This window comes from Diadema setosum, chromosome 14 (genome assembly GCF_964275005.1).
Source record: "Diadema setosum chromosome 14, eeDiaSeto1, whole genome shotgun sequence".
Classification (NCBI taxonomy): domain Eukaryota; kingdom Metazoa; phylum Echinodermata; class Echinoidea; order Diadematoida; family Diadematidae; genus Diadema; species Diadema setosum.
The window spans coordinates 14,187,185-14,257,795 of record NC_092698.1 but is presented as its reverse complement, the minus strand read 5'-3'; the positions used below and the strand labels follow the sequence as shown (position 1 = coordinate 14,257,795).

Sequence of the window (70,611 nt, the reverse complement as noted above, 5' to 3'; positions counted from 1 at the left end):
TGCAACTCGTTCAATTAAGTATTAGAAAATCATAGCTACTTTCAAATTACCTATATTATACCCAATACTGATTTATGTTGATAATTTTCAAATCAATGAAAAAAAAATCTGAGGTGTTCTTCATCGACTGAGTGTGTTCTTCATAATATCATGATAACATGTCCGTGATTGAAGCCTGGGAGCTTCAATAGGAGGACAGGAAATGGTTTAATCCACTCCCAAATGAATTCGAGTATAGTGTCAGGAGACGTGTCATTTCTTTGTAAGTTTGTTATTGTTTGTTTGTTTGTTTGTTTGTTTATTTGTTGGTTTGTTTTCAAAATGAAGGAAAAAATCGATTGGAATGGGTTTTAGTATTTTTGCATTTCTTCATCTGACTTGCTTTAGTAAAACTCAGTGTTTCATCAACATTGCTCTTTTTTTTGACGCAGTCATGAACACACACACACACATACAGCCAGACAGTAATACAGAAAGACACATTTCTGTTAATTTTTGTAAATAGCTTAAAAAGGGAAAATAGGTCGCTCAGTCAGTACGGTGTCCGCCATGCAGTCAAAATATGACTCGGGTTCTAGTCTAATAAAAGTTGTTAGATGAGCAATGCTGTATAAATGCTTGTATAAGATCCCTCTTCACTCCGCGTATCATGAACAGGGACAAACCCAGTGAAGAGTTTCGCCCCAAATACACGCAAAAAACCCCAAGAACTAAACAAAACAAAACAAAACGGCTGGAAACACCGACCCCTCGTGGTGTCACACGAGAAGATTTCTGAAAATAAACCATAAACTGCGCAGACACAGATACACATCACATGTAACAAAAATACCCACACAGCACAAATAAACACACACTCAGACCTAAAGTGTTTGGGAAGATGAAAAAAAAAAACACCCTTCACTCAACATTAATGATTTGCTGTCAAGAGAGCTGAAAGAAATTAGGAATTAATCAAACTCTCTCCACAACAATTTTCTTCACTGGTCTTACGTTCAATTCAAATGGATGGGAACAAAATGTCAATGAACTACATTCTTTAGCAAAGTGTCAAAATGACTTTCCCCCTAATTTTCTGTTCAGCTGACAATGTCACGTGGAGTACGTTTCTCATATTATCCGTATTAGTAGGAGGAGCTAGTTGGACATAAGAAATAAGAAGTCTGGCAAGACTGCCAGCGATTCCAAAATGTCGCAGTTACAGCTATTAAAGGGATGGTGTAGTTTTGGCTGAGATGGGAGATTCAGATTTAAACTTTCTGCAAGATGATTAGAAACCATATATGGAATATTTAAAAGCGTACAATTCCAAGAGGAATTCAAAGTTTATTTGATGAAAGTTGGTTTTGAAATGGTTAAGATATAAAAAAAAAAACACCTCAAAGTGAAACAAAGTGGACATAAATAAAGTTGAGTCCCATATTTTATTAGGACCTCTTTATTTTGGATACCTCAGCTATTTAAAAACCAATATACATCAAATAAACTTCGAATTCCTCTTAGGATTTTATGCCCTTTAATATTTCATGAGAGCTTTTACATCTCACAAAAAAAGTACTATACCAATCCTTTAATGTACTTATGCAAGCAATCATCACAAGGATCCAAATGCCGAAGTGTCGGCTTATATTTTTTTTTATAGATGTTTGGATGTAAGAACGTTAAAACTCATTTTTCTATGGATCAAGCTGTATTCAAACAGCAAGTTACGCGAAATGCCCCTTAGGCTGTGAGCCTTTAATAGCGTCGTGACTTTGATCTGACGACATATTTTCTGCTTCTCCTGTATCTTGATATGTAAGACAGGAAACGAAGAATAATACATCCAAAATACCCATGATTTTTTTCAGTGCCAGTGGCCAATGGGGGAGAAAGAATACGACCTATAGCTGCTGGGCTCAAGTTCTAGTTCTAAAGATTCTGTTTTGATGGGCTTGAATAAATCTCAATTTCATTTTTTTTTTCAGGTAGAAATATGCCTCTTTGATCACCTAAGCATTGCCAGGCATTCATCTAAATATCTTGGCTAAATATGGCATAGTTACTGAAAAACTTAATTTTCATCCAAGGATTTGGAAGGGCTCAATCGCAGGATATCCTATTTAGAGTCTCAAACCTCGCCTGCAATGCCACGGTGCTCCCACCAGTAGTAGTAGTAGTAGTAGTAGTAGTAGTAGTAGTAGTAGTAGTAGTAGTAGTAGTAGTAGTAGTAGTAGGCATATTTCATGTATGTATATGGGCTCTACATAAGCGGTGGCCTGGGGCCACTAAAAATTGGTGTCGACCCACCAAATTCATCTTTTGGTGGCCCGATAGGGCAACTGAGGTTCAGAATGGATCGTTACTTTTGCTTTTTATTTCGGGCCACTCTACATCTTTTCTCGGGCGACTAAAATTTCAGATTTAAAGATTTTAGTGGCCCGAAAGGCGGACCATGCACCATACAGAAAAAGATCATGTCGAGCCCTGTCATGAATATATCATACATCCATCAAAGAACAATAAAAACACGGATGGATTGCCCATAATCAGCTTTGTTAATATGACAATGGTGATCTTCCATGGGGTCCATCACAGAGAGTACAAACATAAACAAACAAACAAACAAACAAGTGCAGTAAATAAAGCAAAGTAAAACCCCAAACAGGAAAGGGTCATAAAAAGCCATTCCCAAAAATGCTGAAATATAAGGCAAGCAAACTGTCAAAAGAAAAGAGGTTAAAGTATATAACTGCGTCAAAGCAAAAAAAAAAAAAAAAATGGATATAAAATGTTAAAGTGAAATCAGTAAGTCATAATTGGGTGTATCAAAAAAAGACACAACAACAAATAGATCTTTGTAATTTAAGCACTCTTATCTTTTCTCATCAAAATGAAATGTAACACAGGATTTAAATGGAACATAACCAGTGCCTTAATTAACCTTTAACATGTTGAGTTTATAGTTTTCTCATCAAAATGAAATGTAATACAGGATTTAGATGGAACATAACCAGTGCCTTAATTAGCCTTTATGATAACACGTTCTGTTCGTAGTTAAGAAAAATACTGCAAATTATTCTACTTTATGGATGAAGGCAAAATCAAAACTTCTATAAATCCTACATAGCGAACACATTGTGTATGAAGATAATCCATGGATCACTATGTCTTCTTTAATGTCACTATAACTAAGGTCAGACAATATAACCAAACAAAAAGATGATATGAGAATCATAGTTTCGTTAGAATGACTTACACTCATTTTCGAACAGTGTAAATACGGCAACATAAAACCCTCAACTAAAAATTACGTCACTGCTAATCATACAGCAGAACTTGTATTTCTAGCAGGCAGCATTTCATGAGATTCAGAAGGATCACAGGCAGTGGTAATGCATCATTAGAATAAAAAGATAAACGTGTTTTATCGAAGTGCTGAAGGCGTTAAGTCACTCATTTACCATAAGCCGTTGGAAGGCCATAGCGCCTGGGGAGCCCTGGGCAACCAAAATCCCAATCTCAAACATGTTATTTAGACAGTATAGAGCTCAATTCACCTTGTGCCAGATCCCCCAGATACATTATTATATGGATTCATGAGAAGAGGAGGAATGATTTACAAAATGCATGAGATTAACATCGAGGAAGGAAAGAAGTATGTAATCAGGCAAATTAGAAATCTATATCATTTCAAGAGATATTGTATATTCTGGCCAGATATTTGCATTTTTTTTTTCCAACTCTGAGATACTGCTAGGGGATGTGCTTCTATTTTGTGTCAGTCCAATATACGTAACGCAACAACCACGGGCATGAAAGGAGCCAATATAGGGAAAGAGAAGGGGGGGGGGGGAATGAGAGGAAATATGAGCGAAAAGAAGAGATAAACTTTGTTTTACACGGGAGTACAGGATATTATGACGCATAATGCAGAATGGACATAAATATCTGAGAATTGACTTCTTCTTCCAAATTCCATTCAAACCGGTGTCACGTTTCCGCCAACGAGACGTCATCGATTTGATCAAGTATTAACGTGGATCGATCCATGCTGCAGGGCACAAAAATCACCGTCGGTGACCATTGCTACAGCAGCGAACCGCAATCATCATCATCACGCAACTTTTTTTTTTTTTCACAGGTTTTCTTTGGGATTTTCCCCAACACACAGATAACAGTTGATAAACCCTATATCTATTCATCTATTTCCGGGGAAGGTAATTGGAAACTGCAATTGATGACGAAACCTTTCTTCCCCCTGAATGCAAAACCCAAAGCGTCTTGGGCTTTATCACGACAGAAATAATTCGTATTGAACAATTAGGCTCGGAGATTTTAATTGTTTGTTTGTTTGTTAGTTTTTTATTTCATTTTTTTTTTGAAGCGGGAAAATGTCCGTATTCACGTACATAATTACACCAGCGCATTCATGGACTGTCCCCTCCATCATCAGGAGACAGTCATGACCTTAACAACAAAACAAACAAACAAACAAACAAACAAATAAACAAAAACAAGTATTGCGTTCCACATCAGGTGTCGCTTTATAGCTCTATCATACAGGATAAGAGTTATTCATAATAATTGTATCTTGTGCTATCTCGCACAACAGTGGGGATGGTCACGTGTATGACGTGACGATTTCAGGGAACCAATACTGTACTTTTACCGCATTTTCGTAATTCGCAATATTTCACGGTCTGATGAGTAACTGGCCATTAACACAAAGTCAATGCATTTTGATCGCATCGCACGGCCTGTTAGATCTCCCGCGCCCGGCTTGTTTTCGTGGTTGACTGGAAGACTCGATTGAACAGAATTCGCATCGACTTCAGGAGGGCAGGGAACTCGTTGCCGACCGACGCATTATCGGGCGTTTGACGTTGCCCTATTTTGGGGTAGATGTAGACTGACAAGTCATTACAATCCTTATGGGGATTGAGTTTACTGAACTGCTGATGAGATTACTTACACGATGAACTGCGCCAGTGATCCACCCGCATCCTTAAAGCTATGAGTGGAGACCAATGCCATAGCAGTTATTATGGCGACCTTACGTCTCTACGATGACCACTCATCCCGAGCTGCGCATGATTATGACGTCATTGAGGCGATTTGCCGACACTCGTGTAACTACTCAACTCTATGAAACGTCAAATGTCATGAATGTGCCAGTTTTATGCTACAGTTTATCAATATTCATGTCAGGTGCATTTTCTCTTGAACCAGGGCCCCGTTTCATAAAACTTGTCATCAGTGACAAGTTGTCATAGTTGTGATCAGCTACTGAAATTCTTGCATCTGATTGGTTGAGAGTAAATTTGTCGTAGAAATGTCGCAGTTGTCACTGATAACAAGTTTTATGAAACGGGCCCCAGGTGTTCTTGTCTAGATCGTGTTTTGCTTCCTTACTTTTTACACATATAGCACACTCTCAAATTTAGAAATCTTCTTGTGGATATAATGATCAGGTGATAAATCTGATCAACTTTGCCTGCAATCTGGCAATTTAGGAATACCACTCTGTATGCTTGTAAAGTATGCATTTTCCGTATGAGAACGCAATATATTTCATCTCCTATTGCTCGTAATGTTGGAATATTATGTAAACTCAGACATTGTTTATCTTTTGATATCTTGATTATGCTTTATAATGCACTCATCCTACCATACATTTCTTATTGTAATATGATATGGGCAAACTCGGTGTCTGCTAACAATACTATATTAAAATTGCAAAAGAAAGTTATTCGTATATGTGCAAATGCTGGTTATAATGATCACACGGATCCCCTTTTCTTCTGCTTTAAGATCTTAAAGGTGAACGACATCCACACTTTACAAAATGCACTTTTGATGTTCCGCTTTAATACTGACTTATTACCCTCTTCATTTATTGATATGTTCCAGCTGAACTCAGAAATCCATTCTTATCCTACAAGGCAAGCAATGGATGTACACTTGAGTAACCCTAAAACACTCCTAGCACACAAATCAGTAAGACATACTGGCCCAGATATCTGGAATAGACTTCCACTTGAATTACGTAACATTAAGTCTATTCATTCATTTAAAAAAGCAGTAAAGAAAATGTTGATTTCACAGTACCGGTGATACCTTCTGTAGAAACACTTGATGACTCATTCTTTGTTCATTGTTGTATCTATTATGTTTCTTTCTCTCCGAGTCTCTGCACGTGCGGATGCACCTGCAGTATACTGTCCTCCTCTGATCCACTGGGATTCATTCCTTCTCTGTTGTTCATTATTCATGTTATGTCGGGCAAATCATGGTTCACTATAAACGTCATGCCCTGAAAGGGCACGTAGAAATTTATGCTGTGTAAGTAGATGATTGCTTTTTGTCTTCTTCTCTTTTTCTCTCTTTCTCATTCAATGTAACTTTTACAAGACAAAAGCAACACTTGTTATGTGAATACATCACTGTAACTTATTAGTATAAATACAGTATCTGCATGTATGTATGTGTCTAAGTATAGAGGTATGTCGAGTTGATCTGACGAGACCAGTATCCGGAGGTTTTTATCATCTCCTCCCCTTCCTTTCTTCTTCTTCTCTCTCTCTCTCTCTCTCTCCCTCTCCCTAACCCTTATTCCACGAGCATCATGTTGGACCCTCTTGTTTTTCTTCACTATAATGTTATTTGTTATCGGTTGCCAAACAGTCAAGCGTTGTGCTTATTATTGGCAATCGTTCTGTATGCAAATTATTAACACGTTACTCATGTAATTATACTACAGATGTATTGCATAATTGATGAAAATGATGAAAATTGTATAAAGTATACTACCGGTATTTTGTACTTTGTTAATGAAATTGCAGAAAGTTGATGTATTTGAAAAAAATGGCATACAGAGAATAAATAAATCAAATCAAATCAAATCAAATCAAATCAAAATGAGACCGTACTTTTCTTTCTTTACCGGGATGTGTTATCACAAGAGATACCCGCAACATATTAGGGCCATCATGTAATCCAACAGAGAGATCACATAATATGGTCATCTCTGCTAAATGCACTTATTGATACTGTGCCGTTAAAATGTCAGTTTTCAGCATTTAATATTTTAAAACGCACTTCCAGCTTACGAGTTATACAGCCCACGCGTCATACAGCCCACGCGTCATACAGCCCACGCGTCATACAGCCTACGAGTTATACAGCCCATGAGTTATACAGCCCATGAGTTATACAGCCCATGAGTTATACTGCCCATGAGTTATACAGCTCACGAGTAATACAGCCCATATTCCACGCGTCATACAGCCCACGCGTCATACAGCTCACGGGGCCACGAGTTATACAGCAAACGAGTTATACAGCTCACGAGTCATACAGCCCATGAGCTAGACATCCGATGTCACCACTTCCCATTCACATGTTGAAGAGTAATACTTTGTAAGGGTGCACGTAGGAATATTTACAAAGAGGATATCATTCGTTTTCAGTTCAGTTCATTTCTGCATTCCGTTTTCTATACAATATATAACAAACTTTATGTTTGTTATATACATACATGTGCATGTATGTTTATACACATTGTTTTTGTTTTTACTGTGTACATAATGTACTTTTGATTTATTTTGTGCCGAATAAATTGAAATTGAAATTGAAATTGAACTTTGATAAAATGTCATACATTCTATGAATTGTTCCAACGCATTAATACACATTATGGAGTACGATCGTTATATTCGTATGAAGAAAACATGTAAGGAAAAAATATAAAACAATGTCAAAAAGGTATACAGTAGAAGGTACAATAACAAAAATAACACATATTTTTGTTATTGTTCTCTCAGTATCAACATTTAAGAAAGAGCGAGTCGCTCGAAAATTTGTGTACAGAAATAAACTGTTGGTGAATACAGCATGAACTTTGTTCCAGTTTTGTTTATATATATATATATACACACATATATATATATATATATATATATATATATATATATATACAAATACATTGTATAATATATGAAATTGGAAATGCAGAGAGACATCTTCATAAGCAGAGCTTTAATAGAAAGATTTCCTCAGATAAACTTACGACATGAAGTAAACTATCTCAGAGTATATCAGAATTATGGCGCCATTCACTATAGTCAACAACAGTCAGAAGGTGTACAGTGCTGCGAGTTGTGCGTTCTGCTGTGATTTCAATTTCAGTTTCAGTGAGTTTTATCTCTCCACTTGTATGGATCAAAAATAATAAGTATGACAATACTAAATATATTCCCAAATAGACTGATGTAAATTCTTCTCATTCCCAAATCATGGACATATAAGCCGGAGTGTTCAGTACAAATTCATGTGAATAATACATATATTTCATGATGACAAATCTTTAAGTATACATCAGGAGGAGGAGAAAAAAAAAACTCACAAAAACGTGATGATGTTGATCTGCAAGTAAAAGTGTGTTCAGTACATTTCACTATACATTGTATGTTCATATCATGTGGGAAACATGCTACAATATCATCACCTTAAACTCGTTGTTTAGAATAAATATTTTAAAAAATGGTATGAATTCACTTCTATAGGACAAATATTGGGATATGAGGATGTCTTTTTATTCTCTTTTCAACATGTTCAATGATAAGCACTGTTTTAGATTTGGAGGCAGATATTTTCAGACATCTGACCCATGATATATGAATGATTTTGGGGTATGATGATTCTAGGGTTTTCGAGATAATAATCGCATGATTGGTGGGTTAGGTATGAATGAATTGCAGAGCTTGCAGTGAAAAAAAAAACCATCAAAACATTTAGGAAGACGATTACATATGTTTTTCTGCATAATATTTGCAGTCTGTTTTGTTGGTAATAAGTAACCCATATTATGCACTTTAACCATATTGAAATGATTGAAGAGATTTGAAATTAATCAATGTGACCAGTAAGGACAATGCTTGTAACACCCACGGACAGATTAATACTCAGCAACGGAGGGAGATATGCCAGATCATTTACATAAAATGATTATTCAAAAAAAAAAAAAAATAGGGGCCCCTAAAATGTATCCCTGAATATACCGTATATTTGTCGTTGTGTACAATGAAAATAATATGATCTATTGTATCAAACGCAAGTCTCACGAATGTGATAGGCTGAATCAGAAGCTGATTGTTTATCGGCGAAACGTCCCATGACGTAAGTTTCAAGACCAGTTTCAAAAAAAAAATTGAAGGTTGCACTTCGACTTGATGAATAATCATCTACAACAGTTTATAGCATAACCAGTTAAGTGTTCTTTTCTAAAGCCAAACTGGTCAGGGATTAGCACAATCCATTGTCATTCAAAAATCCATAAGATATGTCGAGTTCACTCTTTTCAAGGATTTTAGATAAGGAGAGATGTAATGGAATCGGACGGGAATCTTGTATTTGTCGCGGGATGTCTTGTTTGTTTATTCGTTTGTTTGTTTGTTTGTTTGTTTTTGGTATTGAAATAACTTCGACCTTTCTCTTTTTTTAGTGAGTCTAGACAACGATCCAATAAAAAAAGATAAATCAAATATATTAGACAATGCTTTAGATATATACATTAAAATATCAACTCAGCAAGACATTTAACAGTTCGCGTAATATGCCGGTTGAATTTTCTTGGTTTGACTGTTTGAGTTCCTTGAATAATTTGATAGTCTAATGACGATTATTTGTAGGAGTGACTGAAAACTAAGGAACTTTGAAGAGATCGTTGGTAATAATGAATAAACTGGGCATCCCCCGCATCTATGGTGGAGGCTATAGAAAAAGACGAGGACTCCTATCAAATTCTCCGGAAAGTTTAACTATACATTATTTACCAATTCTTCATTTATGTGGAAATCGTATATTAAGGACGTCTTACCTAATAGATTGTTAACAGTATAGAGTTTATATAAGTTTTATGCGGTCCAATTTCCGTTAGCAGATCCTAATTAAGTTTTCGAAAAAGTCGTTTGGGTCAGGTAAGTTATTTCTATTGTGTCTGTATTAATATAACTGCTGTTATTCTAATCAACATTTTAGAGTAGATTTGTATAATTTATTACAAGTGTTTATGGATCGCATCATACATTTAGTTATCCATCTGCCCTCCTTGCCTGTTTATCTTTTTTGTTTGTTTTAAACTATAACGAGTCAACGAGTTATTATTTACGGTGTTTTATATATATGTTGTGTATCTGATTGAAAAGGTGAATTTGCTCTGTCTGGAAATTCATCTAGTATATGTTAAATAACTTAAATGGTTTGCTTACTGTGTAGGGTATACGAATAAAATTAATTTATCACATTAGAATGCACTGAAATGATGTGAGTTGAGTAAGAGCGAAAAATGAACTTGCTGCTTCACAACCCTGCTAAAAGGAACCCAGAAAAAGTAAAATAGGGAAGTTCGAAAGAGAAGGCAAGATCTAGAACGGTTTTGCAACTACACTTAATGGTGGCAAAACAGTATCACAGTGCAGAAAAAAAAAACTTGCGATAACAAATTCTAAATTCTTCGTGCAAGACGAAGGCGTATTCTATTTGTCAATTAGTTGCAAATAAATTAGCTGTTTTCAAACGTTTCTTGTGATTGTTAAGTACGATATAACTTTCATGTAGTATACATTTGTATTGTCAACGTACGCTAACCATCGATAATGACCTTGTTAAAAAAAAACAGTATCAGCGTTGTTGATACTTGACTTAATGCCATGTGCACTTTTCGTGTACGTCGAGATGAATATGGATAAAAAAGATTGTTTCTAATACAAAGCAGCAAGTGGGAGCCATGCAGGAAGACATTGACCCTGCTCAGCCATAAAATTATGCTAGAGAGTAATCTGTAAAACAATACAAACGAATAAACTTAAAAATAAATAAAGCAATCTGACAGGGCAGTAGAGGGCAACGCCTTGCAAAGCAGAGATGAAAAAAAAAAACATACAAAAAACTGAATGACGTACAGGCTTAATCGGAAGAGTGGTTACGAATAATTTTGTGATTACAAAATGTGTATTCAGGATTACAGGAGGCATATTCTCTGCAAATCCCACGGAGCACCGTACCTGTTATTGCCACAACATGTCAACAAAACGGATTTGAATTAGTCATTCACGCTAAGACAGTACACTATATGAAAGAATACAGGCCCGCATTTATCACGCATTTGGCGTTTCTTAAGCCACTGTTTTGCCGCAGGCTTGGTCAGAAGAATCCAGAGAACGGTGAATTTAGAGGTTTGAGAAGGAATAAAAGGCGACTTTTGTGAACTTTGTAGGGAATGTCCATCCCTACGCGACAGTGGGAGAAAGCGCTTTTTTTAAATCATTTTCAACAAGTGGAAAAAACTCCTTTCATTAGAAATACGGCTGAACTCTGATCAATTGCTCGAGTTTGCTCAAAAGCAATTGCTCTTCAAAATGGCACTTCAAAAATTATATATCAAATTACCAGCAGTAGCAAAAAGAAGTCATAATTTATTTTCGAAATATATATAGAGAAAAGTGACCGAAATTTTATATTATTTCACTGCTGTAATGCTTTTTGAGAGTTCTTATACACCTTGGTTCGATGTGACTGAAGTGACTTATCTCAGGCTGAACCAAATTAAATCAAATCAAATCGAATAATTGTTGACACCCTGTACTTGAAGTCATAAGCCCTTGCACAAATGCACAATATCTATTGTTTATCCGATGTGACTGAAGTGAATTATCTCATACTAACCCAAATGAAATCAAATTACTCAACACAAATCAAAACTCACTCACAAATTAAACTCAATCCCTCTCAACACTCAAATTCCCTGTACCTATAGATGTTCGGTAATCCGAAAAGGGTTCGTTATAGTCCGAACATTATTTTGTAGCGTTATTCCGAAAGGTGGTATTTCCGATAGTGAAAAAGGATTCGTTATTCCGAAGGTTCGTTAATCCGAAAATAGAAAGAAAGTACGTGCTAATGAACCTTCGGAATCACGAACCTTATTTCATTTTCGGCTTTACGAACCTTCGGAATAACGAACTGTTATCCTTTTTTCAGACACGGCAGATTGTCATCAGCATGGGAACAAAAGATACAATTGCACTGACGCATTATTACCGCGGGGGCATTTAAAATGGAAACAAAAAGATATTCATGATTGTTTTCATTTTATCCTTCGCGGTTACGTTAAGAGTTTACAGGCTAAAGAAGCATTAGGGAGAGCAGGTAATCTCTTGAAAAAAAAAAATAGACCTGTTATCATGTCCTCTTGAAAAGGTATTGACAGAAGTAACAATTCGAGTTCATGAATATCACATAATGGCTTAAAGGGACCGAAAGAACAGGTACGCGATGGAGAGAGAGAGAGAGTGGGGGGGGGGGGGGGGAGAAGCAGCAGAAGAGAGAACACAACATGCAAAGCAGCCTTTGACAAAGATTTGGTTAACATGATATAAATATTTTCTTGTAGAGGCGGCCTTTGAGGTATTTTGTTATTTCCAAAAAACTGCCGTTCAAAATCCCCATTTGAGCACTTTGGTGACTCAGTATGTAATGATAAGGAGGGGTCAGCCATGTTGTGTTCTTACGTTTCGACAAATTGCTCGTGAATGCAGAGAAGGGTAAAATTTCATTTCCAACTAATTTTAATAACACTTTTGTAAAGGTGAGTGGTGATTATTATCCTAACTGGCAGATATCTATTCAGTTAAATCATATGAATACAAACGTGATTGTGTAGAAAAGGTAGAATTATCGACTCTACGGATATCCGTTTCCTTGCATTTTTAAGTGAGGCGGCAAGCTGTTAAGCTAAAAATCTATCTGTTTTCCTTTAAACTTGATGCAGTCCTTACCTGTGTAAAATTAAGAAAAATAATTAAATCCGAAGAACATATATATGTACATGTATATAATTCAGTATGTGTGTTGATTTAATGTTATGCTTTTGATACACAGTCACTAGCCAAACGGAGTTCTCTGACTCAGTGCGCCCCCCCCCCCAAAAAAAAAATAGTCATCCCCCGTTCTTAATTCCACCGTCACTCTGTGAATGACACATTTGTTTATTTGTTGCCGAATTAGTTTATGATAATGATGATATTGATGATAATGTTCATGATAATACTTATCGTGATCTTCTTTAAGGGTTGCCTCTTCCGTGTTGCCATTGCTCTAGATGCCATTACTATAAATTGTTGCTATGTATTAATCTATACGTCTGGCTCGATGGTAGTGGGTAAAAGCATCTTGTACAAAAGTTGTACAAGGATGTAGATACTTGCCGAGATTCGAACTCGGAATCTCTGATTGAAAGTCCTGAGTCTTATTCACTTTTCCACAGCGGATCATTCCATCATCATTGTCTATCATTCCATCTTATCATTCATTCAAACTATCGCAGGGAACATTGCAAGTCATGGCTTCAAGTACTGGGTGTCAACTATGAACCGTCTGCGTATTGTAACAGCTTTCAGCGTCTCTCCATTTATACTCAAACTGCAGAACTACGGACTTTGAGTGACGCATTAGGATACCCATTATTTCATTCATATACAGAAACAGGTAACGAGGCCATTACAAAGCCTGACGATGATCCCTTCCTGTTTCAAACCTGTGTAAACAGTGATCGTCATCCAATACGCACAAAAGAAGCATCTTCAAGCAATAGCGTAGATGAGTCAATTCAAAGAGATGCATGCCCAAAAAAAAAAAAAAAAAAAGAAAAGAAACCCAACAGACAAACAAATGCGAAACATAAGAAGGGCCTGCTTTTCTCTTTCTCAATATACCATTCAAACAGCTATAGGCAGATGCCTGACTTTTGTTCGATGCTTATGTGCCTTGTAGTTTTTACAATAACCACGAATGATCATTTTATAAGTAATTTACGGAATACTCCTGACGCCATATGTGATGAATTGAGATAAATGCAGTAGTTTTAAGCCTTTTCGTGGCGTTCCTAAACAAGTTCTAAACTGAAATCATATACCTACAAGGATTCATTATACAGACAGTCTATTCTTTGTGTGTGTGTGTGTGTGTGTGTGTGTGTGTATGCCTGTGTGGGGTGTGTGTGTGTTTTTTTTTCATTCGTCGTGTTTCCTTCATTGTCACTCAAAAGTAATTTACTTACAAGTTACGATATCCTGCAATGTTCTCAATTCCTACACTCACTGTATCAATTACTTGATACAGATTTTTGTAGAAGGTATCATGCTATTGAGATGCTAGTAATATCTTCGGTCAAAATATATATGTTATCACACTGTAGCCTATGCTTAGAATTTTCACGTCAATCGATGACGCAATAGTCATTCATAGAACAAGATATGTCACATTCATGTTGAATGATTCAATAATACTCATTACAATAATCGTTTATGATATTCGAAGTCTATATCAGCGAATAGATAACAGAATCTGCTCCCGACGATTCAAGCGTAAAATCATGCAACTACATTCATGGATATCTGATGACATGATAGCACAAAGGAAAGCACAATGTGCAAAGATGATATTGTGCATGAGGCATTCCGACAGTTACTCTTACGAGTAAAGAGAGCTCAGTTCAGAGTGATGAATTCAACGCAAAAGAATATTGATGCGTCACTAGATATATAGTGATATCACCATATAGCGATATCAAATCGTTATTGTAGAGGGAGTAGCAAGTTGCCCGAAGCAAACGCGGCGATCCCCATTTCCACAATGCGAGAAATCGAGGACTTCATCGGATTTTCGGAAACGCACATTTTGTTAACCAATCCCAGAAGCCTATCTCAGATGCAATCCAGCAAACGGATGTATGCCGCAAATTGTCGTGAGCGACAACTTAACTTCTGTTTATTTTTCCCGTCACGAGAACGCAGTTGCAAATTCGTTGTTTTCTACTTTCTTTTCCGCGGTCTCTTTTTTCGACGATCATGGGTGGTAATCTATAACGACATCACCTTGGAGCGTTTTGATATTCCCAGGGTCAATTTTACCTTGAAAACACTCCAGATCATTTTACAAGGGCTTGAATTACCGGGATGGCATGAACGTGGTTTGCCTTTGCTCATTGTATGCCCCCTTTTATGTCATCCTTGGTAAGCACTTGTTTATAAGACTTGCATCGTTTCCATACAGAATGTGTTGTGGTCTGTGAAAGTTTAATTCTTTTCTGTGTGTATATCTATGCAGGAGGATGGATATTTTAGAACATATCTAACTTAAATATTCCAGTAATATATTGCATCTTTCTTTTTATTGCCTAAGCAAAACAAAGACATGGATAATGAACATATACAAAAATTATGATCATAAATGAATAAATGAAAAATTATATTACACGTCAGGAAGTTCCTTAAAGTTCCTTAAAGTAACCAGTGTAAGCACGAAATTCAAAATTTGAAATCATTATCAAGAATAGCAAACAATAACTATTTGCCCTCAGAAGTCAAATACTACTTGTTTATAATATTGATTAAAAATCCCTAGTTGGCTATCCAATCACAATACAAACGAAAGACAGAGTTACGTTTGATGTTTTATATTCATCTCTTCAGATTCATTATCTGAAGAGATATTCTAAGACATAAGTACCAACCCGTATGCACTGCTGCTATTTTTCAAACCTGATTTGTGTCATTGGAGTGTTACTTCTATTTTTTATTGGTATACCCTAAACGCTTTTCAAGGAGACAAGAAAAACAACGCAATAGGAGTCAAGTGCAAATTGAAAAAGCTATCCATGCTTCCTCTTGTCAAATATTCCAGTGCACTTGTAACTCTACGGGTGATGTGAAGATTATGTTAAGTTATAACTCGTTGATATTATCGTACATCTCATATTGTAACCTTGTTTGGGCAACTTAAAAAAGTCACATTGACAGTTTATTGCTTCTACAAAAGAAAGCTATACGTATATGCACCAACTCGGGTTATTGGGACCATTTAGATCTTTTGCTTTGCAGAATTAAAAACACTCAAGGCAAACGACATCAATTTTTTGCAAAATTCACTCTTTATGTTTCGCTTATATAACGGTCAGTTGCCATCTTCTTTTTTCTCGTTAAACAAGGACATACATTCTTATCCCACTAGACAATCTGATAAATTTAATTTACATAATCCTAAGACGATGATGGCTCTGAAATCTGTCAGACACACCGGACCCGATATTTGGAACTCTCTTCCTTCTGAATTTCCAACTTAAAAGTCCATGTACTCTTTTAAGAAATCTGTGAAAACAATGCTGCTCCCTGGATATTAGTGATCTCTCATTGTCATTGTACGATGAGATTCCCTCATGGAAATATCGCAGTTCTTAATTTATCACGTAATGTTATATAACCGACCATAACCTGTAACTGTTCACCTGGACCTCGGTGAGAAAATATTTTATCATGCTTTACTGCATGATCAGTGATCCAGGTGATCTAACTTTGTGTAAACCTTTAGCCAAAGCAGACAGACCTCTCCCTTCCTTTCTCCTTTCCTCTATCCTATCTTTATGCAAGTCATCCCTCCATCCTATTTTTCCTATATGCTATGTATTATGTACGAGGGCTGCATGCAAATCAAGCAACGCTTAAGTTTTAGCCCTTCTGTATTATTCATTGTATCGCTGATATGTTTTGTTGAACGTTGTATAGGCAATGAAGAAACTGTATTCCTGTATATTGTAAAGGCAATGAAGAAACTTACTTTGTTAACAAGTAATGTTTTTTTTTTATTTATGTTGTTAACAAGTAATGTTCATGTATAATATGGCAGCAATATATACATGTGTATATATCTGCATGTGCAATGATAATGCAGGAACCAATAAATCAAATTAAATCAAATCAAATACAGGGGTATGTTTAAGAAGATTTTTACTCTGTATCTCTAAACTCGTATTAATTCTCGAAAAGATCATAGGTGAAAAATATGGCCACAGGCTCCACAAATTTACGCGTACACATATTCGCGCACATTATTTCTTTATTCGAATATAGTTCTATGACATGAACATAGTAGTTATTTCACTCATTAATGCTTTATCCATGTTTAAATATATATATATATATATAAATATATATATATATATATATATGTGTATATGTATATATATATATGTGTATATGTATATATATATATATATATATATATATATATATATATATATATATATATATATGTATGTATTTAAACATGAATGCAGCGAAAAGGAGGGATAGTTGCATTTTAAAAAAAGATCAATGTCTGTGCGCTTTGTGTCTTTGGGCGTGCAAATTCTTAAATGTAAGGAAGTTGAAAGAGACAAAGGATTACTTGATTGCTGAAAAGGACATGGACCTAAAAAGTAAAATGATAAAGAGAGTTTGAAAGATGAAAAATTGTCAAATTTGAAAAAAAATGTGAAAATATAGACATATTCGGTTTTAGAACACTGCAAATTATTCTTGGAAGGGGGATTGGCTACCAAACTAAGAAGAAAATAAGATTCAATGGGTTATGCAATGAGTCAGGTGCATTGCTATGAAGGTTCGTAAATCAACTATTGTTATAGGTAAACCGAAGCCCCCTAGTCATGGCTGAAATAGACATTTTCATACAATCAGCACCCCAGGTCTAAACCATAAACATTATATATATATATATATATATATATATATATATATATATATATATATATATATATATATAGTTATATATATATATATATATATATATATATATATATATATATATATATAATATCGTGTATATATATATATATATATATGTATATATATATATATATATATATATATTTTTTTTTTTATATATATATTATATATATATATATATATATTTGTCAACTAATGAAAAAGAAATTGGTGTAGGGATCTAAAGTTTATCCAGCAAGAATTAAAAAAAGAAAACAAATAAAAGAGAGAGATGAATAGTGAATAGTCGAAGAATGGAACCCGAGTTTAGCCCAGCCGTGGATTGAGATAGTTAAGCCGTGAAGCTTGTTTATTCGATCTGTGAATAGATCAAAACCGTAAACAAAGAAAATATTAGCACCTTGTTGCTAATACACATGCAGTAACTTGGACATGTGAATCACATGTAATACTCAGGCATGCCTTGTACACTGAACTTGGACTTCTGAATCACATGTACATTATTCATGCACGTCTTGTACACTATACATTTGTATATGATTAAATCTTTGCATTGCCTGACATGCATATAGATTCAAAAACTTCTCTTGTTGTCACTGTCTCTTATTACCTTCATAGTATATTGTACGTGTATTGTACATGTACACTTCACCTGGATTTATACCTGTCACATATTGAAAAGCGACTAATAAATCACCATGTTTCTGTTACATAGGGAATATCAATTGAACATGCACATTTAATGCTTGGAGTTTGCTACTATACACTTGTATGCTAGATGTATGCTTGCTGTATGTGGGAGTTTGCTACTACAAAGTACACTTGTATGCCAACATTACAGATTCTTTCTGTCTTATTGAATGAGCTTTGTATAATATGTAATACACTGACTCATTGTGCTCATTTACTGTGTACACATGCAGATTAATCTGAGCACTTTATTTTGCACTCTTGCACTGTACTTAGCCGTGTTGTGCATATCCTGTCTAATTTGTACTTCTGCACAAACATGTAATTTTGTACAAATACAACATGTGTTATCACCCCTTTAACTCTCAGTGACTTTGCTTCATACACTTGCAGTCACAAATCATACGGATATGAAACAGAACTTACACTGTACATACAACTGTATGTGAAAGTCAAACCACCTGTACTTATTCTTACATGTTATATGTCAAACATCACTTGCATCTACACTCTGATTGTACTGTAGACACTCATAATCTCACTTTGAGCTCGGTAATTTATGCTGAATATACTCAATGTAACACCTTACAACAAATCTACAACCTGCATTTCTGCATTTGCTTAGCACTATATTGTACACTCAACATTGTTACCTCCATACCATGGATTCTAGTTCCACTCCAGAAATGCAAATTAAACCTTACAGCACACCATTGAGTAGATTCTTACACTTTAGATTCCACTTTAGGCACTACAAACACTGTACGAACTGCTGTCATTAAACACAGTTCTGTAATTACCTTGCAATTTGTCTTGCAATACAAATACCCACACTGATGCATGTCGATAAATCATACACAAAGAACCTATTAACGTGTGGTGACCTTTTCCCACTATCAACTCTATTCACCAACAACTTTGTCTCTTGAACCATTATTGACATTTATATAACACTAAATCTGTCTTAATGTCAATTTCTGTCACAACTGTATCTTCAAACAACCACCACATCAGGTTGATGAAATGACATTACACATAGTTCATAAATTCCTGGCATTACATGCCTTGACATGAACGTGCATTACATGAACATGCACCAATGTTCACGTGCAATACCTGTGTAACCACGTACGTACCACGTTGCAACTCACCAGTACGCATGCAACAAATTCAACACTGTAACTGAGTTCAAATGAGTTCATAAGTTCGCTCAAGCATACTCTTATTTGCTTTCTTTCAGTTTTTAATGTTCATTTCACATTTTCCGGTATTTACTTACTCCTGTAGCGGGACTAAACTTGACTTGCATGAGTCTTCTGCAGAAACGGGCGAGTCAGCATTTGCATCCCATAACGCGACCAGTCTTCACGTTGATACCGTCAGCTGCTAACTAACTGAATGGCACAATTAGAAACTGCGCGAAACGTGACAAATGACAACTTTCACTCACTGCGCATGTCGTCTATGGTGTCCTCAAATTACAAATAAGGCAAACTCAAACGCAAACTTTCCTAACCAGAATCAAAACCCGCTTCGCTCCGCGAGACATCCTCCCCACCCAATGAGGAAATCTCTCCTCATGATCGCTTAACACTGAATTTATCACAAACAAATCACTCGTCGTATCCCTCAGCTGGGTAGATCACCGCGATCTTCGTAACTGGACGTCGATACTCAGCAGTTGGCGTTTTCACCTTCACATTGCGCACCTTACCATCCGGTCCCGGGTAGACTTGGATAACGCGGGCGATGGTCCATTTCCCTCGAACCGCGTTCGCGTCAGCCATCATCGCGACGTCGTCGACACGTACGTTGCGGCGATCGACGTGCCATTTCTGTCGCGGTGCTAACAACGGAAGAACGTCTCTCGTCCAGCGATGCCAGAATGTGTCGACAATTCGCTGAATGAATTCGACACGATGCCTCGGATTTCTCGTTTCCCGGAACGGCCCTTGAGCGACGTCGCTAGATGCACGCCCCAACAGCATGTCATTGGGACATAGGTAGTTGCCGTCATCGGGTTCGGTCGGAATCCTGCCAATCGGTCGCTGATTCACAAGGTTGGCGACCTCCAGCAGGCACGTATACAGCTCGAACGGTGTCAAGATCTGCTCCCCAATTGCCCTCTTCAGAGCATACTTGCAGCTTTTAACCAGCGACTCTGCACTGCCATTCTGATGGGGGGCAGCGGGTGTCGTGAATGTCCATTCCGTGCCTTTCTCTGCACAGAATTCTCGTAGCTCCTCTTTAGACCAGCCTCTTACCATGTCTCGTAGTTCCCGCTGTGCACCAATGAACTGAGTTCCATTGTCGCTTAGGATTTTCCCTGACTGGCCCCTTATAGCGAAGAATCGTCGAAGCACTTGCAGGAATTCCATCGTGGAACAGTCTGCTGCAAGCTCAAGGTGGACGGCTCTTGAGTTTAAGCATGTGAACAGGACGCCGTAGTTTTTTGCAGTCTTGTTACGTCCTACCCTCATTTGGAAAGGACCAAAATAGTCACATGCCGTGTAGTGAAATGGCGGCGTATGTGGAGATAGCCTCTCGGTAGGCAGGTCTGCCATTTCCTGGGTCTCAGTCTTGTGGTCGAATGCTCGGCAAACTGTACATCTGAACTTAACTGTTTTTGCCAAATTATGCCCTTTCAAAATCCAGTATCTGCGTCGAGCCTTAGCAGTCGTTACAGCCACTCCATTGTGACCGCTCTCATGGAAATGCCGTGTAATCAGGGTAGATATCCAATGCCCGTATGGAAGTAGCACTGGATGCCTCATTTCAAATGACATTTCAGCCTTGTCTACTCTGCCCCCTACTCTGATTATGCCTGTTTCGTCTGTGTATGGGCTGAGGGTCTTTAATTCTCCCTTGACGACTCTGGCCTTCAATGACTGCTGGGCTTTCTGGATCAGGAAATTCTCTCCCTTCTGCAGGTCATCAGGTGTCAAAGTGCAATCTGTGTCTTTCTCACTCTCGTCAGTTTCTCCTTTGCACTTTGCTTTCAGCTTTCTCAGGAACCTCAGCACATATGACGTCACCCGGATCAATTTTCTCCAGCTGGAGAATTTGGCACAGTCTATAACATCCTCATCTGGTGGTTGGGTGATGTTTAGAACTGACTGATCCTTTCTCATTTCCTTCTCCATTTCAGGCATCTTTTCCTCTGCCTTGCCTTCTTCAGGCCAGTCTGACATAGGCTCACGAAGGAAGTCAGGTCCGTGTTGCCATCTGGCGGTCAGCTGATCTGCATCTAGCCCTCTCGACAGGTCATCTGCTACGTTCACCTCTCCGGGGATATGACGCCACTTACTCGGATCAGTAGCAGTCTGGATTTCACCAACTCGGACAGCGACAAACATCTTGTAACTCCTGGCCTTACTCTTTATCCAAGATAGTGTTATCATGCTGTCAGTCATGAAGATAACATTGGCCAGCTCCATTGACATCTCAGTTCTGATTGCTGTGTATAACCTGCTTGCAAGTACCGCTGCTTGTAGTTCAAGCCTTGGGATAGTCAACTGTTTCAGCGGTGCCACCCTAGACTTTGCTGTCACAAACCGCACCTCGTACCTCGCCTCGTCTACCTCCCATCTGAGATACGCACATGCTCCGAATGCCTCCATAGATGCATCACAGAAAATGCAAAGAGTTGGCTTGCCTCTGGCGTGAGCTGGTGTCAGACATCTCTCAAATCTGACATTTGTCAACTTTTCCATTTCACGGAACAGCTTTCTCCATTCTGTCTGACTCTCCTCGGGTAGTTCATCATCCCAGTTCAAGCCTTTCTCCCATAGCCTCTGCAGTCCGATCTTTGCTCGTATCACTATGGGGGTTGCAAATCCAATGGGATCGAAGATACGTGCAACTTGGCTAAGGATGCTCCTCTTTGTCATCTTGATTGCTTGAATTGCATCCTCATTCAGTTTGACTTTGTATGAGAATGTGTCTGAGTCATTTTCCCATACCACACCCAAGACTTTCTCATCAATGATCGTCTTTAGTAATTTGGGCTTTTTGTCATTCCCATCATGTTCTCTGGAGAGCTCCTTGTTTGATCTCCATCCCTTTACTTTGAACCCTCCATCAGCCAGTACTTTATCGATGCTTCTGCTCAGCTCCTCTGCCTCTGTCACTGTTGGCACCGATGCACAGATGTCATCCATGTAGGTATCATGCATGATGGTTGATGCAGCTTTCGGATACATCTTAGCGCCTTCCTCCGCTGTCTTCCGTAATGCCGTCTGTGCCATAGCTGGGGATGGCTTATCACCGAAAGTGACAACTCTCATGATATAGACATCTGGCTGCTTATCCTGGTTCAAATTCCTCCACAGAAAGCGGTGGACGTGCTGGTCCCTTTCAGGTATCATCACTCTGTGGTACATCTTGGATATATCTGCGCAGAGTGCCACCTCGTGTTCCCTGAATCTCATCAGTACACCAAACAGTCTGTTCAGCAGATCGGGACCCTTCATCCAGTAGTCGTTAAGCGAGTGTCCCTGGTAGGAGGCGGATGAGTTGAATACGATTCGGATGGGGGTACTCTGCTTCTCCGGTCGAACGACCGCATGATGCGCAATGTAGTGCACTGGGCCTTCATACGATCGCACTTCATCCTTTGACAGCTTTCTGGCAAATTTCATTTCAACCATCTCCTGGATCTGTCTGTCATATGCGTCTGCATGGTTGGGATTTTTTGCCAGTTTCCTCTCAGTAGCATATAGCATTCTCTCAGCCTGGGCCTTGTTATCCGGCAGAAGATCCGGTTCCTTTTGCCATGGATACGGAACGAGCCACTGCTTGCCGACCTTCTGACAGGAATCACTGATTAGCTTACTCTCATCCATTTCCTGTCTACTCAGTCCGTCTGGTTGGTACTGGCTGGGACTATGACAAACTCCCATCGACTCTGTTGTCCAAAAATCTTTCAAGTCCACAGCATCTGTAACCATCACATTCAAAACTGTGCTTTTGGCAGCCTGATGATCCGGGTCAGCTCCAAATACCACCCATCCCAGGAGGGTATGTCTGGCTACCAAATTTCCTTTCTGCCTGGTTTCTCCTGTGTGCAGCTTAGCATGATCAATTCCAACCAAGACATCAATCGATCCGCTGCTACGATGTAGACAGTTCTGTCCCAGGTTGAATGTCTTGCACAAGTCATCTGTCTGGACTTGTACTATGTCATCATTGATGGAATCCAGTCCGACAGCCGACACTCTGTACACTCTGTTGTCATCGAGAGATCGCAGTCTTAATCGGTAGATCTTCGTCTGGACCTCTTCAGTGACACAGCCAACTTTCGTGATGTTGATGGATATCGGCTTTCCCTTTAATCCTAGGTTTTCTGCAACTGATCGTCTGACAAGGCTAATTTGTGCACCAGAATCCAGTAGACAGTTAGCTGAGTAGCTCTGGTCCTTGGAACCCATCATAGTAACTGTCACAACAGGCAGAAGGGCTGTTTTCCCTGAAACACTTGCCACTATCTCACGGGCTATTTCTTTGTGCAGCAGAGGATGATGAAAGGATGTGCACTGTTCTCCGTTCAATTTCTCTGTGCACCTCTTCCGTCGCTTGCAAGTTTTCATGTTGTGATCCCTGCCTGCTCTCTTCAAGCAACTGTAGCATGCATGATTGTCTTTCATCATTTGGAACCTCTCGGGCTGACTCTTTGACAGAAGCTTCTTACACTGGTCTACCCAGTGATCAGATGATTTGCAAATCCAGCACTTGTGGTCCGCCTGTTTGCCTGACTTATCCTCTTCAGCAATGTGACTAACTGAAGCACTGGATCGTTTGTCTTTCTGTTGAGTGGAAGACCGTGCATCTCGAAGAGGGGCTGATGCTCTTAATCTCATCTTCATTTCCCCACTCATCCAGGTTCGCAGTGCCTCAAAGGTAGCCTCCTGTCTATCCCTCTGTAGATAGCGGAACCAAACCTTGCGATCATTGCTGGTCATCTTTCTTTCCACCAGTGCCAGCATATGGCTGTTATCCATATCTCCCGTTCTCCCCACTTCCTTCAGTGTGTTGTAACTTCTCATTACAATGTGCACAAGATCGCAGAATCTTGCATCATCTCCCTCTTTGAGTGGGGGGAACCGCTCCATTTCATCCACGATTACATCTGCTACGAGCCTTGGATCGCCGTATATGGAGTCCAGCAATGCCCATGCTTCATCATAGTCATTTCCTATCCCTCTGATTAGCTCCAAAGGCTTTCCATGTAATGCTGTACGAAGGATGGCCATCGCGTCCCGTTTACTGTATCGGTCTATCAAATGGTGAAAGTCCGATTTGAACGTAGAGTACACTCTCACGTCTCCGCTGAAATGTGGCAGTTTGGGCCGCTCTACCTGTACTCTGAATGCAGACTCTACTTGTGGACTGTTAGATTCATCTGGTCTTTCAGGTGAGGCTACATTGCTGCTATCATTTACAGCCGGTTGTGTCTCAGCTCTCTCAGATGCCTCACTTGCTTTTGCCTTGATGCAATCCTTCGCCTTTATCTGCATATCCATGAAGTTTGACTGACACTCTTCCAACCAAGTGCCCTCTTTGAGAAACTGCTCGTCATCCTCGATGATCTCACAGTAGGCTTCATGTTTCTCCTCTAAGTCCTTATACGCTAACTCCAGACTCTGTAAGGACTCGGTGACCTCGTCAAGATTCCTGTTGCTGTCCAGCAATTTCTGCAAGGCATTCAATAATCGGGTCAGCTTTGCCTTGGCAGTCCTCCTCTTGATCTTGAGGTCCTTCTCTTTCTGTTCTGCACTCATGACTGCATGCAGTGTTCCCTCTGTCTCCTATTCCAGGTCAGTCAAGGAATCGAATTTGATGAATAGTCGAAGAATGGAACCCGAGTTTAGCCCAGCCGTGGATTGAGATAGTTAAGCCGTGAAGCTTGTTTATTCGATCTGTGAATAGATCAAAACCGTAAACAAAGAAAATATTAGCACCTTGTTGCTAATACACATGCAGTAACTTGGACATGTGAATCACATGTAATACTCAGGCATGCCTTGTACACTGAACTTGGACTTCTGAATCACATGTACATTATTCATGCACGTCTTGTACACTATACATTTGTATATGATTAAATCTTTGCATTGCCTGACATGCATATAGATTCAAAAACTTCTCTTGTTGTCACTGTCTCTTATTACCTTCATAGTATATTGTACGTGTATTGTACATGTACACTTCACCTGGATTTATACCTGTCACATATTGAAAAGCGACTAATAAATCACCATGTTTCTGTTACATAGGGAATATCAATTGAACATGCACATTTAATGCTTGGAGTTTGCTACTATACACTTGTATGCTAGATGTATGCTTGCTGTATGTGGGAGTTTGCTACTACAAAGTACACTTGTATGCCAACATTACAGATTCTTTCTGTCTTATTGAATGAGCTTTGTATAATATGTAATACACTGACTCATTGTGCTCATTTACTGTGTACACATGCAGATTAATCTGAGCACTTTATTTTGCACTCTTGCACTGTACTTAGCCGTGTTGTGCATATCCTGTCTAATTTGTACTTCTGCACAAACATGTAATTTTGTACAAATACAACATGTGTTATCACCCCTTTAACTCTCAGTGACTTTGCTTCATACACTTGCAGTCACAAATCATACGGATATGAAACAGAACTTACACTGTACATACAACTGTATGTGAAAGTCAAACCACCTGTACTTATTCTTACATGTTATATGTCAAACATCACTTGCATCTACACTCTGATTGTACTGTAGACACTCATAATCTCACTTTGAGCTCGGTAATATATGCTGAATATACTCAATGTAACACCTTACAACAAATCTACAACCTGCATTTCTGCATTTGCTTAGCACTATATTGTACACTCAACATTGTTACCTCCATACCATGGATTCTAGTTCCACTCCAGAAATGCAAATTAAACCTTACAGCACACCATTGAGTAGATTCTTACACTTTAGATTCCACTTTAGGCACTACAAACACTGTACGAACTGCTGTCATTAAACACAGTTCTGTAATTACCTTGCAATTTGTCTTGCAATACAAATACCCACACTGATGCATGTCGATAAATCATACACAAAGAACCTATTAACGTGTGGTGACCTTTTCCCACTATCAACTCTATTCACCAACAACTTTGTCTCTTGAACCATTATTGACATTTATATAACACTAAATCTGTCTTAATGTCAATTTCTGTCACAACTGTATCTTCAAACAACCACCACATCAGGTTGATGAAATGACATTACACATAGTTCATAAATTCCTGGCATTACATGCCTTGACATGAACGTGCATTACATGAACATGCACCAATGTTCACGTGCAATACCTGTGTAACCACGTACGTACCACGTTGCAACTCACCAGTACGCATGCAACAAATTCAACACTGTAACTGAGTTCAAATGAGTTCATAAGTTCGCTCAAGCATACTCTTATTTGCTTTCTTTCAGTTTTTAATGTTCATTTCACATTTTCCGGTATTTACTTACTCCTGTAGCGGGACTAAACTTGACTTGCATGAGTCTTCTGCAGAAACGGGCGAGTCAGCATTTGCATCCCATAACGCGACCAGTCTTCACGTTGATACCGTCAGCTGCTAACTAACTGAATGGCACAATTAGAAACTGCGCGAAACGTGACAAATGACAACTTTCACTCACTGCGCATGTCGTCTATGGTGTCCTCAAATTACAAATAAGGCAAACTCAAACGCAAACTTTCCTAACCAGAATCAAAACCCGCTTCGCTCCGCGAGACATCTAGACTGATGTAACATTGACGAATTAAAGGAGTAATGCAGGGAATGGGGAATAGATAAGGAAAAAAATTACAACGCCAAGTGTTAAAGGAACCAAAGCCCCCCCCCCCCTTAATGAAAACGACCCAGGACTCAAGGGGCGTTCTGCGCTTACGAATTTGCTGTGTTCTGAGAGTCCGAATAGAATCAATTCATCCCGTGAGTATTAAACTGGTCAAAATGTCAATCTCATTCCAGCTTGTGACTTAGCTGAAATAACTCGCGCTAACTGTTGAATGTGAACAGAATCAGCAAACAGTAGAGCGCCATCTATCTTCGAAAATGCGAATGCATACAAGAAGGAAAAAAAAAATCTCCAGAATGATTCTTTGACGTTGTAAATATTACTAATAAAAAGATATTCGCTAAATAATCATTCAACTGAAGCTTGAGTGCCTTAATATTTTGAAATTTTCATTACTAGTAACATTATTTGGCTGACATTGCATATACCATACTTTTGATTATGAATGTGTAGATATGTATTTGCTATCTAGGAAATACTCTGGCATTTCGTGTGTGTCTCGATGATTCGTAGTTGACTGTAGATATTGGCTACTATGTTACTCAAAGCTGTTTGGAGGCATACCAGAGATAGAGAGAGAAAAGAGAGGAACTTGTAAGTAAACGGAAATGAAAGGCTTGATATCCGTCACAACAAACAGATCATGAATGTAATTGATTTACCTATGAAATGCTTATATATATATATATATATATATATATATATATATATATATATATATTATATACATATGTATTACCTTCTGGAGGGAGGGGGAGGCCCAATGGGGCATACAAATTCAAAAAGGATGTTGATATTTCTCTTCATTTCTTTTTTTCTTTTTGAAGATTTTATTGGGGCCCGAATGGGCCACCAGAGGAAAATAAAAGGGTCGAACCCTGAATTATGTATACATATATGTATATATATATATATATATATATATATATATATATAGGTATTTATATATATATATATATATATATATATATATATATATATGTATATATATATATATATATATATATATATATATATATATATATGTATATATATATATATATATATATATATATATATAGTACAAAAATACTAGTTCAGAACTACTAGTATACACTACACTGACGAAGGCCCGAGGCGGGTTGAACATTTTGTGAATAAAAACTTTCTAGTTTGAACTACAGACGGCTTATTCGAGACTCCTTCTTCTTATAATATATACAACCTATATACATACATTATTTAATATAAAGAAACAATATTATGTATATTTTGTGAAGTGTGTGATATGCGTGTGTATCGTAAGCAACAGAGTTAAACCACTCCACATGGTGAAATTATATGAATGTATTTGATAAATAAAATTGCTACATTTGACTTGACTCAATTTGTACAACACTCCACTCATGTGTGTGTGAATCTCTTCAGTGAGACACAAAGTAATGTCCCCTCTTCTCGTGTAGGCATAATCTAACTAAGATGTGGAAATAGCGGCAAACCTTCTTGCTATACTGTATGAATTAAGCAAACAGTGCTGTAAAAGGGAATGACTTTACGTTGACAACAGACGTCACTGCATTATCTTAGCGGAAACTTTCCCACCCCCTACAGGAGATCGACATTCAGATGTAGTGTATCAGATCTGTACAGTTCTAATACATTTTTCCATGTGCATCACTGCAATTGAAAGCACTCGGCCGTTTGTAAATACCTATACATAAGGGAATTACACGTCGACGTAGCCAATGCTAACATGTTTAAGCCTACATCTTTACTATCAAATGCTACTCATGTTTAATTTGCGACCCTCTTCTTAGTTAATATTAATAATTGATAAAGGTGCTTCTCATTGCATGTCATAAAACATTTTCCTTAATCAGTAAAATTTGAGTTACAAGAATGGATGATACTGTTGACAAAAATGTTGACGATACGTACTAGTTATAAACTTGTATGTCTTCTCTGAGATTTTTTTTTTTTTATACTGAGAAAAAGATACGTGTCAGGGTCACCTGCATTTATCTTTTATAAAACTGGGGCATTGCCGTGTACTGCGAATATTGTATTCTCATTGCTCCATATTTCAGATGTGATGAATTAATACCCAAACCGCGGGCAGAAAATAAGTCAGTAAGAAAATGTAGAGTTAGCCAGATGAGAGCAAAGGTACTCTTTTGCCAGGGCTGCTCTAGGATACCTAATCTATCTTCAACATGGTGGTGGTGATTGGCATGACGTGCTCTCATGAAGATGCCATACCAGTGACATCAGATTCCTGCAGGAAAGAGAAAGATTGGCTACATAAAATCATTGTATATAATATAGAAGCAGGAAATGTAATACCCATTAGAAAATCCTACACCAAATGATAAAACTGATAGCAGACATACCTTCAATACTTATTCTATTTCCAACTATACAAGGGAAAAGGAGGAAGATGAATTTACGTAAGGCTTTCGAAAGTCACCAAATCCTCGTTGTTGTTTTTCTGTTGGATATGTGTGTGTGTTTGTGTGTGTGTGTATGTGTGTGTGTGTGTGTGTGTGTGTGTGTAACCGAGATTGCCCTCCTGCAACATCGTAGGCGTTGATTACCTCATGCCAGCTTAAGTCGATTTCGATGTAATCTAGTGGTCCCTGAGCGCCTTATTATGCGATGACCGCAAACAAGGAGCTGTTCTCCTCACATGGTATAATATAGTATATCGACAGGTCTTGGCTTTACATAATATTGTAATCAGAAGGCCTTAAATGTTACCGATTATCATCTCGTTTACAAGCTACGTTTGGAACATCAGATCAAAACTCGTGTATTACTTGCCACTCAACCGATCAATGAATCCTACAGAAAAGCGTTTGCTACATGACTGCATCTTTATTTAGCTTATCATCTCAGCATGTGTATCTGCGCCATATAGGCATCTTTATAATTATTATCTACATTGTGTGCTGTCTATGACTCAGTGTTTCTGCATGCGCAGTAAGTTTGTATGTGAATGCATGCCTTTGCTTCGTAAGTCTTTATTACGATATAATGTATCTGATGCCACACATTTGCAAAATAATTATATGGTTAAAGTGATCTGCTTGCATTAAAAAAAAATCAAGGTACTTCGAGCGTGTCGAGTGAGATAATGCTTGCAAAATAAATCCACTTATGCAGAGAAACAAAATGCGCTTCTCTCACGGACTGATAACGGGACACGTATCCCCGATAAATTGTGGTCAGGTTAGAAATTACAAGGCTTGGGGCATGTACGTCGGTAATTTATTCACTGACATTTAGCCGAGATACATTTCATACGTTCCTTCGTTTTTGAGCCAGTTGTGCTGTCTGTTACTTCTACACACGTGTATACATGTGTATTTGTGTTATCCATTCCAGTGTCTGCGGTGTGATATAACGAAAAATAGACGAAAACTATCAAGTGCATACACCAACACACCATCATTATTTCAGGGAATATTTGTCATTAATTGAGTATAAAAAGCACATAAGATTTAAGCAAATAATCATAAACTACATGGCGATGTGGGTAAAAAGCCAACCTGTCTTTGGATGGAGAAATAGTTTTGAAGGTTTTTGCTGCAGTGCAGTGTCTTGAAGTGACTGGAAACTCCATAACTTTTAGAGATGATTGATAAGGTAAATATCACAACGCGTAATAGTATTGATAACACAGGACAAAATTTACACCATAATCAACACACAGTTGACCAACACAGGAACAACATTCGTGCGCAACAGTCGTTTATTGTATACTAACATGAATGAATGTTATGACATTGACACACTATGCATACGACGACACCATTACGGCTACAGCGTAATCATCTTATCCTGACAGAAGAGTCCACGTGTATGACCAATTTAAAAAATATTTTTGACCTTATGCAAATACAAATAACCGAACTTTAATGTTACGAGCACTTTCAAATGCAGACGTCACATGTCACAGATTTTTTTTTTTTTCCATTGCAACCCCGCGACAAAATGTAAGTGATATTGTTTTGTTTTATCGTGTTTTCAAGTGCACAATTACAATCGTCTGTAAAGAAACCGCGAACATGTTTTCCTTGAGCACCATACAGGTACTTGATCATTCTCAACTACCTATTGTAAAATACGTTTTCATGTTTGTGTGATAAGCTGGCAAATTGAAAGGCCAGTGAGGTCAATAAACAAAGTGTAGTTCGATAGATCATATTTGATCGCATAAATCTATGTAGCCGTACATATTATGATTCCCCGCATTTTTACGTCTTGAAAACTTGAAAGCGTTAACTTTTAAAAGAGAACAACTATTCGATCAGCCTTAGTAAACTGTAAAGAGTTTGTGTTTTAATCAAACCTAACTTCATGATCGAGGTTGTTAAATTCTTTTTACTGGAATGGTTTCAACTTTTGACAGGGGCGATGATTTTGTTTGTATGAATAATTGGGCCCATACAAAATTCTTCAAGTCTTAAACAATAATCAACTGACAAAGATTATTTCTAACAACCAGAATCCTAATACTCCAGGCTTTCCTGACAAAGCAACAGCTATTGTTGGCAAACCAGATTTCACGTATTCACAATGAGCAGATGAAGTAAATAAATGACTAGATGGCTGTACGTCCTTAATTCGGGGAAAATATCCAGAAATGTGAATACTGACGTAAACAAGTACTGGTAAATAATTTTGTTATTGCTTGAACAAGAGGCTGTAAAGGCCAAATGGGTTCTTACAGTAATGTACAATGATGTAAACAAGTCGAACAAGTTGTGACATAGCTCCATATATACTGGACAGGGTTATGGCTAGCTATACGAAAAGGGTGAATACAACGGAAATATATTCGTCATCTGTAGATTGTATACTGACAAATACTGTAATCTGGTATAGCAGTGATTTGTTCCATGTTATAAACTTACGGATCTGTGGGAAGGAAAACATGCAAATTACGCGGCGGCATGACCAAACATTGCATTTAATTATACTCGATAATACATTAGCTTGCCGAAGAATTGAAATATATTGCCCAAGCAACAACTAAAAAAAGCTTTCTGTAGTGTGTTCGCATTACAATACAAAAGAAGACATGCGAATTTTGCACGAGGAATTCTAGTGATGTGATGCCTTAGATAAATTTTTGGTAGACACGTGTAATTAAGTGACAAGTCCACTTCTAGGTCAGACCAGCCAAACTAGGATTAAAAAAAGATCAGCCAAACAGCCAGGTTTCCGCATCATTTTGTTTTGTTTTGTTTGTCTTTTTTTTTTGGGGGGGGGGGGGGGAGTTGTTGCTTTTGTCTTTTAGTGGTCATGAAACGATAATAGATATTAAAGGACATCCGTAAACATCTTGACAGATAAAAGCATAATTCTGACGATGATAGGACAACAATACTAAAGACAGCACCAAGATTATGCTTCATTAAAAACGTTGTCACAATCATTTGTAATCTTATGATGATTTTCATCATAATCTTATCTTGATTATCGACAGCAGTACCTGTAAATGGCTATGGTATAATATTTTTTTGTTTTGTTTTCATGATAAACAACACGATATGCTCTTGTATGTCACACAAACTACCATGCCCTATGAGAGATCCGTATGTTAAAAAAAAATCACGAGTATGACCGACTTTCACAAACTTACAAACCTTTGTACCAAGTAACAAAAAAGTAAGCATCTTATCTTTTTCATCTTACTGTCCTTATGGAGCACAATCCGTCACTTATTCCAGTAAGACGACATGAATTCGAACCACACTCCTTAGCCAATTACATTTCTGATTTCAAGACAGGTTTGCATTAATAACTTTCTCGCTTATCCAACGGTTTCCACACTATTAGCTCATACTCTCTTTGAATCGTGCTTTTGAGTTACTGTAAATGCCGCCGATCATTGTCACGTGCAATTGTCATTTCTAACTCCATCACATTAGCAAAACAAATCCCGACACTTTTCCACATTACAATTATGGCCAATTGCATCTTGTTCATGGAGCTTTTTGAAACAGATGCGCAAATTGCGAAGTCTTCAATTCAAAATACCTTTCAATCAAAGCCGAAACAGTGACGGTGTTAGTGCACTCATACCATACATGATCTTAACTTTCCAACCCTTCTCACTTCTTCTCACCGATATTAACAGAACTTCGCAAGCTTTATGCCATTATTGCAACAACAACAACAACAACAACAACAACTAAAAAGAGAGAGTAAATACAGTACAATCATACAACTGCACTGAAAATGGTACATTATTGGGATGGGTATCTGATATGTCCAGTCCAACGGGAAAGCATATTAGAACGTCATACCAAGTACAAAACTTTATATGAATAATTTCAGGATGGTATATTTATAAAGATAGAGACATTACAACCAGTGAAAAAGATTCAAAGTTACTTGGATGGATTCAGAAGCATGCAGTCAAGGGCGAAAAGAGACAATAAGCTTCAAACAGTAGAATGTTCATACGTCTCTATGACAAATATATATTTACACCAATCTACCCTATACTTTACAAGATAGAACATCCAAAAATGGGGATTAAACAATAATTAAGCTAACGTGAAACTCCAGTTCGAGAATCCAATGCAATAGGCCATTTAAGATAATGGGTCAATTTCAGATCACCTGGTGTTAGAAGTAGAAATGACCAAGGAACAAAATGAAAAACAACAACCTTATGAAATTGTCCTCTTCAAGAACAACTACTATGACGCTGTGATTGTAACATATTTTGCAAGCATAAATGCAGATATTTTTTTTTTATTCCGAGTCCTTAGACATTCGCCCTACTACGCAGCTATATGGAGACACCAAAGGTGGCCACGTTCCCTTGTCTTCCACCCAGGACGACTGACCAGGGTCTAACCGCCAAACTTCCGCCTCACAGTCTTCCATCCCATTTTCTCCTCCAAAGATATAGATACCTCCATTCAAGACAGCAGTGACGAAGGACATTCTACCCTCCTGCAACTCCGGTCCGAAGCGCCACTCGTTGTTGTCGGGGTTGTAGATCTCGACAGACTTCAACATGTTTTCAGGTCCCACCTCACCCATGGCCACACTTCCGCCTATCACGTAGATCTCGCGATTGGTGACGGCGACACTAGCACAGGTACGAGGAAGAATCATGTTGGCTACGGTCTCCCAGGAGTCGAGTCGTGGATTGTAGCAGTAGAGTCCATCTAGGACTGTGTCTTCGGACTCACCGCCGATGCAGTAGAGACGTCCCCCAACAGCAACGGCTCTGTGACCAAACCTGACAGCTTGCGGCATTGGCGATATCTGTTTCCAGATATTGGTGGTAGGATTGTAACACTCAACGCTCGCAAGAGCGTCATCGCCATCACTACCCCCAACAGCATAGATCAGACCATCTAACACCGCCATACTGAAGTTGCAGCGGGCGACGTTCATCGCGGCACGCGGAAGCCATTTCTTCTCGAAATGATCGTAGAGAAATAGACCGCCTCTGCGATTGGAATACAAACGTCGCCCGCTGAACTCCGTCGGTTGCCGTGCCATGACGTAGATGCTGTTCTCACCGGTGATGACGCTCTCCGCATCCTCCATGAGCTCCGGCAGCGCCTTTACGCGGTATGTTGTCGGATTGTTGATATCACTCAACATCTCGCTCGTGTTGCTCAGGAAGACGAACATATCGGCGAACGGCATTCCCTTGCGCGCAGTTGTGTTGACCTTGGATAAGTCGAGATCCTGGCGTCTGTCACGCAAAACGTGATACTGCAAGGCACTGTCAATGATCTGCTGGCACCCCTTGTTGTGCGATACGACGCGATCCCGCTCAACCACATCGTGGATATAGTAGGGACTGATAAGGCCAAAGCGAACGTGAGCAACTACATCGGCGAGGTCGGAACGGCGAGATTCAGGGTCATGCTTGACCCAAGCCATCACGGCCTCATACACGATCTCTTCCTTATCAACATTCAGCTCATCTCTGGAAATGAGATCGATCACTTTGTCCTTGCTGAGGCTCATAAACTCTTCCTCTCGACAAACTTCGGAAAAGTTGTCCATGACCAAGGTTTTAGCAAGTGCCTCCAGCTTTTCGCAATTGTGTGCAACAGCGAAAAAGTAAATGCCGATAGAGTTTCCTACGGTGATATGCTTTTCCAGGAACCTTGCGCAGGCATCACGCAATGTAGGCATCTGGAACATGTTGACCGCAAGCATTAATCCTTGTACATTGTCCTCATTGATTTCAATTTGTGATGTGTAGGCGTAGTCCAGGATGAGGCGCATCGAAGGGGCGTCTATACCAATCAGGCGGATTTTACTCTGTCTGCTCTCAGCTAAGTTGGTGGTGAACATGGCATTGAAGTAGGGACTGCTGGCTGCCAGCACACATTTGTGACAAGGAAACTCTTCGTCATCGACTATCAACGTAACATCAACCAGTGCACCTTGCTCATACAAAGACTTCAGTCCATGAACCACTTCTGCCACGTGCTTATTATCCTCAAACTGATATTTGTCAGGAAAATTGTCAAGAGAGTCCTGTGTTTCTAGCTTTGCTCGCAGCTTTGCTTTGCTGCCCTGTCGCTCAATAATTGCAGCATGCTTCTCCCCTACCACCTCTATGCCGGCCAACATCGATGCCAGCGCTACAGTGGAAGACGATGATCCACTGTAGTTTGAAGATCCACCGTAGCCTGATTGACCCGATGACGATCTTGAAGTCGAATGGGAGCCGCCACTGCTGTATGGGGATGACGATGTCGTCGAAGAGTACGACAAGCCCGACGACGAATGACTCGAACTCGATGTCGTTGACGGAGTAGGGCTGCTTGAAATGCTGCGACGGTCACGGACCCGATAGGAGTACGAATAGTCGTCGCCACCACCACCGAGGAGGGATGCAGACGTCTCCATGGCAGCAATTGTCATGTTACGTCTGCGGCGCGACGGGGTCCCTATCGTGAGGCCGAGGAAGTTGTACCCAGGAGAGAAGAAAGTTTCTTGTGTTTGCTACGGAGAGAAGAAAGGATGAAACCGGTGGGATCTGTGCAAAAGAACAATCAGACAATATATGAAGTGATTAAAAACACACTCACAGATATTTCATAATACAACACGTAAGGCCTACGGTATAAAATGGTAGTGCAGGTAGAGAAGTCTCGTTTGAAATCACAACGAACGAGGTTCACACTTTACGCCCATGACATTTGACTGAAGTTGAGGTTGAGAACCAGCAAAAATGATTGAAATGTGACACTACGATTCATCTTTGAAATTAAACTCAAGTATACCTAGTACGATACAGGAAATACAGTGGAGACATCACTACCATTCATTTGATAGCTCATAGACGAATTGCCACTGAAGAAAATAATCTGCTTACGGAAAAGCAGATTCTAATCGTACTCTGTCTCTTAGGAACATTAAATCAAAAATTTATTAACATTATGAACAAAAATATAGTCAGTGGCTATGAGTTATGTTTAAGAGTTAAAGAGTGTAACAATTCTAGCAACTTTCCACTGCACCGTAGAGAAGCGAATGTAACACGAGGGGATTCAAACTAGCAGGTATTTTTCAATGTTTCATCAAGCTGCAAACTGGTTCGGCACTGCTGGATTTAAAATATAAAGTCGATTTCCTTTAATTTTTAAACTTTATTTTAAATTCTATTAAAATTTACGTTGCATGATACATTTCTACAAAGGGTACAAAAGACTGAATGAAATAATTAACTGTTGCATCAGGTAATTGATTTAACACACACCTATCTCCAAAATTTTTCAGTTACAGACGTATATGAATACGGATGTACTTTCCCATACATTAATTTGTAGATTTAACCTATTGTATAATTCTTTTTGTAATTCAATAGCTTATTTATTTCCATCATCAAAAAAAAAGAAAGAAAAAGGGAACATGATTCAAAGCGGTACAAGTTTTCGATCTGTCTTTCATTCGTCTGATAAGGGCATTCTTTTTTTCAAATATGATATAGAGTATATGTACGAATGATGTCATAAAAAAGAAACAATGCATTTTGTCATGGCAACAAAAATAGTAAATAATCATAACGACGGAGATCTCCGGAAGATTTTCAAACTTTTACATACGAACAACTATATACTGGTTATACTGGGTACAGAGTTTCAGAATCTATAGTAATTGGGATGAGAAGTAAGAATGTTTTCAAAATTTATAACAAATCACTATGAACAAGGATGATGACATGGCAGCCTCACTATAAAAATGCATGAGCAGGAGGTCAAGGAAGCAGAACAAAAGAAGCAAGCATGCATATTAAAATTCTACACAGGTGAACTTATTAATAAGCACGTGGTATTGTAATGGTATTACATTGCTATGTTTCTGACATAATCTTATGTGAGGCTCCTATGTCATCATCACTGTTCAGTGTAATTTGTTTTGGGCTTTTCAGAGTATTGATTTCTCTGCTCAAGGACCACCATAAATTCCACAAATCTATACATGGAGCTGTCGATTTATGAACTCCATGACGTGAAATTATGAAAATCGTATGGAATGCCCCTTTAAGACCAGGTTTTCACAAAACTATCATCTAGATATTGCAAGTGTTTTTCAGCTACAACAGTTGAAACTTGTCATTGTGATATGAATACGCAAAAATCTGTTGCAAAAACAGAACAGATGAGATGTTAACAAGAAATTCATTCATGAAAGATAAATGAGGGATGAGAGCCAATAGGAGCTTCCTTTCCATTTTCTTTCCCTAGTATAATGTTGTGTGTCATACTACAGATGATGCCCATTAACATGATATGCACCTATCGTATACGTTCCTTTTAAATCATCACTTTGCAAAATTATGCTTCAATACCCACAATGTACTTGATTTAGGCGACATGTGATCACATATTCAAACAAACAATCGATGAACAATGAGTTAGACTTTCTAGCTCAGACACCATACAGCTGTCCACGTGGCAGCGCTCAAGACGGAAATACGTGTGCTCTTTAACAACATTCCAATGCTTGTTCCATCAAAAACAGCAACAACAGAACGAACAAATAAACAAGTAAACCAAATACTGTACAGTCATGGCCTATAAAATTCCAGCTACATGATTTTCCTTGCAACAGTGACATTGATGTTGCTGCAAATGTTAGTGGGTATACCTTCGCTGCATCACCGAAATTGCATGGTGTCTCAAAACAACCGCAAGAAACATCGCATTGACCGATTACCATTTGTTACAATATTTCAGACATGGTAGCTGAATGCTACGTAACAACATGCTCAAACTGTCATACTCAGTTGAACTCAGCATGAAACCGAGTCGCGAGTGCCGACGATCTCATTAAACAGTAAGGGACACGTGAGTTCACTTTACCAGACACTATTATTAATGTCAGATGAAACAAGCTATGAAAGAGACAACTCTCCAAACCTTTGCGGTGGATGAATGGGGGAGAAAAGGTTATCGCATCCATCCTCTCTTTGTCCCTCATAGCACTGCGAGTATATCAGACAACGTACAATAATAGGTGCAGAAACGTACTTGGTAGGCGTATCAACACGATGCAGTTAAAGCCATCGTCACTCGGACATGGGCGTGGTCCGTGGAGGTATTTCTTCCGAGGGTGATGGGGGCATCGGCGTAGTTGTCGACAAAGTGTCTGATGACTTTGACGACGACGATACTATGACAATGATCACAATCGCGATTGTGATGACGAGAATGAGTAGGGCAATGAAAGCCGCAATGCGGCGATTCTGCGGGTTCCTACAATCCATTTTCCTCCTCTTTAGTTACGGATATACTCCGCTTTGACAATGCACCACGAGAAAGAGGTACACGGTAAAAATTGCGTGGAAACGAATGCAAGATGTCCGGTGATGAACGCTCCCTGTGTAAATGGCGAGGGGAAAAAAAAAACCCATTCCTGTATCCGACCGTTCGTACTCCCAGTAATACATTAGCTTGTTGGGCGGCGTATGGAACCTTGTCCTCCTACCATGCTGCGTATCAAGCCATTTTTCAAGCCATAATATTCCTCTGCTGCAGGCAGACTGGCGGCCATGATTGGAGCAACATGCGCATGTCAGCCTTGATTATAGTGCCGCTTACCGTGACCTTCCTTGAAACTTTAAAGGATGAGTGCACGCCCCGTCGAGCAAGTGAAAACAAGAAGAGGGGAGGCCCTGCCCTGATGAATGACTTAAAGTCATCACACTTTTATCATATTGCGGGGAGATGAAACGCAAGCAAGTTCTTTAAACAAAATTTCACAAGTTGTATGATAGAAGTGCAACTACAAGATACCATTATGCATTTCCTTTTTTCAAATTTATCATAATCCATCACCATGGTATCATTGCAGTAAATTCCACATTATCCAGAAAACAATCAATCTACCTCCGAATTATCTGATTTGACAAGCGCGAAGCGGGAAGAATCTGCATGTCAGAATTATCATAATCCTAGACTGGAAGATTCCATGCCCAATGGGTTGAACGTTTGCTGTTACACCAAGCCTCTTTGCCATGCATATCACACTGAAAAGTCTCCTTTTTTTTCTGACAGGATTGCCTCCCACAGTTAGCAGTCCCTCGCGTTTTGCAAATTCCGACTTTAATGCAGCATGGCATCGGACAATCCCAGGTGCAGAGAAGGCCCTCGCCGATTCGAAAGGGCAGAATGCAACCGCTGTGAAGGCGATGAATACTGATGACCCAGGGAGGATAAAACTTGTCTTCACGTCCACTGGATATTGTACAGTTTTTTGTTACGTTCAATCTGCCGATGCTGGCTGGCCAAAAAGCAGTGTAATCAATAGACAGACACTGTTCAGTTGAAAATTTTTGTGCACAATATGTATGAGTAATAAATGTTAACACTCATTTATTGAGTACAAACTATATGTTTTCAATAAGATAGGTTTTGAACAAAAAAAAAAAACGTAAATAATTTCCTCGATAGAAGAGCAGTGCTAATTCTCGGCAGCCATTCACTGAATATTGTGTGTATACTCAAAGGCGTTTTCTATGCCCGCGAATGGCCAACAGATATATTGTCAGCATCTACAACGATTTATGACTTTTAAAGTAAATGGGTTTCTAAAAATTAGTTAACATGTTCTCATGGTCATGAATAACATGGCAATCTCTGCATGAAAATTATTGGATTCATACTGTTACTTTTTTTCTAAGTCATTGAAATACAGGCTTTTTCTCTTTTTTTTTCTTTGACATTGTTGATACCGCTTCACACTCTGCAAACGCCGAGCGCAAGTGTGTGGACTGTTCAGATTGTTGTGTATTTTGCTCAGTAAAAAGGAGAAAAGTCAAGGACAATTTTCCTTCCCTAAAGTGAGGTCCTTCGTCAATATACAATGGAGGTCGAGGCAATACACTCTGTGATTTCAACAGCAATGTGTTCTTAAACGATGGCATTAACTGCATGTAAAAGACGTCCCTATGATAAAAATTCATTGCCTATTTATGCCTAGGATTAATGATATACTGCACCACGTACCATATTAATAGTGAATTGCAATTAATAATTACGATGAAGCCAGACCAAACAGAATGAAACATCAGCGCAGGACAACGTCAATAAAGAACATGCACAGTTTATAAATATACGCATTCACATTACAACATGTTTCATGCCGTCCCATCTCTGATGGCCGTTCACTCTTCTGATAGTGAACCCGTGACTCCGCCTTTTGCATGACCTTATCTAATCGACATTACTATGTTATCGATAGGTATGTCTTCCCGAGGGAGGTAGGCGATTATACGACCCGAGTGCTCGCAATATTACATTATTACTGTGTTTTACGTCTTACCCAAGACCAGTTCAGCATATGCTAGTATTTTGTTGTTTCGCTGCTGTAGTATCACTTGCTTCCTAAGAAGACATCAGCGAAATATATGCCAAGGTCATAGAGCAGCTATAGGCGTGAGATTTTGCGGGACTGTCAGTGCCAGAGGGATCAAAGTGACCAAGCAGAAGAGGGTGTGTTTGTGTATGTGTACGGGGGGGGGGGGGGGTGTACCAAACCTCAAACAGGGAGGTTTGGCATTTTTAAGCTGTCGATCTTATGATCTGATATTTTGGGGTTGATATTCTGCACAGCAAAAAATGTCTAAATATGTGACTGTTCTGATGTTGGAAATCCATGTTTTGTGTGTGTGCGTGCGTGTGTGTGTGTATTTGTTTGTGCGTGTGCGTTTGTGTGTTTGTGTGACTTGGTATGTCTGCAGAGACTGAATATTACTGAATGATTATACATGGAAGACTTGACATAGATGTAAACGCACATTCTGTTAAGCACCTGTTCTTTTTATCGTGGTGCACGCTGATCTATGTTCACCATGCTATACATTTGCGAACGTTGCCCTATCATGCCTATGTAAGAAGTGAGGCAATTTCCTTCGGCACTTTACTTTGCCAACAACCAAGAACATTGCCGAGCACACTAATGTTAACTGCATGGAATGACTGTGAAATGAGCCCGTTATGAGCAGCGGGAGCAACTCAATATCTAGTGATTGGAATGTCCCCGTAATTTCATTTGAGTCCCTGGATCTCAAAGAGAGTGGAATGAAGCTAACGATGAATATATTTCTCCTCGAAAAAAAAGCATTACAGTACAGAGTGCTTTTCAATGACAGAGTATCCTTATGTGCATTCTTTCCACACACACACACACACACACACACACACACATATATATATATATACATATATATATATATATATATATATATATATATATATATACATATATACGTGTGTGTGTGTGTGTGTGTGTGTGTGTGTGTGTGTGTCCACTTGCATGAAGCATGCGAAATGTCATGGCAAGTAAAAATGTAAAAATCTAAAATTTCTATAAAGAAGAATTTCTCTCAGCGAGCCAATCATGTATAGAATATAACATAACATAGAATAATAACAATAGAATAGAATAGAATAAAATAGAATAGAATAAAATAAAACAGAGTAGAGTAGAATAGAATAGAATAGAATAGAATAGAATAGAATAGAATAGAATAGTGTAGAGTAGAGTAGAGAAGAGTAGAATAGAATAGAATAGAATAGAAAAAAAATATAGAATAGAATAGAATAGAATAGAATAGAATAGAATAGAATAGAATAGAATAGAATAGAATAGAATAGAATAGAATAGAATATGTTCGCATGAATGCCAACAACAAAATTAGCCCGGGTGACTTGAATCTAATTATTGCAGTTGAAGTATTACAGTATGATCAACAGACAGAAAGGATTATTGGATAACTTTATCATCAAAATCATGGACATTAGAACTAGGGCTCCCTCCTGCCCTTCTCCTCATCTTTTCATTTAAAAAATCTCAGGAAAAAGTAGCTAAAAATATTTTTAAAAGGGTTCTAAGATGTCAATAAAATGATAATAACGCCCATCCGTTTGTTCTGTAAAACTTTTTTGCGAAAATATCTGAATTCATAATAAATGACAGCTCTTGCAGCTCTCAACCCAAGATTTAATATCTCAAACTTCAAATACCATAAGACCATAAGACCAATTAGATGTTATCATTTTTATTTCCAGTTCCGTTCAAGTACGACTTCTTTTCGGGCAAGTAAAATATGAAAGGTGAGAAATCTTCTTCCTTGAATGGCATGTGAAAATAAATCATTGTGGAACATTGATATTATGATTATGTATAGGTGTGTTTATGTGTACAGGTGTACATGAAATTAATAAAATAATTGAATACAACTGACATACAGCTATTATAGTTTGCAAAATAGAATGCTACATAGGATGGGTTAACCAACAGAACTAGTAATACTGTAAGAACCTGACGGTATTTTTGTTTCTTTTGACTTCATCACCTCATAAATCTCAGCTGTGATCTAACTGTGAGAGACACAAAGGTTGGCGTCCTCCCACTCTTGGACGTACAACAATATGCAGAGTGAAATCGGATATCAGCTGACGATAGCGTTCAGCGATACATCCGGTCTCTCTATCTATATATACATTTTATCTTGCAAAGACCGCCCAAGGCCTATCACAGTAATAGCAGGCTCCCATTAATCGAGATCGACTGGGGGGTGGGGCTCAGTGGCAGGCTATAGTGACATGACAAATGCTTACTGTTGATGACATGTATCACATACACGAGAGTAAGAGAAAATTGAAACTGAAAAATTGAAGGAAAAAAATCATACCTAAATATGTATATTCATACGTCAAACTTGGATGGTTTCTATGAAAGAGAGTGAGAGAGAAAGGGGGGGGGGGGCACTTGATCGATTTAAGTAGGCGTAATAGGCCTTTCTGTAAAGGCAATATGGAAGAAATGAAGGGTATCATAGAAAGATGGTTTTACAGATTTACATTTCGTTCAGCTCCCACAACTTTTGTGTCAGAATGGAGTTTGTGTGATATCATTTTCAAACATTTTGTTAGTAATGTTTTCTTTTCACTTTCTGGAAGGTGTAAAGATTGTCATTAATCATATGAAATACTACCGTTTTGAACATAAATGAATATTTTACTGTATATTTCACAATATTTTTCGAAAGATTGCACTCCCCTTTCTGTCTGCATTGGTATAAAAACAACTGATAGAACTGGTACATTATTTGTATAGCTGGTTGATGTACTCAATGATAAGCAAATTCAAGTTTTCCCGGTATTGACGTAAATTGACTCTGCATTGCTGACAATCCCTCCGTTGTCTACCTTAGATGTAGATGTATTTCAAACCCGGAAGTAATGGAAACGCACCGTGTAAGAGGGCAAAGTAAAGTAACGTGATCCTCATCGAAAATTTTAGATATTTTCTGCTTCAGCCGCGAATATTCTTGAACCTATGCATCAAGTTTTGCACCAATCAAAAGCCATGATGGGGTTCTGAGGAGCTTTTACTACTTTGACCGTAGTACTGAGTACAGACACACACACAGATACACACAGATCCACACGCACACAGAAACACAGAACCATAGTGTGTGTGTGTGTGTGTGTGTTTGTACACATATGATGATGATGATGGTGGTGGTGATGATGAAGAAGAACAGCACTCTATACCGCCATCAATCCGTATAGAGTATTCAAAGGCTTCCGGCTCCCTCAATATTAAACATGTCACTCACCCACTAACCTATTATGTACTATACATACACCCATTAAATCAACATTTCAGAAAAGCATTGATGTCTATATTGTAATGTTTTTTAGGCCTGTGTAATTCTGAATTTTATTAATTGAAAGTCAACTCTTATTATATTTTAATGTTATTGCAGTAAAAAAAATGATTAGTGTCCATTTATTCATGATTGTTAAGTGTTTCAATTGATATGTTCTGGTAAATGCGACAGACCACTCAGACATTATGACATTGTATGACCACACGCGTTATATATAGATATCAGATACACACAACATTTATATGTGTATGTATATTTGTATTATGTATATACCTTTGATGTATGTATGTACAGTGCATGTATACAATGTATATATGTATATTTGTGTATATATATCATGTATTAATATGCGAAGACATTATTTGAAAGGCAGATGTGTACTTCAAAGTCAGTACCTTACAGTTTTGGGACACCATACCTAAATCCTTCCACAATGAATAGAGATCATAATACTATTGCTATCTTATCTACAGAGAGAAGGCGCAGTCAGGATTTGAGACATCCCGAACCCGGCGGGATCGCACGTACATGCAAACTATTTCAAAAATGCCGCACAAGCGAGCAGGATGTTTGTGGTGAGCAAAATGTCTGTATCGTTGCTCACAGAGCATTATACAGTATATACACAATAGTTTATCTACAGGTAAAAACTGACAGATCTATATAAGTTAATCAATGTCTTTGCAAATAAATCTATGAAATTGTCGTTTGTATACAAGCGTGAATACAATCAATATAATATTTAATATATGAATAACAGCAATAGATAGTTTCTGCTCGGAGTCCTAAGAAAGTATAGATTCACAACAGTAGGTCAATATAAACTCCGTTGGAGACGTAAATTCGACGAATTTTTGCCCATAGGGCTTTGTCAAGTCAATACATTTGACACTTTTAGTGTCAAATGAGTGTCAAATGTATTGACTTTACAAAGCCCTATGGGCGAAAATTCGTCGAATTTACGTCTCCAACGGAGTTTATATTGACCTACTGTTGTGAATCTAATATTTAATATATATGCATATCGTATTATATATAATTAATCACAATATCGACGACCAGAAAGTGGTTTTGTTCCAATACTTTTAAATCAAGAGTTAGTCACTTAACCCCATACCTTTAAATCATGTAAACAAACTTCATAAGATAACATGTGTAAATAAAAGACGACCCACTCAGTGTCATGACGCTTCACTCTAAATCTGCCATCTCCAATCTCCACTGATTGTCTTGTGTGTGATATTCTAACAGATTTTGTCTTGAAGCATATTGTTTTCTTGTTTGCCTTTAATATTATCCATTTCCATAATGCACATTAATACTGTCAAAGAAATATGTATCACAGTTATGGCTATAGTTTTGCGCTTTCGGTCGGTTTTTACTTGCCCCATATTACGCATTCTTGTTGATATACTACATGCACGCTAAAAAGTTAAAAAGATCTACTCTAAGAAGGTTTAAGCCATTATGGTAATTTAGAAAGGTAAGCGTGGTGTCTTTTTTTTTTTTTTACACATGGACACCCATGCAAAGGTACAACGTAAACAGAAACTTCTCAACATGCATATGCACAGCTTTCATAGAAACTCTCTTTCATAAGCGTAACGCGTTCTCGAACTTTGACTAACAAAAAAAAAAGGTATAACAGCAAGATATATGTGTCTTATTAAGAATGATAAATATCAATCATTATGCATGAATCACCGTCTTTTGTTGGCGTGCATTGAAAGGTCACATGGGTCATCTCTAACGACCTACACAGAGCTGTATAGGAATGCGAAAGCGATGCGAAAGACATCTGATATCATTTAAGAGGCCAGACATTCTCAAAACACTGCACAGGGTAGTAAGCGAAATGTATTAAAATCCTCATGTATATGCCAAGTTTAAAACTACAGCGAAGCAGTGTAGATTATAGCGGTAATTGTTTTCAGTTATCAGCATCAAAGAAAAGAAAACTTTTGACAGAATGACACTTCTTTGAATATTCCTGCCTGCCTCTGCATCCCTTCCCCCAAAAGAAAAGCACCGTCTAATATCAACCACAAAAATGTGATATATTCATACGTATCAAAAGCATTATTACTTAGTTACACACTTAATAACTCCGAGTAGAAGTTTATAACAGCCTTCACATTACATGCGTTTACTTGAATCATACGTACTTCGATACGTGATCACACCATCAATTTATATATATATATATATATATATATATATATATATATATATATATATATACATGTACAAGACAGAAGCGTTGCGCAATATGATCATATCTTTGTAAAGAAGTATAGGCGAAGCGCTTACAGATTACGCCAAGTTATCAGTATGGCTTGCAGAACGATATGAGCGATTGCCGCAGATCGCTTCTAAAATTAGACCATTGGTATTTCAAGCAGCTCCGGCTTTAATAGAGCCCCGACTATCATCATCATAACTCAGATCGTGCCAAGACAACTCCGTCGCAGTGGTGTAACTCACGTCGCCTTAATCGACGTAATTTGCTCCTTGACACGAACCATTGTTCTCAACGCACTTAGTACAACTTTTTCACTATTTTGTCCGGAAACTGTTACTGCTGGATTGCACTTTAGAAATATTTCGTTAGAATATCCTTATTCCATCATAAAGAACAGAATTCTAGTCAGGGAACAAGTTCTGATTGCTTTTAGTGGTCAATGTCGACTTACCAATGAAAATACTCACCGTTCTCCGTACTTGTTTTCCAAGCTCACTATTACCACATAATGAAATACCATCGTTTTGTTTTTGTTTTTGTTTTCTAAATATCAAGATGTATTTGAAAAGTATGTCACTTGCTGCCCGCGGGCTACAAGGAATTGACCAAAATTATTGCACTATCAATGATTTGTAGGAAATAAACTCATTGCGGTGCCTCTTACCAAAAGTCATATACCAGTTTGGAAGGTCTCAAAGTGTTTGTGGCATTCGATGTGTCATGCAGCGTCACAACTGAGCAAACTACAGTGTATACCCCACCCATATCTCATGCAGTTCTTTAACTCCTCCGCACCACGAGTAATTATAATCCCATGGACATAAATTATAGCCAGATCTACAGCTCGCCAGGAAACCTACTGACCCTGGTCAAACCGCTATCTTTGCTTCTGAAGCGCATGAAACAGGCGCGAAATTCTCTGGTATCAGGTGAGGCCGTCTCCCTGAACTCGCAATGGGAGGGCCTGTAGCGATGTACACATATCCACACAGTATAGCGGCGACGATAGCAGTGGTACGTTCCACGTCAGTGTCTAAAGAGCGCATGTGCCCGTTGCCCACTTTACCATGAGGTTACCCGTGCATCCCGCCGTGTTTGGCATCTCGTATATGATTTCCGGTGGTGCCATTTTTAAGTGGTATTCAGCAGCTGGTCCTCTGTCATGTACATCATTGGCGAGATTCATCAGGATAATCCTCTGTGTGGTGTTCCAACTGTTTATTCCAGTTTGTGGTAGCATGGTTCCTCGCTCCTCAAATAACACACATTTTCCGTTCCGTTGTTTCATGATCCATAGAGGGAAAACGTCTTGAAGTTTTGGTGTTACGTTTCGGAAATTGTTACATGTTCACTCAGATTCTCTATAGCACACGTTTATACATTGTTACGGGTATATCAATGCATATCTATCAAAGGTATTTTTAACTCGGTACAAAAAAAATTATTCGAGTACAACCCGGTCATTTCCCATTTGCGTTGTGAATCTCAAGTTACCCAGTATCCATTATTACAGGAAACATCACGAGATATTTAAAAACTGCTTGTGAAAACAATAGTAACTTTACGAGAAACCTCTCACTCTCACGTAACACACAGACACTTAAACTGAAGGGTAAGGATGAAGACAACAAAGTGTACGTGTAGAAATATCTACACCCTTTGATAGGAGGATTTTTATAAATTAAAACATCAACATAAAGAAGAGGTTGACTTACAGTGGCAGAAGATGTCTTGTGACGGCCGAGGCTTGGGTCCAACTGAAATGAAGAAAAAATAAACCCAGCTCGTAGGTATGAAAGCCGGGGAGTAGTAAGGGTTCCGTAGGTATGAAAGCCGGGGAGTAGTAAGGGTTCTTGTCAGCTATCCCCAAAGGTCACGAAGGAGGAGACCATTTACGCAACCATACCAAACAAGCTCGGTAGATGGGCAAGTGGGGGTGGCGCCGTAAATACTTCCTGAAGCCGTATCTCCTACAGCTTCCACGCAGCTTGATCGCGGCGGCTCGTCAACAATTCTTCGGGTCCTTTATCTCTCTGCATACGTCGGCGGTGCCTTGGCATCGCGGTGCCGCCCGCTTCTTGGTCCGAGTAGGAGTAGGGAATAGCTCTATACGATAACACTTTTTGGACCTACTAAGAATAGACCGGCTAGAGCCTCGCTGCCATCGACGTATCCGAGTGGTGATCGGTATCTTGTGATGAAAACAAGGTTTGAGGTGCTGGTATGCAGACGTGTGTAGCCTGTCGATTGGAATGAGTGCATCGTGGGGGCAGGCGGATCTTGGGGCTGTGGACGTCAGCTCGATGGCATGCAAAGGTCGGGTCACGCAGAAGAGGGACCAACGAATTCGAACCGTACTGTGTCATCGCAACAATCGTCTGCTCCACAAAACGAGTCATACATCGGAACCTCGGTGATGAGGATGTAAGGAACACACCACCGAATCTCTAAATCTTTACCATCATATTCTGTTGCAACCAAAATCCAACGTTGTTTAATTTCTGTGAATCCAAAGTAAACTCAGGGTTAACCAGAAAACCTTAGCGGCGACATTGCTGTAATTGTAAAATATTAATAAACACACGAATTATCTTCAATAAAAAAATACTGTGTATAATCAGACTAAACTGCAACTTTTGAAAATAGTATAGAAGAGTGTTATAAGGTGTAAGATAAAAAGGAGTGGTAAAATGGAAGCAAGTTACTTGATCTAATATAATTGGTTTGTTTTGCACAGAGTAATACAAAGGTAGCATACTCCAGTTAAACAATATAATGTACAAACTACTATGTTAGAGGAATGGGCAAGTTGATGTGCGGAGCTATACTTAAAACCAATGACAAAGAGTTTTATCAGATTACCAAATAAAGGTTGTTGGTTTTTATTTCATTACACTCTTCTGTCATTATAGGGGAAAACTGAGAAAAGACAAAAGAAAGTGGGGAAAGAAAGACAACGGGTAACAGTGTAAGCAGGTGCTGGCATATCGAGATGGTGCTATAGATCATCTTTCCTATACCGATTTACGATGCTTATCTTTAAACAGAGTAAGAATGTTATGACTACTACATTCATTTTGATCTGCATTCGTGCACCGCCCCTTTCTCCTCCCAGATCGTAAACTCCTTCTAGTGATGACGATAAAATCAGCAGGAGGTGCAAACATCCATCACACATTGAATAGTGAACGCCCGCCTGCCCGCCCCGGTCTTGCCATTCCTAAAATGGAGCGCAGCGTACCAGTGACGTCACAGGTCCAGCTATGCCCCTGCGTTAGAAACATGCGCCGTGTGCCAGTCCCTTTGCCGGCTGGCTGAAGGCATCATTCGCTGGCCACCATTCCGAATGCTGTATTTCAAAACTGCCTCGCCCCTTTCACTGGCTAGTTTCTTAAACAGTGATTGACATGGACACTTCCGTTGAGGTGGGAATGTGTGTAGGTGTTATGAGGAGGGTGGCCCATCGAAATTGATAGTCACAAGTTATGAATAAGCGGTATGAGGACTCTACATCAGCTGTAGACGAACAGCTGAGAGAGTTGCGATGGTAAACAGCCCGGGCGAGGAGATCATAACAGAATAGAGAAGCACAGCGTCTGACACCTAGAAGAACAGTGTAATTTAGAAGTGGGCGTGCAAACAGAGTCGACAAGTCCTGGCAAAGCATTTGTCCATTGGAGTAGTCATTCAAAGCAGTAACCTTGATTTTTAAATCGTCTTAATCGATAGTCTCTCTCTCTCTGTGCGGGAAGGGTGTATTCTTATTCCAATAATTATAGGTTCGGTTTTGTCTGAACTAAAAAGTCATACCCTAAACATTTACTTCAGCAATTTCATAAAATGACAGAATGCAACATTCATCAAGTACATGATAAGTCCAGGGATGACTGATAGAAACGTCTTTTTGAAGTCCACACAAAGTGTTGTATCGAATGCCATAAAAGTCATGATATGGTATTTACTCGCTTAGATTGAGACCTGGGACATTTCATGAAGCATTTTGTCGGCTATTTCTCTGACATACATTTTTCTCTCCGCCAATCAGATGTGAGGATTTCTGTAGCTTCTAACAGTTTGTCACAAAAAAGAGAAGAAATATCTGACAAAACGATTCATTGAATGTCCCCAGATGTCTTCAGATGAAATTTTAAGAAAAATTGGAACCAATGATGCTACTTGGGTGTATGTGAAATTGTTTGTCGTTAGAAGGACGTTGACAGCACACAGCCAATGGCTCTTCTTGTATGATATAGTTTTGACGTACATCAAACATTTTTTTTTTTTTTTTTTTTGCTCCGGACCTATCGTTACACGTATTCTGTTTGTCGTGATGCTGTTGCTTTATGTGTAAATTATAGGACTGCTTACATTGGCATTGACCATTCTTCTCTCGCTATGGTTGAGGTTGACTTGCGTTCATGTTTATGCAGCAACATGTAACAAGGTAATAAATCAGAAGACATCATTAAGAGCTCAGTGTCGGTTAGCCTGTTGACAAGACGTCAGGACGGGGCATCTTATAGAAAGAACGATTGGAACATGAAGACTGTCAGCTGAACAATACTCAGGCACGTGCTGCATTCTCAGTTTCTTTCTGTGCCTGTCTTCCTTTCTTCTTTCTGATGTATTTTGGTTTCTTCTTTTCATTCCAAATGTATTCCTTTATGTCATTAGTGCTTTTTTGTCTCTAAGTATTGATCACAAAACGTTTGCAAGGCGCTTGACAACCGGTACAGGTTTAATTCAATTCAATTCAATTCTATTAAATTCAATTCAATTCAATTCAATTCATTTATTTTCATTCTTTTTTCCAACAAAACATAACACCGAATAAATCAGGAATTATATCATAAGCATATACATTCGACTTTGCAAAGGATAAATGATACAGATAAAGACAAGGGTCATGCATACCGGCAAAAATACAAAGTTATGCTTCAGTTGAGCAAATAAAAAGAATTGAGAGGTCCACTAAAAAGAATGCTTGTATATTGTGAACCACTAAAAAAAATCTTATGAAATACTTATTTGCAAATACTTATTTGCAAATACTTATATAGCACACAAAATACAGGAGAAACACAACAACATGACACGACTTGACATGTAAAATAGTTTGCAAAATAAATAGTCGGCAACTGGTAAGTAACAGATCGGCATCTGGTTGCAGATCAACACTTTGTAGGTTTTCGTCACCCATAGGTTGTCGATAGTCGCCAGTGTTTTGGGGTTGCTCGAGGTCGGCGGCCAGTCTTCGCGTCTGTGTGACTGGCGCCTAAGATATGGCGTCACGTGATAAGGTTGAAGGAATGCTGACTGTAATGTCTTCGGTTAACAGGTGAGTCATAATTATTTTCCAACAAAGATTTCATGTGGCTCATGCCGAAAGAATGTTTTATAGTCTCGCACACAGGCCAGCATGCGCAGTCTTGACACGTATTTTATATTGGACACAAACTAGAGGGTACATCGATTGTATGTGTGTGTGTGTGTGTGTGTGTGTGTGTGTGTGTGTGTGTGCGTATGTGCGTGTATGCATGTGTGTGTTTAACCATGCCTTTAAGTGAGAAAGTCATTGTAATTGTTGTAATTATTGCTATACCTATAATTGCAGAGCTCCACACGAACTTTTTTTTTTCTGTGGTACCTTGGCCCGTTCGGGCCACTAAAATCCTTAAATTTGAAATTTTGGTGGCCCAAGATAAAAAGGAAACATAACAATCCATTTTGAATCTTAGTTGCCTGACTCGGCCACAAAAACATAACCTTTTGGGAAATTTGGTGGCCTGACATTAATTTTTATTGGCCCCGGGCCACCGGGCCACCGGGTCACCGCCAATGTCGAGCATTTCCAATTGATATTATTGTCAGTAATATCATCATCACCTTTAATCGTTCATATCACTACTAAGGTAGATTAGTATACGTTAGGGGTAAAGTTTGCCACAACACGTCAACGACGTTCTTTCCGTTATTATGATGTCTGGTCCTTCAAAAGGTTTTCTCCTTCTACGCTCTCACTGGACAGGACTAGCTATCATTGAGACAATTCTCCATAAACCATTACTGTTTGCAGAGTTTTATGTGACTATATAAAGCCATTCATCATTACATAAGTTATATTTTGATAAATAAACAATCTTGTCACGATGAGGCAGAAGAAGGAATACACGAGCACTCACGAGTGTCAATGAGAGTATGAAAGGAAAATTCCGCTTCGTGTTCAGTGCAACGTTTGATTTGATTTGGTTTAATCTGTTTTTCCATAATGATGATAAATGATAAACCAATGAAACAGCATTTAGATAACATTAACAAAATATAATATGAACAATGTATTAGAACAGTTCTTCTTGAACTGGTTAAAAAACAAACAAACAAACAAACAAACAAACAAAAAACCCAACCTTTTGGACGGAAACCTCCCCCCCCCCCCCCAAAAAAAAAAAAAAAAACAACAACAACAACAACCCATGGCTTGAATGTAAATATTGGTTGTTTGTTTGTCTGTTTTGCTTGTTTGTTCATTTTCCATCTGAGAAGATAGCTGAACATCCCATATTCAGCTATGCTAAGCTGGTCTTCCATGGGGTCCAGTTGGATGTGAGGCGGGACCACTTCATCGGGTTAACACCCTGCTCTTTGCGATGAATGAATGAAGCGGGATCTTTTACGTGCATGAGTTGTGACTCTCTCACACACGGGACCTCCATTTCATGTCCTATCCGAGGGACAGAGTGTTTTGCCTCTTGCTAGAGGGGACGGTATGATTACACACAACATTGCTCAGTCCAGACTCGGGTTCGAACCCGGGTCGCTTAGGTTGGAGGCATGCAGACGCGCTACCGACTGAGCCAACTCACCGGCCTTGAAGTAACGAATACTGGCAAGAGGTGCGGAAAATGGACATAACAGTCATGACAGTTACTAAGTTTTTCCCTTCTGATAGTATCTACATATTTCGACATACACTGATTAGGCCCTACGTCATGCTCTTATAAAAAAAGTTTGGGGTTTGTTTCACATGAGATAGTACGGAATCCCACAATATGGGACCAGTGTAAACTATTATTCTTTGCATGAATTGGGTTCTCAAGAGCGGTAAATGATAAGAAGAGATGGTGATTGTCTTGTGAGGTAATGATGAAAACTATCATTTTAAACAAATAAACAAAAAATAGATAGTACTACTGGTGATGAGAGTTTGAGAGTTCTTGTTTGTGTAGATTAAACACTCCTAAAGAGTTCCAAATATGACAATGATAAAAATCACTTAAGTATTTCACTATTACAGGATATCATTAGACGGGGATAATCTTCAAGCAATATATAATGATCATCATCGCTTTCTAATTAACTATATTAATATCTTATCAAGGTATCGCTTAAATGACCTGTCCCAGGCAAGAACACAATGAGTAAGGTATTGGAGAATTAAGATATGATATTATGATACACATGTACCGACATTACTACAAGGAAAAGAAAAAAAAAACAACATTCAGTCAATACAGAATACCTGTATGCATTTCTTGATAAAAAAAAAAAATGTACCTATACGTGACTAATGTGAATTTCCATGACATATCTTCTGTTATTCAACCAAGATGTGAAAGAAATGGATTTTAATCATTTAATAGCACGTGATGGAAGACAAGGTTATTCATCGGACGAATTCTGAAGATCAGTATTAATGTATAAAACAATTAAAAGCGGATCCAATAATGAGCCCTGTGAAACACATCACGAATTTGAGAGAGTATGAGATTCAAAACCATGATATGAAACGAATCAATTTCTGTGAGAGAGGTAATTAGTTAGTCCAACGAGGTGTACCTCCTCGACCACTCCCAAGGCTTCCCCCTTATACTAAATGAGATATATTTTTTAAGACAATATAACCATCGATGGTGCTAAAGGCTTAATTGACAAGGAGCGAGAAGTCAAACCAAGAGATTTCCATGAAGAGCGGACAAAAGTACAAGCTCTGAAATTATGTATAGTTTCACGCAGGTCCTGTATGTTTTCGTGCAATAATGATATATATATATATATATATATATATATATATATATATATATATATATATATATATAATCATTATTGACAATATATATATATATATATATATTGTCCCATGCGCAAATCAGGGGGGCATTTCATAAAGTGTTTTGTCCGACAAATTTGACGGACCCTTAATTGCTCTCAGCCAATCAGATGCAAGGATTTCAGTACCTTATAACAGTTGGTCAGAAAAAAAAATCTGACAAAACGCTTCATAAAATGCCCCCCCCCCCTCCCGACAAGGCAATGATGTCATGCCCTCATAACTCTCCTATTACATTTCCTTACCATAATTGGAACTTGGATCGAGACCAACGTTCATTGATAGATAGTCTTAATTGACATGAACACAATTTGTCTCATTGCCTCGAGTCGGGGTTTGGATGATCTGTAATGGCCAATTTGCCGTACTGTAAGCTTCACTGCACATTCTTTGCAGTTTAATGGATACATTCGCTTCATCTGTCTAATGACGTCATTGTCTCGAACGAAAGGAAGAGTAAATGCCACTGCACACGCTGTACTGAGCCACGAGGCTGTCTTGTCGTGATATAAATGGTGGCACATTCCTGTCTTGTAAACTTTCAGCATGCCGCACGACTGTATCATGCATGACGTCATGAAGGATAAAGCTCTCGAGCTATCATATAAAAACGAAGAGTATCAATAAAAGCGATATAAAAAAAAACAAAACAAAACTTGGAAACGAATTGACTCCAGAGACAAGCTTAAACGATTTAAGTTTTACGTCATTTCTTTTTTTAACAATTTAGATATTCCTGCTCTACTTTTTAATCTGTATGGTTGCAATCGCTTGCCTGTCGGTACATTCATGAAGACATGCCGATTATGGAATGAAATTAGGGATTGTAGAGACTTTCGGTTTTCTGTGTCACGGGCGATCAATATCATATTTTGTTCAAGGCACCAGGAAGCCGGACACTCATCAGGGAAGCGAAAAATAAAGTTATTTTCTAAGTTTATATTAAAGTTTGTCCTCACACCATAGTCAAGATGGCTATATACGGCGAATATAAAACGACGAAGAGAATGGGTAGGGGATTTTATCAAAATCGGACATATTAAAATAAGATTATGACGGTGATGTCTCACACAACATTCATAGCGGATGATTATTATATTCTTAATCAATCTTGATTTTAATTTTCGTAGCTTTCTCTAATGCCATTATTATGATTGCCTTTAAACAAGGTAAAGACCTTTTCTTGTCAAGTTTGGAATAATTTACAACGCGACGCCTATCACACAGTGAATCCCTCATTCATGATGCATTTAACATTCGCCCAGATGGTCTTTCTTCACATCAAGCCCAATGGAATCTAGCAGCGATCATGTGAAGAAACCGATGCTTTTCAATTTGTACTCCCACATGATTGTCAATAAATTAAGACTATTTGAGCTTACGCACTGATATATTATAATGTATTATTCTATTTATGTGCATCATTTAAGGCAGAATTCATTTTGATTTTATGGCCCAATTATAATGGAAATTAATTGTTGTTTGTTTGTTTTTTTCTTGCATGCTTATATATACGTTACGTCGGTAAATAGGCCTATGTCGAATGGATACATTTATACAGAACACAGGTGTAACATAGATACATAAGCATGATAGACATACAAAAGATATAAAACAATTATGATATCAATATCACTGTCAGAGATACATGTCATTGCATGTGTGAATCCAGGAATTTCGTAAAGGGGGGGGGGGGAGCTTTACAAAATCAAAGGGGCGCACGCCCCCCATCCATTTTTTTTCTTTATAATTTCTTTCGTTTTAACAAAAATTAAAGGGAGCGCCCGGTGCGCCCCTGTCTGGATCTGCCGTAAACTGTATTGGAGGAAATATTAATCTGTATCATGCCATTTGTAAGTCAACATCGTGTTTGCGTTTGATGTGCGTATATGCAGGTGTGTAAAATTGTGTCAAATCGATAATAACTACATTAAAGTTTTAAAAGATATGACTTTGAGGGTGCGATGTATAATGCTGTTCGAAGCACCTCCTCAATTCTCTCTTCCGTTTCTCTTGTTCAGCGTGTAGGCATTCTCTCTTTCTCTCTCTCTCTCTCTCTCTCTCCCTCTCTCTCTCATTTCTCGCTCTTTCTTTCTTCCTTTCCTTTTCTTTCTTACATTTTGTTTTGTCCCATTCCGTTCATATCGTATCTCCCTCAGTTTAGTTATGTCATGTTGTTGCGTCTCTGTTGTTTGTTCCATTTTGTCTAAATCATTTTTGTGTAATGTATTTGTAATTGTAGTGGTCCACATATCTACAAGCACTGCTTTTTTAGTGGACCTCTCAGATCTCTTTTTTTTCCTCCTCAAAATATAACATTGTATTTTCCCTTACTTTTCCCTTACTTTCCCTATCGTTTATCCTTCGCACTTTGTACTGTATATTATTATGCTTATGATGGATTTTCTGATTTACCCTGTGTTATGTTTTGTTGGAAGAAAATTGAGAATGAAATAAATGAACTGAATTGAATTGAATTGAAATGAATTGAATTTGAATCAACGCATACATCATGCGTCTCTGAAGAAACACATTGGTATCTTAAAAGGTCCAATAGAAGTGAAGTTGAGTAATGATGCTCTTGTTTTCTTATACAACCAGACTCAATTAACAAAGTTTGCACACTACTGCCACAATTATATGTTGCTCATTCATTTTAAGCTGATATAAATGACTCCTCATGGCTATGTTTTGTGCAGAATTCGGTACATTTTATGCATTAGACTATAAACGCACATTGAAGTGCCATCCTTGAAAATGCCAGTCTTAGCTCAAGTTTAGTGAAGTAAACAGAGTAAAATCAACTAAATCTTATATGGTGAACGCTTTATTGAAATCCAACATGACTTCCTAAAATAATAAGAAAGTTGTGAACTTAAGTTCTGAAGTTTCACTCGTTTCTAACTGCAGTTTAAATGAGTCAGATAGGCCTAATGTCATTTTATAGCACACGTTCTGTAGTATTTTTGCGTCAAAAGATATAATATCCAGCAACTAACTATAACAGTCCCTTCTCTCTTTGGGATATTGTTTAGATGTTGCGACATCTCTAGTCTCTCCGTTGTTTTATCTGTAGGCCCCTGTGTTGAAACATGGATGTGTAGGCCTACTGAGTATAAGTGCAATCAGCACTACCGAAAACAATGCATAGTATCACCACGCTAGAGATCTGCATTTAAAATGGTCTTTCTAACATCTACTGGCCGAGCAATTTTCAAGTTACAAGAGTGTCCCATATTTCTCCCCGTGTCCAATTTCTCCCCGGTCTCCCCAATTTTTTTTTTTTTTTTCAGGAGAAGGCACGGAAAGCGCGTTTTGCGAGAAGGGTGTCAGAAACATGAAGAAAAATCTCTGGCACTTTTACCTCATCCTCTTGCATTTCTACGTCTAAATTTTTTACCAATGATATTTTCATCTCGGGCATTTTGACAACTGACATTTCGACCACTGACAACTCCACTTCTGACATGTTGATCCCGACGTCTGACATTTTTACCTCTGACACTTTTACCTCTGACATTTTTACTTCTGACATTTTTACCCCTGACATTTTTACCTCGACATTATTACACCGAACCAATACCCTATCACCCCACCCCCACCATCACCCCTGAAATGAAAAATGAAGAACATGAAGAAAAATCTCTGGCACTTTTACCTCATCCTCTTACATTTCTACGTCTAAATTTTTTACCAATGATATTTTTATCTCGGGCATTTTGACAACTGACATTTCGACCACTGACAACTCCACTTCTGACATGTTGATCCCGACGTCTGACATTTTTACCTCTGACACTTTTACCTCTGACATTTTTACTTCTGACATTTTTACCCCTGACATTTTTACCTCGACATTATTACACCGAACCAATACCCTATCACCCCACCCCCACCATCACCACCACCACCACCACCACATATCTCCCTCCCCCCCCCCCCCCCCCCAGCGCACACGTACACAGACATGGTTGTACACCATAGAGCTGTATTTAGAGCTCTATGTTGTACACACATCTGGGACTGAGCAGGGAGGTGAGACAACATGTCCCTCGCTCATACATCTTCTCAGGGCTCGATGGGCGGCGGCGCTGCGGCACTCGCACTCGACACTCGTGATCCACAGAGAACGTCACCGCACACGTACACAGCTAGCTGCAGATCACTGACCCCCACCCACCCGACCTGATAGTGCATTGTGCTCGCAAGAGACACCCAGCTGTTTCTTCTGATTTTCATCGGGCGTAAGTGCAAAATGGTGAGTACAGCCCCCCACTTCTTGCACCATTCATTACCATTTGATTTCCATGAAACATACTTGTACTGCGTTTAGGCATAAACAACACTTATTTATTAATCGTCAAGCTAAACGTGCGGCAACTAGAATGTAGCCCCACCTATATGATTTTATGCTGGGTATTGCAGCACCTACATTGCACCAGCTAAATTCATTTATAGTAGTAGTACGGTACTTCAGCCAGTGGCAGTAAACTTAGTCCTATACCCGTACTCAGTACATAGTACACCATCTCCCTAATTAAATTGTCAGATTTATCCTGATCCCATGATCCCCATGCATTAACATAAGGGTTGTACACTGATGTTTTGTAGACGATGCTCCAGGATTAAACTTTACAGAAATTGGTAAATTAAAACTAACTACCATTTGATTACCAACTTAAGTTGGACAGTAAAGTAATAAGATATTATGTTTAAAGATGTACAGACTACCAGTATAGTACCACCCCTATAAAAGGCTGAGGAAGTTGAAAAATTTGGGCCTGTGCTGCATTCTAGAGTCCTCTCCTAAATTAGACATAAATAGGGTATGCAGATTCTGATTTCTTTTGATTTGGGTTAGGGTTAACTGTGACCAGCAGCCCCAAACGCGTAGCGTAATGGGGCTGCAGACTGTAGCATTCAGGATCATGACAGGGGTAGTATCGCGGATAAATATCAACTTAAAATCGAAAAATTTCTTCAATTTTAAGACTTACAGGTGATGTTGAAGTGTTGACAACAGGTAACGTGCAATGTTTAGTTCTGCCAATAGTCCCTTTCTGTTTGAAGTGATGACTTCAGACATCTTATCCGGTCAATGGATTTGAAATTTGTGCACATGTGATGTGTGCGCATGCGCTGGCCGTCAATTCAGTGTAGCTCTCCCAGGTTCCTCTCGACCGAGTCACATTAAAGGACAAGTTCACCTTCATAAACATAAGGATTGAGAAAATGTAGCAATATTAGTAGAACACATCATTGAAAGTTTGAGGAAAATCGGATAATCCGGACGTTCAAATGTTATGAATTTCTGAAGTTTTTGTGCAGTAACCGCTGGATGATAAGACTACTGCAGTGTACGATGTCACATGCGTACAACAATATAAGGGAAATATAAAGAGAATTTCACAAAATTTCATATTTTGAAAAAAGTACACATTCCCTTGACTCGTTGCCGACATATGTTATGGGTAATATCATTCCCCCTACCTTTAGAAAGAGGCAAGCCGAATGCTCTTTTATTATGCGAAAAAAATTAAAATATGTTGAATTTTCTTTACATTTTCTTTATACTGTTGTACTCATATGACATCACAAGCTATAGTAGTCTCCTCGTCCAGCAGTTCCAACACAAAAATTTTAAAAATTCATAACTTTTGCATCAATTGTCCAATTTTCCTCAAACTTTCACTGATGTGTTCTACTAATATTGCTGCATTCTCTCAATCCTTATGTTTATGAAGGTGAACTTGTCCTTTAAGTCATCAATTCGAACAGAAAGGGACTATTGGCAGAACCAAACGTTGCACATTACCTGTTGTCAACACTTCAACTTCACCTGTAAATCTTCAAATTGAAGAAATTTTTCAATTTTAAGTTGATATTTATCTGCGATACTACCCCTGTCATGATCCTGAATGCTACAGTCCGCAGCCCCATTACACTACGTGTTTGGGGCTGCTGGTCGCAGTTAGGTTAGGGTTAGCTTGATTTAGGGATGGGGTTAGGGTTTATGTTTGGGTTAATAATTTCTCTTATGTTCACCCTGTTGAAAATACCACATCCCATTTACATTCAACCCCATCAAAACTTTTTCCCTCTTGGGATGTTGGACTAGAGATTGAAAAAAAAATGGGATTGGGTAAAATATGAAAAGGTGAAGCTAATGGTACCAAAACTATCAAGTAAGGATACCGGTAGTAATAGTATAGTACTACCTACTCACTGGACAAGATCGAGGGTGGTGATTTGGCTCACTTGGCAGCATGTCTACCTCCCATTAAAGATGACCAGGGTCCATCGATCTTCCGTGCTGTAGTGAATCACAGGTATGCAGCTTGTTGAAAAACATGATTGCAAGGGCACAATTGATCATCACATTTATAACATTCTACCTCCCAACAGTGCTGAATGGGGAGGGCTCTTTGCGATTAAAAATTATCCTACAGTCCTGATCTCAAAATACTCCAAAACACCTCATCATCCTGGCAAATCTTGGTAGACCCTTTCAATGTATTGCTGGCAAATTCCAGATGGTGGAAGATGAATTTTGAGCCGTCCTTAGCACTACACTGTATGTTTCAGCTTTAAACAGGTCTTATTGTTCATGAACCTACAGATTTAAGAATAAATGTCTTCCTCACTTATTGAATATGAATATCCTCTACGTAATCCTAAAGTGCTTTTTTATTTTCTTTTCCTTTCTGTGTGATTACAGAGGTTCAGGTTTTGTGGAGACTTGGATTGTCCAGACTGGGTCCTCGCTGAAATCAGCATTCTCAGTAAAATAGTATGTTTTACTTCCAAGCACATTCGTCTTTGCTGCTCTTTTCTAGAGGTGCAAGAAATGAGTAGTATTTGTATGCATGTGATGGCATCCAATGTCAGCACCTCTTCAGTGGTTGGCTGTTTAGCTCTGCTTAAGTTGTCTTTATTGTAATTCCCTAATTACCTTACTGAAATTAATGAAAAGTGATGGAGAAAATAACAGTATTATTCAACATGATGTATAATGATCTGATCAAATTCATGGCCTGATCTTTTCCTTTTCTCTTTTGGAGTATCTTTTGGCCTACCTCCCTGTCCGTGGTAGTCATCACATGTACACTATTTTATCAGTGTAACTATATTAGTCTCCATGTTGGATAATTCATATTATATAACGCCAGAAGAGATCCTTGTCATTTGATTGGTTGTTTGACATTGATTATTCGGCCCATTTCACTATGACGTCATCATCAGTGCAGTTGTGGGACCATTTACAGTGCAATTTTGGATCCATACGATTTGCTCCATTGCACGCTCGCTGAGAACCAGGCACACTGTGCGTGTTAAACGCGCTTGCGTTTGCAGTGTGTGTATGCGACAGCGTGCTAGCATAAAGCGCTCAGTGAGCACACTCTCGATCTCAGTGTCTCTCTTGTTTCTAAATAAATAAAACATCAAATGACAAGGATCTATTTTAGGCGTTATATAAAACAAATAATAAATGTTTTTCATTCGTGCAATGGACAGAATATTTCATTCGGTGAAAGATGAAATTGATCCATTCAACACGGCTGCGCCTCGTTGAATGGATCATTTCATCTTTCACCTCATGAAATATTCTGTCCATTGCACTCATAAACATTCATTATTTGTATACTATTTCTCCTGTTTCCTCTCTCTCTTCTGTGTAAGTCACTTAACTTTTATAATTTCAATTTGGAAACTGAAAAGTAACATGTTTTTCAGCATTGACAGATCTTTATATAGATTATCACATTTCTCTTTTATCCTTCCACAACTTTTGCAGTGTGATGAATTGCAATTCTCACAAACATCGGTTGAAAAAAGAAAGTGAAGGTAACATCCTGCCTGAAAGAATATCCAACTCTCATTTGGTTGAAATTCCAGAAAAACAAAATTGGTCAATGAAAGTTCAAATAGGTAAACAGTAAGTAAACTGATATGATCCCATATACCACTGACTATTTTTGCACAATATGCAGGTTAGAATTGATACACTGTCTCATCATTTTGTTTTTGTGTATTGATTTGCTCTTTACTTCTGCAGACCTCAATAAAGATGAAACAACTTTGTGGCCAAGTCATAAAGGACTTATTGGGAGAGAAAATTGATGTAAGTGATGAGAAATGAAGTGCTGTGTTGCTATGGCAGTATACCATACAGTGCCAAGTGCTCTTCTGGGACAAGTTGGGAATAAGACTAGTACCCAATTTAATTTGCTATTCCGAATAAAAGAGGCTAGAGTTCAGTTTCCCATGTACTACTCAAAAGTTCAAAAATGGGCATACATATCACCCCGTACACACACAAATAATGTTTAGTCTGGCCATAAGTCATGTGCTGCCGTTCAACATTCTATGTAGTTCTGCAACTAGTAAGATGTAGATACCCATGGCTTCAATTTTGGCTTATTTATTGGGTTTCTGCCATTGGCAAAATAAAAATTTTAATTTGTATATGACAACTTGATGTAAGTGTGTCTTTTAGCATTGAAAATATCAGGCTTCTGATGCGTCCTCCTAATGATTGTCCCAATAAAGCCATGTTCCCATTTATTTGCATCCCAGGTTAATAGTGTTGGCTGTATATTTCTTAAGAGAATATTTGAACTACTTCAGTGCTTTACAGTAATTCCTCTGCCCGTCCCTATGAATCTGTTGTTTAGTTGCTGTTCATATTTTGAAGTAAATCATACAGTTTCAGAAAATGTGCACATTATTTTGGTATACAAATGTAACATGTGAAATATGGCATCAATGTATTTACATGCCTCAGAGGACAATTTAAATGTCAGAACTACAATGTAGCAGATATGGTGCTAACAATGCCAATGATAGTAATAATTGATATTACGGTAATACTGTCTGATTTTATGCTCAAATGTACACTATAAATATCTTCCTCATGAATACAGAAGGAATGAATGCGGGGGGGGGGGGGGGGGGTACTTTCATCATCTGGATTTTGTGTCCCGTGTTAAGCTCTGGCAAACATTTCAACAAAGGATATCCTGTTAATATCTATCAAAACATTCATGAATAATGCAGATAATTTAGTTATGATATATCCTTTCAGCTTGACAGAGCAAAACATTGTTTAGAAGTCCTAAGAATTGGCAAATTCGCTACATGAAATTCTTATAGAACATGTAGTATACAACATAAGTAATATCATCTGCGTTAATTTTTTTTTTATGCTGAAGTCTTAGTCATAGAGTTACAATCATTATTACAGCCACAAAGCTCAAGGAGGGATGGGGGCTGAGGTTAGACACCTTTATTTGAATGTGACAGTTTTCAAAATATGTGAGTTATGCACAATGTGAAAATTTTAAAAATTCAAATACAGTCAAACCTGCCTTTCGGCCACCTGTCTATAGCGACCACCTGTCTATAGTGGCCACTGAAAAATCCCCCCCCCCCCCCCCCCCGAGAGAAAAGCCCTGTTAAAGACCCTTTGTATAGCGGCCACCTGTCTAACGCGGCCAGCGGCCACAAATTTTGTTTCCTGCAGTAGATTTTAACCTGTCTATAGCGGCCAAAAACCCAATGGAGCCGTAGCCGAGCCGACAATTCAGCATGTTTTCCTGCTTTGTAGCCGTGCGGGCAACGTTCAGTGATTGCCACCGCTGCATTCATCCCTCATTCAGTCATGATAATGCATTAGACAATACACATACTACTGTGCAACAATTTCATATACACTGGCATGGTTAAATGCATGAAACACGCGGTGTGTGCATACGTACACACATACATGTACATGTAAGGATACAACAACAATACATGTACATGTAAGCAATGCACACAAAGTTGGATTACCTGTCTATAATGGCCACTTTTTCCGTCTCCCTTGGGTGGCCGCTATAGACAGGTTTGACGGTATTTGGATTACTTTATATGTGTGCAGTGTGGCAAATTATCCAGTGAATCATGCGTGTGCCTTTTGTGACATGAACAAAGTTACTTAAACATACTCTGATTCAATTCTTGGCTTTCTTTGCAGTATGAAAAAGTTTACAAGTTGACAGCTGATGCCAAATATGGTGAGAAGCATTCATTTCCAGTGTTTTCATTTTACCAGTATTTTGATCATCTGCATTTGTCATATTATGTTGTACTTTTAACTCTTAATAATGTTTACATATGAGAATGTTGGTAGCATTATTTCTGGCCCATTAGTTCATACTTTTGATGGATATTAACTTTTGAGCATCAAGTGTTCCCCACTGAATAATCCTGTTTGTTATTTTAGTATTTTGTAGTTTAGATTTTAGAATAGTAAAGGTTTGGAACATTTACTGTTGCAGAAATGGCATCTTTTGCAATTGAAATCAACACTCATAGCTATAAAAAAAAATTATCTTGCTCACTCATCCCCCCCCCCCCCCGAAAAAAAACCCAAACCAACAACAACAGGAAAAACCAACAAATACAAGCCAAAATGATGATTAGAATGAAGTAAAGAAATACTACTTTTGGTTTCTATCATAATGCTGAATCTTCTACTAGTTGTTCAATGGATGTGTATTAAATGAGATAATTACCAGACTATTATTTTGTCTACAATCTGTATATCATCAGCATCTTAAATGGGCCTTGACCATGATTTATCATTTAGATCTCTAACATAAAGGAATGCAAAGCAAATCAACTTTGGTATTCATGATGTAATTCCAAATCACATTATATGGATGCATATGTGGAATGTTGTTCAGATTCCTTCCATAAGGGAATCCAAGGACAACATCCACTCGTGGATATGCTAATTTTTGTTTTTCCAACATTTACTCATTCTTTCTTTTCCCTGTCTTTTCTTACTGAAAGAGATACCTCTCTGTTGTTAAATCAGCTCTGATGTTTCACCAGTATACACATATGTATATAAATACACATAATCTTGTTTGTGGTGTTCTTATTGTGCATGTGCAGAGCCAGGGGATGTGAAGGCTAGTATTGCTGCCTTGACATTCATCTTGACCAGTGCAGCCAAGTACAACGTAGATGGAGAATCTTTGTCCAATGAACTGCAACAGCTGGGTCTTCCCAAAGGTAGAGTACACAGTGCAGCATTTAAAGGATAAGTTCACCTTCATTATCATAAGGATTGAGAGAATGTAGCTATATTATTAGAACACATCATTGAAAGTTTGAGGAAAATCAGACAATCCGTTCAAAAGTTATGCATTTTTGAAGTTTTTGTGCAGTCACCACTGGATGAGAAGACTTCTGCAGTGTATGATGTCACATGCGTACAACAATATAAGGAAAATATAAAGAGAATTTCACAAAATTTCATCTTTTGAAAAAAAGTACACATTCCCTTGACTCGTTATTGACATATGTTATGGGTAATATTATTCACATTGCCTTTAGAAAGAGGCAAGTCAAGTGCTCTTTTATTATGCGAAAAAGAGTGAAAATATGTTGAATTTTCTTTACATTTTCTTTATACTGTTGTACTCATATGACATCACGAACCTTATAGTAGTCTCCTCATCCAGCGGTTCAAACACGAAAGTTTTAAAAATTCATAACTTTTGCATCGATTGTCCAATTTTCCTCAAACTTTCACTGATGTGTTCTACTAATATTGCTGCATTCTCTCAATCCTTATGTTAATGCAGGTGAACTTGTCCTTTAAGGCATGATGCATGGTTTGCTTTACAGGACATACACTGTGCAAAATGATATACATGATAAAGCTGCTGTAGCTACAGCTGAAATGATGTTGTTAAAAGATAATGATATACAGGGTTCTCGCGGTAATGGAAAACCTGGAAAAGTCATGGAATTTTCACAATGTTTTTGCAGGCCAGGAAAAGTCATGGAAAATGCAAAATTATAAATATATCCTAGAAAAGGCATAGAAATTGATAAATTTGTATATCACTTTAATACCTTTTAGTGATTTTCGTTCATGCAATGTTATTTTGTTTTAGAGGAAAGCATTTCATGGAATAAAATCTGACCATCTCGTTTGCAACAGTCAGTATTTGTGTGGTACGCTCAACACACTTTACATGGATACTTTTTATCTAATTGATTTCCATTTATTTAACACCGATCACTTTGATCTTCATAAAGTTACTGTCCAAAAAAGGGTCCTTGATATCTAAAATTTTACATGGAAAAGGCATGGAATTCAATTTTGAACCCTGGATCATATAGTAGGAGTAGTATGAAAATGATACCAATGACAAAGTGAGATGCATGTTGGGGAATACCAGCATATTTCATCAGAGCTAAGACTGCACAGCATGAGCCAGAAATAAGTGATTTGAGGTCTGTGTCAGATGCGCATTCCTTGATGGCTCATCAAAGATATGCCAGTACGGTGTATTATGATCATTTGGTATGCTGCATTGTTTTGCCGTAAAAAAGAAAGAAAAAAAAAACAAACATAAAAGAGTAGGCAGAGCAGGATATGTTCAACACTGTGACACAATTTTTGTAAACCAGAAAATTGCCTGGCATGTTGATGATGACCTCACATAGCAAATCACATACTTGCTGAAGTTTTCATAATGACACAGTGTACATGGGAGGAAGGTCATGAGCTGAAGTGATGGACTTTTGGTGTGACAGTCGTAATAATGAGATGCGATTTTTTATATTTTGTGTATTATGCAGAGCATTCTACTGCCCTCAGCAGGTCCTATGGTGACAAGAGAGACAAGATGCAGGAACAGCTAAGGTCACAGAGCCTGAGATGTAAGTCATTGTCAACCCTTTATAAAGTCATGTTAGCATGGGGATATCATGTAGTGGGAAGGCTGGCCCCGCTCAGATATATTTGAGAATCCCTGTTACAAATTCTCGGTATTGCCAGTGCGCAGATAACATCTGCGCATGCTGAAGAACCCTGTCACAGATGCACTGTGCCTCGGTGCCATAATTCGCTTCCTGTTGTCTCGCGTGAGTTGCAGTTCCCATATGATTCAATGGAGTTATTTGTCTGCTTTTCCATTGTTACCCCTTTTGTTTTTCTTGGCTATGATTCAGCTTAAAAGAGTTGAAAGTTTCTAAATTTTGCTGATTTGCGGTCACTAGAGTCATGATTCACTACTGCAAGGCTTCAATGTGCTAGTCACATGATGGAAAGCGAAGAAATCTTCAACAAAAAAATACCCCTGGATAAAGCAGAGCATGATCTGAGTGCATGTGCAACCAACACCAGGGCAAGTTTGTCCCCTGAGCTATCCCATAACGCATCTAAAATGCTGCTCTGCAGACGGCACCTAGGTATTGGCGATACAGTACCGAGAATTGTGTACAGCTTTATCATTTATCTCTATGTATTTAAGTACATACACAGCCAAAGAATCTTGTCTGGAGTTGACTGTTACCGATGAGCTTGTGCTACGAGGCACATAAATTAGCTGACGGGCGCTATTCGTGGTTTTCAAATGTACCCTTGTGGGTAGTGAAAGATAGATTCAATCCAGCCATTCATGAATCCCCATGCTACCGGATGTTTATGTGCCCTGGCATTTAGCTGTTTCTTGCCATGCTTGCTCACCTGTAGTCCATGAATTCCTCTAAATTTGACCTAACTGAAAGTAAGCAAGCCTACACCAGAGCAACAATGTGCCTCATTCCATCAGAAAGGTGACACAATAGGTATTTAGGGCATTAGGTAATCTCTATTCATTGGCTCCTAATTTACAGACATCTGTGGTAGTCATTTGAAATCATGAAAGCACTCCAGCAGACATGTCAGTAGAAGAATAAAACATAGTAAGGGTTAACCAGCCATGTCCTGAAAACCACATTTCTACACGTGGTTAGGTTCCATATCCCATAATAGGTATTAACATTCATTGATAGTGTTCCATAGGATGGAATAAATACTTCTCTTTCGTTTGGGCCATATTTTGGTCATAATACTGTTGTTCATTTTGGTCACAAAACTATAGAAAGCTTCTTCATTGCTACATTTATGACAGATCTTTAAATTGGCAACCCATTCTTCAAGGATGAAGTTCATGTTTCTGTTTCAAATTGGCAAATTTGTAGATTTTTTTCTCCCTGATTTTGTGTAGATTTAATGAATTAAACGAGTTCCATCTAATAAATCTCCCTCAAATATAGAATACGCTGAAAAAAAATCAAGTGTTGTCAGTTTAGTGAGGACAATATGGTATTATCTGCAGGAGAATAACTGCAGGACTTCAGAAATGTGAAAGCAGTATTTCTCAGTATTACTAAATTATTTTTTTCTATCTTGTCAAGTTGAATTATATTACACAGAGCCATCAAAGATGAGCCACCGTCAAGTAGAATTTCAGCCATGTTTCAACGATCATAGGGCCACTTCAAACATTAAGTGTGTAGACAGCTGATGCAGGGGCGGATCCAGGAATTCCGTAAAGAGGGGGCGCGTTTACAAGATTAAAGGGGGGCGCACGCACCCCTCCCCCCATTTTTTTCTTTTTATTTCTTTTGTTTCAACAAAAAATAAATGGGGGGGGGGGGGGCATGCACTAGTTGCGGTCCTCCCTGGATCCGCCACTGTGATGTTATATTTTTGTTATATTTAACCCGTTGAGGACGAGTCCCGAGTATACTCGGGCAAGCGTCTATGGGAAATGCGTGTTGTAGCAATACATACTTGCCACCTAGTAAGATTTTATCAGATTCAGTAAGATTTTTTACGTTAAAAATAGCAAAATCAGATTTTCTGTCAGAGAAATCAGATTTTTAAAAAATATTTAGATATACCTTTCATGTTTATTTTCTGAAGATTTGACCGAAAGTAAGATTTTTAACTTCAGTTTGCATATAAAATAAGATTTTTGCAATCCACGAGTAAGATATTTCATCTTGAAATGTTGGCAGGTATGGCAATATCAAACCGTCCTCAATGGGTTAAATTGTTGATTCTGTGAAGCCTGCATACTTGCAGAATGTCTTGTGTCGCTTTCGTCTATGAATTCTTAATGCTACTGCTTAGCAATATTAGTGGTTTTGTGCTATACAAGGTGACTTGCTTGCACATCAGTCTCACAACTTTTGAAAGCCATTTAGCCCACCTTGTTTGAATACACTGATGTCATATTTATCTGTGTTGTGTGAGGTGAGGCTAAGAAAAATGTTATTGAGGGAGGTTGCTATATGGGTGACCGACTCTTGAACAGACAGAGGTCTTGAGTGTGAATATGGCATATGCCTTTGTCAGTAGACAAGATGTTTTTGCCCACAACATCTCTACTCACCAAGGTGCAAAACTGGAGCAAAGTGTGCCTACTAAAGTTCTTGGGAAAGTTTACAGAAGAGCAATTAACGTCAATTGATTGATGTATTTGGGGTGGGGTTAGGTTTACATCCTTTACTTTTATACAGAAACAATCAAATTATTCTGGTAGAAGAAAAATGATTAATCCATTGCATTTTCTAACCCACAGTATCCAAGTTTGACTCCGTTGATTGGAGAGTGGACTACATTCTCGGCTCCAGTGAGATTCAGGCTATCAATGAGCCTAGTCTACAACTCAGACTCAAGCTGCGCAACCCTGACACAGACACCATGGATGTCACCTCCTTTTCAGTCTCGTCGGACAAGTTCCGGATTCTCATAAATGGTAGATATGTTTGTAAATTGTCATTTCTCCACTTTGAGACTGATTTGTTGCTTGTTTTCAGTTGTGATATCTTCTTTGTTATCATTTTAGTGAATCACATTTTAGCAAAGTTTTATCTCTTTGCCATAATAATTAATATGTTAACTATTAGGCATATGCATAATGTACTGTTAAGATGTCTCCCTGCCCTCCCCCCCCCCCCCCAAAAAAAAAAAAATGCATACAAGTTTGATATATTGTGATGATTATTGCATACTTTGAGATGAGTGATTTAATTTGATATAAACCCTTTGAAGACTAAACCCGAGTATTCTTGGACTGGGGTAATTGGGAAGTTCCTGTTATAGGAAAATCAGTCCA

At 38.4% G+C, this 70,611-nt stretch overlaps 3 protein-coding genes across 3 annotated transcripts in view; 1 reads left to right on the top strand and 2 right to left on the bottom strand.

Moving 5' to 3' along the window:
* Window positions 1-17,920: 17,920 nt before the first annotated feature.
* On the bottom strand, window positions 17,921-24,894 carry LOC140237660 (uncharacterized). The gene is made up of 3 exons (XM_072317585.1): window positions 23,125-24,894; window positions 20,811-21,573; window positions 17,921-20,732 (listed from the first exon to the last, which is right to left on the bottom strand). Exons 1-3 carry the CDS (start codon window positions 24,809-24,811, stop codon window positions 19,904-19,906), a joined length of 3,279 nt encoding a protein of 1,092 aa, XP_072173686.1. The 5' UTR covers window positions 24,812-24,894; the 3' UTR covers window positions 17,921-19,903.
* Window positions 24,895-33,396: 8,502 nt separating this feature from the next.
* On the bottom strand, window positions 33,397-48,365 carry LOC140237724 (kelch-like protein 24). Its single transcript, XM_072317652.1, has 2 exons — window positions 48,267-48,365; window positions 33,397-36,161 (listed from the first exon to the last, which is right to left on the bottom strand). Exon 2 carries the CDS (start codon window positions 36,044-36,046, stop codon window positions 33,899-33,901), a length of 2,148 nt encoding a protein of 715 aa, XP_072173753.1. The 5' UTR covers window positions 36,047-36,161; window positions 48,267-48,365; the 3' UTR covers window positions 33,397-33,898.
* A 10,446-nt stretch (window positions 48,366-58,811) lies between these two features.
* The window catches only part of LOC140237448 (COMM domain-containing protein 4-like), a 15,799-nt gene continuing 3,999 nt past the window's right edge, over window positions 58,812-70,611 (top strand). The window contains exons 1-7 of the mRNA XM_072317374.1: window positions 58,812-58,916; window positions 61,377-61,448; window positions 62,715-62,780; window positions 64,674-64,713; window positions 65,600-65,719; window positions 67,301-67,381; window positions 70,075-70,251. Of these exons, the coding sequence (XP_072173475.1) occupies window positions 58,914-58,916; window positions 61,377-61,448; window positions 62,715-62,780; window positions 64,674-64,713; window positions 65,600-65,719; window positions 67,301-67,381; window positions 70,075-70,251 (559 nt within the window). The 5' untranslated portion in view covers window positions 58,812-58,913. The remainder of the gene's footprint in view (window positions 58,917-61,376; window positions 61,449-62,714; window positions 62,781-64,673; window positions 64,714-65,599; window positions 65,720-67,300; window positions 67,382-70,074; window positions 70,252-70,611) is intronic.

Coding starts and splice junctions, on each gene's coding strand:
- LOC140237660 (XM_072317585.1), bottom strand. CDS start 24,811: ATGGATATGCAGATAAAGGCGAAGGATTGCATCAAGGCAAAAGCAAGT. Junction 21,574..23,124: donor TAGACAGGAAATGGATGAGA/GTAAGCTAATCA, acceptor ATATCCCCGGAG/AGGTGAACGTAGCAGATGAC. Junction 20,733..20,810: donor CTATCTCCACATACGCCGCC/ATTTCACTACAC, acceptor AAAAAACTACGG/CGTCCTGTTCACATGCTTAA.
- LOC140237724 (XM_072317652.1), bottom strand. CDS start 36,046: ATGACAATTGCTGCCATGGAGACGTCTGCATCCCTCCTCGGTGGTGGT.